The sequence below is a fragment of the Malus domestica genome, chromosome 03, assembly GCF_042453785.1.
Source record: "Malus domestica chromosome 03, GDT2T_hap1".
NCBI classification, from domain to species: domain Eukaryota; kingdom Viridiplantae; phylum Streptophyta; class Magnoliopsida; order Rosales; family Rosaceae; genus Malus; species Malus domestica.
Window position 1 is genome coordinate 37,354,287 of NC_091663.1, and position 57,558 is coordinate 37,411,844.

At 38.3% G+C, this 57,558-nt stretch overlaps 10 protein-coding genes across 14 annotated transcripts; 5 read left to right on the plus strand and 5 right to left on the minus strand.

Annotated features, from left to right (window-relative positions):
- The first annotated feature begins 3,595 nt into the window (after positions 1–3,595).
- Positions 3,596–4,915, plus strand: LOC139194865 (GRAS family protein RAM1-like). The gene is made up of 2 exons (XM_070819795.1): positions 3,596–3,799; positions 4,031–4,915. Exons 1-2 carry the CDS (start codon positions 3,596–3,598, stop codon positions 4,913–4,915), a joined length of 1,089 nt encoding a protein of 362 aa, XP_070675896.1.
- A 52-nt stretch (positions 4,916–4,967) lies between these two features.
- On the plus strand, positions 4,968–5,444 carry LOC103427454 (DELLA protein 2-like). The gene has a single exon (XM_029100705.2). It carries the CDS (start codon positions 4,968–4,970, stop codon positions 5,442–5,444), a length of 477 nt encoding a protein of 158 aa, XP_028956538.2.
- A 12,260-nt stretch (positions 5,445–17,704) lies between these two features.
- Positions 17,705–19,588, plus strand: LOC139194866 (DELLA protein RGL1-like). The gene has a single exon (XM_070819796.1). The coding sequence runs from the start codon at positions 17,705–17,707 to the stop codon at positions 19,586–19,588; it is 1,884 nt and encodes a 627-aa protein (XP_070675897.1).
- Positions 19,589–20,476: 888 nt separating this feature from the next.
- LOC103432626 (histone-lysine N-methyltransferase EZA1) lies at positions 20,477–26,364 on the plus strand. 3 transcript variants are annotated; one of them, XM_070818545.1, is made up of 17 exons: positions 20,477–20,584; positions 20,948–21,049; positions 21,259–21,539; positions 21,706–21,872; positions 22,019–22,103; positions 22,184–22,309; positions 22,399–22,446; positions 22,529–22,597; positions 22,998–23,494; positions 23,585–23,738; positions 23,855–24,075; positions 24,148–24,279; positions 24,405–24,492; positions 24,591–24,638; positions 24,728–24,856; positions 25,642–25,719; positions 25,869–26,364. In XM_070818545.1, exons 4-17 carry the CDS (start codon positions 21,721–21,723, stop codon positions 26,058–26,060), a joined length of 2,019 nt encoding a protein of 672 aa, XP_070674646.1. In that variant the 5' UTR covers positions 20,477–20,584; positions 20,948–21,049; positions 21,259–21,539; positions 21,706–21,720; the 3' UTR covers positions 26,061–26,364. The 3 variants fall into 3 exon arrangements, with proteins under 3 accessions (XP_070674646.1, XP_070674644.1, XP_070674645.1); XM_070818543.1 differs by having other exon boundaries at positions 20,483–20,584; positions 21,711–21,872; XM_070818544.1 differs by having other exon boundaries at positions 20,501–20,588; positions 21,711–21,872.
- On the minus strand, positions 26,341–29,512 carry LOC103408140 (protein trichome birefringence-like 2). Its single transcript, XM_008347006.4, has 4 exons — positions 27,361–29,512; positions 27,089–27,279; positions 26,830–26,988; positions 26,341–26,723 (listed from the first exon to the last, which is right to left on the minus strand). The coding sequence occupies exons 1-4, from the start codon at positions 29,221–29,223 to the stop codon at positions 26,435–26,437; spliced, it is 2,502 nt and encodes an 833-aa protein (XP_008345228.3). The 5' UTR covers positions 29,224–29,512; the 3' UTR covers positions 26,341–26,434.
- Positions 29,513–30,037: 525 nt separating this feature from the next.
- On the minus strand, positions 30,038–37,563 carry LOC103432681 (uncharacterized). The gene is made up of 13 exons (XM_029100447.2): positions 36,007–37,563; positions 35,695–35,869; positions 35,203–35,396; positions 34,871–35,029; positions 33,857–34,765; positions 33,595–33,769; positions 33,106–33,299; positions 32,774–32,932; positions 31,688–32,668; positions 31,261–31,435; positions 30,859–31,052; positions 30,599–30,757; positions 30,038–30,404 (listed from the first exon to the last, which is right to left on the minus strand). The coding sequence occupies exons 1-13, from the start codon at positions 37,095–37,097 to the stop codon at positions 30,134–30,136; spliced, it is 4,836 nt and encodes a 1,611-aa protein (XP_028956280.2). The 5' UTR covers positions 37,098–37,563; the 3' UTR covers positions 30,038–30,133.
- A 2,262-nt stretch (positions 37,564–39,825) lies between these two features.
- LOC103432625 (protein trichome birefringence-like 6) lies at positions 39,826–42,399 on the minus strand. The gene is made up of 5 exons (XM_008370824.4): positions 41,344–42,399; positions 40,975–41,167; positions 40,701–40,891; positions 40,356–40,511; positions 39,826–40,278 (listed from the first exon to the last, which is right to left on the minus strand). The coding sequence occupies exons 1-5, from the start codon at positions 42,084–42,086 to the stop codon at positions 39,987–39,989; spliced, it is 1,575 nt and encodes a 524-aa protein (XP_008369046.3). The 5' UTR covers positions 42,087–42,399; the 3' UTR covers positions 39,826–39,986.
- An 860-nt stretch (positions 42,400–43,259) lies between these two features.
- LOC103432624 (uncharacterized) lies at positions 43,260–46,419 on the minus strand. The gene is made up of 2 exons (XM_029100448.2): positions 45,768–46,419; positions 43,260–44,156 (listed from the first exon to the last, which is right to left on the minus strand). Exons 1-2 carry the CDS (start codon positions 46,204–46,206, stop codon positions 43,609–43,611), a joined length of 987 nt encoding a protein of 328 aa, XP_028956281.1. The 5' UTR covers positions 46,207–46,419; the 3' UTR covers positions 43,260–43,608.
- A 2,916-nt stretch (positions 46,420–49,335) lies between these two features.
- Positions 49,336–50,943, plus strand: LOC103432623 (probable cytochrome c oxidase subunit 5C-3). The gene is made up of 2 exons (XM_008370823.4): positions 49,336–49,476; positions 50,503–50,943. Exon 2 carries the CDS (start codon positions 50,513–50,515, stop codon positions 50,702–50,704), a length of 192 nt encoding a protein of 63 aa, XP_008369045.1. The 5' UTR covers positions 49,336–49,476; positions 50,503–50,512; the 3' UTR covers positions 50,705–50,943.
- Positions 50,944–51,627: 684 nt separating this feature from the next.
- LOC103427447 (probable glutamyl endopeptidase, chloroplastic) lies at positions 51,628–57,064 on the minus strand. 3 transcript variants are annotated; one of them, XM_070818546.1, is made up of 11 exons: positions 56,662–57,064; positions 55,439–56,426; positions 54,724–54,852; positions 54,212–54,511; positions 53,672–54,130; positions 53,469–53,534; positions 53,177–53,237; positions 52,937–53,086; positions 52,668–52,805; positions 52,251–52,564; positions 51,628–52,030 (listed from the first exon to the last, which is right to left on the minus strand). In XM_070818546.1, coding segments are annotated over exons 1-11 (2,916 nt in total). In that variant the 5' UTR covers positions 56,972–57,064; the 3' UTR covers positions 51,628–52,029. The 3 variants fall into 3 exon arrangements, with proteins under 3 accessions (XP_070674647.1, XP_070674648.1, XP_017185620.3); XM_070818547.1 differs by having other exon boundaries at positions 51,844–52,018; XM_017330131.3 differs by lacking the exon at positions 51,628–52,030 and having other exon boundaries at positions 52,148–52,564.
- Between the last annotated feature and the right edge of the window lie 494 nt (positions 57,065–57,558).

A 57,558-nucleotide genomic window follows, 5' to 3' on the forward strand; every position in this document is an offset into this window, starting at 1 on the left:
CTAAATTTGTAGAAGAGATTGTAACCCTTAAATCATTAATACAAAATATTATTTTGTACACGTGTTTACACCCATTTCATTCATCGCACAAATTCCCGTGTTTACACCCATTTCTATTAACCCAAGCCTTGCGGCCCAAATGACCCAAACCCTTTGAACCTAGGGCCTTCGGCCCACTAAACCCTTTAACCTAAACCTAACCCTAAGCCCAACCCGGTGGAATATTCCATGGAAAAATACCCGGGACCCTTCTAAGGGTAATTTGACGTCCTGAACCCGTTTCCGACGTCCGTTTTTCCAAATTCAATTGTTATAATATAGTTTTAATAATTGGACCCTTTATGTGCTTAAGGGCAATTATTGTGGTGTTTCCGTGTTCGCTAGTTTGCGTGGCTCTTCAGCGGCTAAATATCTGTGAGTGGACCCCTTCTAAAAATGCATGTTTTAATAGTAGAAATGCATGCATGGAAAAGCATGATTTACAATTATGTACTATGAAACGCTTTGAGATAACATGCTTACTGAAGCTATTTTGAATTATTAGTATTTTTCCTATAACCCGTGTTCTTATAAAATATCTGATGGATGACGAAATGATATTTAGAACATGTTTAGAACACCTCTTTATAGTATAGATGATGGATGACTTTATACTATGAAGTTGTTTTTCAAATGTATATATGTTCAATGGTTTTGTACTTACCTAGTGGTCCCTATTCCGCTACAGGACAAAGGGATAGATTATGGTCCGTCCCGGGCGATTGTTATGGTGTTGGCATAGGGCCTGAAGTGTTTTTCCTCTGGCTATTAGCACAGGGACAGGGAACCGGCATGGGGCCTGGAGAGTTATCGGACATTCACTAGTTATTATTATATATACAAGTTATGATTTGAGACATTGCACGACATGCTAGGTTTCGGAAAACCTATGTTTATCATGATATATGTGTGTTTTCATAAAACCTGGGAGTTAGTACGTTGATAACTGTTTTAGTGTGTGTGTATATATATATATATATATATCAACTTGGTCCACTCATGTTTGTTTTGTGCCCCCTTCAGGATTTAGAATCGAGGCATACAATCCCGACGTCAAGGCACTTCTACATCGGTATCTTCGAGTCCTCTCGGTGTAGGACCCACTCCTTTGTTCATTCAATTTTATATTAATTATTTAAGCGTTCTAGATTAGTTGTGTGCTCTGAACAAGTTCCTGAAATGCATATTCATTATTTATATATTTATAAGTCTTATCTATCCCTTGTTTTCAGCATTTGCACTCAATAAATGGCTTTCGTCACCCTTGAGTGTCAGCCAGCACGTGCCTATCCTGGTATTCAGGGAATATCGAGATCGGGGGGTGTCAGAGAGAGAGAGATTGTATATTTTCTGTTCATCAAATTATTCACGAGTACTCTCTATCCGTCTCCAAGCTTTAGTAAATCTCCAAACGTCACATGTTACGCCATAATCCCAGACAGTGACATGCAATGAAAAGAATCAACATGTACAACTGCTATAACTAATTAAGATCACCAATATTAATTAAAACTTGATTAGGAAAGAGAGACCAATTGATCATAATTTTAATCCTCCAAATTAACAAGGATAAATACACAAGCAAGTATTTTCTATTGCAAAAGTCGGCTTTGCCGTAAATGGATGATCATTGATGCATAAAGAAGGCATCTTCTACCACCATAATTAAAATAAAATTTTGTTATTCTTAATTAGCATATATATGGCAATAAACTAGCCACACTGGAAGTTCATTGGTGTAGGGTTGTGGTGAAGCCGGTGGTGGATGACAGGGTTTTAGGTGGCGCTAGAGAGGAAAAGTGGGTTGAGAAGGTGGCAATAGCTGCCAGCTTTGGTTGTTTGTGGGGGTGGAGGTTGAGGGATGACGTTGAGTCTTTGGTTGTTGTGGCTAAAGCCAAAAGAGAGCTGGCAATGAGCTTCGAAGTGGCTGACTTGGTTGGTGGCTGTATTACCTCACTGTGACTATTGGTATGGTTAGGGTGGTAAGGGGTCTTGTGTGGCTTTCCATTGTTATGTAGAAGGACAGAAGCCAAACTTAGTAACGTTTGCAGAGAAGATCATGATCGTCAAGACAAAAAGGTTTAAATCTTATAATCTCATCTACTTAATTGATTATCGAACACAAAACTTCAAGTTCAAGAATAAATGTTCTGAGCCATCTGAGCTATAGATCCCTTATCTTGTTCGTTTCATACTTCATTTTGTCTTGTTGGGTAGCTGTTCCAAAATTTAATTTAATTTTTCTTTTCTTTGGATCAACTTGTACCCTATTTTTAAAGCCAACGTACAACTGTATCTTAATTATTTACTTGTATTATTCTTGGCAAGATGTGCATTTATATATTATCAAATCAGCTGATAATGAAGATCAACATTGTTGGTAACTTTGTATTGGTTCCTTTACAATGTAAAAACAAACAATTGGTGCATTAAGTTGAGAATATGAGAAGTACCATGATCAAGTAAAATGGTATCTTCTTAAGTACAAATACAGCGACAGGTTGATATATACCAATCATAACACGGCTCATTGCAAGATGGAGTCTCTGATTTCACAGATCATAACTTGAGCAAGAAGTATTGTACAATATTAACCAAAGAGTTAAAATTCTTCCGTTGTGGAACTTACCTGGCTGACACGAAATATCTCATCTTACTTCTCACGTAAGTTATATAACATGAACAGTGAGATAAACACAATGGGTATAACCCTGTGCTAGCATGTGTTTTTCTGTCGTTACTGATCTTCTTCTGTAAATATATATAATCAATCACAGCTAATGCAAGGTTAATTGACCCTTTATTTTATTGAACAATCGATATTATCTACACTAGGGGGGGTGGGTTTGGCCTCACAATGGGCTAGCAATAATATGATTCAAATTCGCCTTTAGCTAGAATCGAACCTAAGACTTCTCACTTACCAGTGAAGAGGAATACCACTATTAATTGACCTAATTGGAGTTAAAAAGTTTTCTTCCGAATTTCCAATTCCATGATATTACCGAAAATGCTGGATTAAAAAGGATCAAAGTCTATAGTAATCTTCTCCAACTGAAAAAACTACAGACAGTAATCTAATAATACGTTACTGCTTTTAGGTTTTTACTTTCCTATCCAACCCTTTTATTTGTCATGTTTCTGAGTTTTGTCTTTAACTCCCCGTACTCATCCAAGTGATTCCACATCTTCTTCCCTTAATTAAATCCCTTCGTTTAACAACCTTGTAATCTTGCGCAGAATATTTTCATTAAATATGGTGATTGGCAGTGACATTTGTTTAACTTTTAGCTCAAATTGAGGGTTAAATACAGGTTTTTGGCATTTCATGACTTCTACCTTTGTTGAATATATCGAAATTATGTCACTATCATGGTTGCATTCCTCGCCTTAAAATGTGCTTTAGTACCCATGCTTGTGATCGTTGTTATCAACCAAACATACAAATTGATATAGATATATTCATCGATACAAATCTGAATAATACTATTGTCATGTTCTCTTAAACTCTGAGAATATATCTGGTGAATTTGTTTGTGCATTACCCTTATCCGACATGGCGAATGCATTCTTCTCCTTCACACCCTTTGATTTTGGAGTCCTCGGTGGCGGTGGTGGTTTGACTCCACAGCTTGAAGATTATGAGAAGGAAGATCGGGAGTTCAAAGGGAAGCCAGACCATTTGTTTGGGATACAAGAATTAGGGTTGGGAGAGAGGGAAAAATTATCTCATTTGTCCAAAGATCAACAACAATCCAAGGCAAGTTATTTGATGATGGATAATTTCAGTTTCGATACAGTTTGTTCCAAACATGATCTCCAACGATCCAACAGCAAGTCCGAGAAAGGACGAGTTCATGTTTCCAAAGATCACGCCCACCCCCACTACCAACAACAAAACCAACATTACCAATAACAATCCAAGTCAAATTACTCTGATTTGGATAATTTCATCTTTGACCCTTCCTTCCCATCCACGCAACCGATCCAGGATGCGGGAAATCAGCTCATGTACAGCCAAATCGGAGGATCAGACATTGCGGAAACCAACAAGCAACTGCCCCATCAGTCTTCCTTAGCTGCGTTGGACCTCCTAAACAACTACGGCAGTGCGTTCAAGAAGCTGAGGGGAGACAGATTAAGCAACAGATGCACTGAAGTTGAAGCCTCCTCGTATTCGATCCAACAAAAACTGTCAACTGAGGAGATCATGAGGGTTGCCGGAGCACGGTATGTGCAAATCTCTAATCAAGGATATGGCGATTTTTTAATGCCTTTGCACCCGTTTGGCTACGCGCTTTCCGGTTTATCTGAAGAGGAAACGAAAGATGTGGAGCTTGCTCACATCCTTTTAGCTGCAGCAGAGAAGGTAGGCTACCAACAATTCGAGCGCGCAAACCGCCTGCTTCTTCATTGCGAAGTTGACGCCTCCTTCAAGGTCAACGGTGTTCAGAGGTTTGTTTTCTATTTCACCGAGGCGCTTAGTGAGAGAATAAAAAAGGAAACTGGGAACAGCATGTATAAGGGGAATCAGATGTCTACGTATAGTCTTGGACTAGGCACAAGCCTTTCATTTCTTGCATGTTGCCAAGATATCCCTTTTATTCCAGTAATGAAGCTCCCAGCAATCCAAGTAATACTTGTAAACGTTGCCTTGGAAAGTAAGGTTCTTTTGATTGATCTCGAAATCAGAAGTGGAGTGCAATGGACAGGGCTGATGGAAGTGCTTGCAGAGCGCGAGGAGTGCCACATTGAGCTCCTTACAATAACCGCAGTGGGAGTGACAAGCAAGCAGAAGATCGAGGAGACAGGAAGGAGACTGGCAAGGACCAGTGATTGTGGCAGACATGGAAGATGTCAAGGACCAGTTGTTTGATGTTGAGGATGACGAAGCTGTGGTGGTTTACGCCCCTTTAATACTGAGGACAATGATTTCGAGGCCAAGTTGCTTGGAAAATCTGGTGAGGGTGATGAGAACTCTCAGCCCTTGTGTAATGGTGGTGATTGACGTGGAGGCCAACCACAATTCACCGTCACTTGTGAACCGATTCATCGATGCGCTGTTTTATTACAGTGCAATTTTCGACTGCCTTGAGACTTGCATGAAGCAGGAGATGAACAGAGTGCTGATAGAGGGGCTGTTCCATGAGGGAATACGAAACATTGTGGTGGCGGAGGGGAGTGAAAGGGTTGCAAGAAGCGTGAAGATGGAAGTGTGGAGAGCCTTTTTTGCAAGGTTTAGAATGGTGGAAATCAACTTAAGTAATGCAGCTTTGTTCCAAGCTAGTTTGGTGGCTAAAAAGTATGGAAGCCCTCCTTGCACGCTTGATAGGAATGGGAAATGTCTTACTGTTGGGTGGAAGGGAACCCCAATCCATTCGCTTTCTGCTTGGAAATTCAGTTGAGGAGAAAAACTTATATATATCTGTGTATACTAGAAAAGTCCTCAAAGTTTGAACTGGTCCAACGAACTATATATTGTATATAGACTAATAGCAAATGGCAATAAATTTTCTCTAAGATATATATATATATATATATATATATATTAGAAATGCTAAGAAGACTTTCTCAAAGGTGGAACTCTCCATGAACCTTCTGTCACCTCATGTTTTTTACACAATATATTATAATATTGACACAGAAACTAATGTTAAACTGTGAGGTGATAAAGAATCTTTGAAGAGTCTTACTTTAAAAGCCTTCTTAATTATCATTAATGATATATATCAAAGAACACTATATACATTCATTCAAGCAATTATTAGGAAGGTGGGCTTTTATAAGACCATGTCAAAAAGTCAACTATACTTGAGCGTGGCGACCACTATATATTCTTGTTGGCAACTAATTGTGATCAATTTATCAGGTATGTAGCTTAACCCTAAGCCTTTCACATTATATTCATCATTTTCTAGACAAGAAAAAAGATCGATCGATCGCTTTAATTTAGGGTTTACAACTAAAAATGGGTCGGCAGTACAATTCGGAACAAAGTGCTAAGAAGCTCTTGATCAATTCGACTATCTTCCTAAAACAACCTTTCCATATTCTCACACTCACCCTCCTCAGTTTATTGCTTCCCCTCTCATTCCTCCTCCTATCCAGGCTATCTTGCACCAACTGTCTCTTAAGCATAAGCTTCCCCACTCTCATCATTCCTCCTCCGGAGCCCTCGAACTACGATTCATCATGCATCTTCTATCTCTTCCTCTATGCTATCCCTTCTTTTCTCTATCTTCTTGTTTCCATCGTCACTATAGCCGCCTTTATCCACTGCATAACAGGAAAAATCACCATCATAACCGGGTTCCCGAGTCCCATTTTCCGTCCCCGTTTGAACACTGCTTGGATATTCCTGTGCACATTGCAAGTCTGAGTCGGTTTGGGAATCAAAGGTAGCATCGCCGCTGAGGTAGATGGGCGCGCTACTTTCGGCGGTGTTGTTGATGTCAAAATATGTTTGTTGAGCAGAGCAATATTTTTCCTAAGGTTGCATGAGACCATGCTTCATTGGTGTAGGGTTGTGGTGAAGCCGGTGGTGGATGACACGATTTTCGGTGGCGCTAGAGAGAAAAAGTGGGTTGAGAGGGTGGCAATAGCTGCCAGCTTTGGTTGTTTGTGGTGGTGGAGGTTGAGGGACGAGGTTGAGTCTTTGGTTGTTGTGGCTAAAGCTAAAAGAGAGCTGGCAATGGGCTTAGGAGTGTTGGTTGGTGGCTATATTACCTCACTGTGGCTATTGGTATGGTTAGGGTGGTAAAGGGTCTTATGTGGCTTTCCATGGTTTTGTTATGTAGAAGGACAGAAGCCAAACTATGTAACGATTGCGGAGAAGATCATGGTCGCACTACTACAATATTAGCTTTAGGTGTCGGACAATTCTGGCAGTTAATAAGCCATTCTGACGGATAAAAGATATCCGACACATAATTTATTTACTGTCGGATTAAAGTTACTTTCTGTCGGATATATCCGACAGAAATTCCTAGCGGATTTAACCCTCAGTATTTTTGAATTCTTTTTTTTTAATATTTTTAACATATTCTGGCGGTTTTTAAGTTAATGGTGGCGGTTATAACCGACAGAAATTGACTATTTTATTATTTTAGTTTCTGGCGATTATTATTTTATTATTTTGACGGTTATAACCGATATAAATTGACTATTATATTATTTAAAATGTTATATTGATTAAAAATAAAAAAACAAATGATTTAAATATTTTTTTTTCACTCACGGTCCTGTTACCTAATCTCTGAATGTTTTTTTTTTTGAGACTTTTTACACATGCTATCTCGGAGTATATACAAACATATTTGACTGTTAGATCGTTGCAACTAGTTTCATAGAATGCATATCCTATCGAATTGATAGATTTAACAAACACTTAAGAGTTAATATTATACTTCCATTAAGTATAAAAAATTATCCATTAGTGTAAATATTTTAAATTGAAGATCGAATTTGTTCAATGCATTCTTATAGGGTCGAGGAGTGTAGCTGTAAAAAATCATCAAAATCGGAGCTAAAATAATCGTTAAATTGTGATTTTTAGTTTATAACCGTCGAAAACTTTTGTTTTGTTACCTAATCTCTGAATGTTTCTTTTTTGTGATTTTTTAGGTATGCGATCTTGGAGTATATACAAACATATTTGACGGTTGGATCATTGAAACTAGTTTCGTAGAATGCATATCCTATCAAATTGATAGATTTAACAAACACTTAAGAGTTAATGTTATACTTCCATTAAGTATAAAAAATTATCCATTAGTGTAAATATTTTAAATTGAAGATCGAATTTGTTCCATGCATTCTTATAGGGTCGAGGAGTGTAGTTGTAAAAAATCATCAAAATTGGAACTAAAATAACCGTTAAATTATGATTTTTCGTTTATAACCGTCGAAAACTTTTGTTCTGTTACCCAATCTCTGAATGTTTGTTTTTTGTGATTTTTTAGGTATGTGATCTCGGAGTATATACAAACATATTTGACGGTTGGATCGTTGAAACTAGTTTCGTAGAATGCATATCCTATCAAATTGATAGATTTAACAAATACTTAAGAGTTAATGTTATACTTCCATTAAATATAAAAACTTATCCACTAGTGTAAATATTTTAAATTGAAGATCGAATTTGTTCAATACATTCTTATAGGGTCGAGGAGTGTAGCTGTAAAAAATCATCAAAATCGGAGCTAAAATAACCGTTAAATTGTGATTTTTCGTTTATAACCGTCGAAAACTTTTGTTCTGTTACCTAATCTCTGAGTGTTTGTTTTTTGTGATTTTTTAGGTATGCGATCTCAGAGTATATACAAATATATTTGACGGTTGCATCGTTGAAACTAGTTTCATAGAATGCATATCCTATCAAATTGATAGATTTAACAAACACTTAAGAGTTAATGTTATACTTCCATTAAGTTTAAAATATGATTTATCCACTAGTGTAAATATTTTAAATTGAAGATCGAATTCATTCATTGCATTCTTATAGGATCGAGGAGTGTAGCTGCAAAAAAATCATCAACATCGGAGCTAAAATAACCGTTAAATTGTGATTTTTCGTTTATAACCATCGAAAACTTTTGTTCCATTACCTAATCTCTGAATGTTTGTTTTTTACGATTTTTTACGTATGTGATCTTGGAGTGTGTACAAACAAGTTTGACGGTTGGATTGTTGAAAAACGTTTCATAGAATGCGTATCACATCAAAACGGTAGATTAAACCAACACTTAGAGTTAATATTATACTTGTATTAAGTATAAAATAAGATTTTGTGGTATCAGCTAGTGTAAATATTTTAAATTGAAGATCAAATTCGTTCATTGCATTCTTATAGGGTCGAGGAGTGTAGCTGTAAAAAAAATCATCAAAACCGGAGCTAAAATAACCGTTAAATTGTGATTTTTTGTTTATAACCGTCGAAAACTTTTGTTCCGTTACCTAATCTCTGAACATTTGTTTTTTGTGATTTTTTACGTAAGTGATCTCGGAGTGTGTACAAACAAGTTTGACGGTTAGATCATTGAAAAAGGTTTCGTACAATGTGTATCACATCAAAATTGAGGAGTGTAGCAAAATTGAGTGGCATTCTATTATTTATATAATTGATTAATTTTAGTAAGATAATATTTCATTTTGTTGTTGTTGTATGGGAACAGTAAGGTGATTTCCAAACAATTTTTTTTTTTTGAAATTTTCAGATCATCATCATAATTTAAAATTTCTAAGTTTTGGATATTTGTACATCAATCTTTGTGCTTCTATATATGCAATTCAATAATATTTGGTAAATATTTTATGTAGAATTATTATACATTTTGTAGTATATCAGTATATATATATATATATTAGACAAAACAAAAAGTATGTATGTTTATAATCAATCTCACGCTCAAAATAAATAAAAATAATAATCAATCTCTCATTTTCAATAAACGAATATAAAAATAATTAACAAAAGATATCCAATTTAACAAAGAACATGGCAAAATATAAAAAACATTTACAAGATACACACAATTAGTAAATAACAGCAAAATGTTCAATTTTTTTTGAAATATTTTAATTGGATTATCCAAATTAACAATGAACATGACAAAAAAATTACAAGATGTAGTTAATAGTTATCTATTAAACCAAACAATTATTTATTTTCGACGAAAAAAAAATAATTATTTATTTATTTTTTAAAAACTTATTCTACTTAAATACATTTATTTATTTATTTATTAAGCCAAACAATTATTATTTTATTTTTTAAAATAGTAACAAATTTTGGGGGGAATTTAAAATTTTGGGAGGGAATTTTGGGGGGAATTTTGCCGGCATTTTTTGTACTGTCGGTTTTAACCGACAGGAATGAAAATTTTCCGTCGGTTTTAACCGACAGTAATGAAATTTTTTTTATTCCCGCATCCTCAGTCCCTCTGTTTAGATTTTGTCATTTTCATTTAGATTTTCGAAGTGGGATTAACCCACTCTCGGTCCCTCTGTTTTCCTCATTCTGGAAACATTATCTCTCTTTGTAAACTCTCTCCCTCTCTTGAACTAGCTCATTCTCTCTCTCTCTCTGTCACCGAGAACCACCATCACCATCTCCACTTCTCTATGCACGAAACCAAGCCGCCACCACCACCATTTTCTACATCCTCAAGCTTTGGGTATTTTGCTGGTACCCTTGCATGTGTGATCAATGACGAAGAGGTCAAGCTCGAGAGCTCCGAGTTCCCATTTCGAGACTCAGGTGAGGCTTATGAACTCAAACCTACAAATTTACATTCTTTACTTGTTTTCGTGGTGATTGGTGACTGAATTTTAGTTGGGGTTCGAAGGTTTAACCCATGCGTCTCTCTGTGTATGCTTTCCAAATTCCAACGAGGAAATCCGACCAAATCCGGACGAGTTTGTAACTGGTGGTGCACAGACTCACCTGAGACCGATTCTATGTAACTAAATACTTCCTTGCATGCGTGTTTTAACTAGAAAACCTGGTGAAACTTACATGCCTGCTCTTTGTCCTTCGTTTTTAGAATCCGGCAAGGGTAAACAGACGAACTTCAACGAGTTCGAGACGCATTCTCCCCCCATTTCCACTTCTCTTTACTTAAATAAGTTTTTGAGGTTTTAGTTGTGCTATGGGGTTGAAAAATAAATTAAAATTTGGGGGTAAATCAACCTCTCCGTCCTCCGCTTCACACTCGGTAACTCTCTCGCTCTTTTTCTCTCTCTTTCTCTGGACTGAGATTTCGATTGTGATGGATTGATGGGTTTTGGGCAGGAATACCTGGGCTGGATGAATCCTATCTACCAAGATGGATTGGATATGGGTTTGGTTCGCTTTTGATTTTGAACCATTTTGTTGGTTCCACTGCAACCCCAGCACAGCTTGTAAGAGAATGAAATGTTTTTTCTTGTGTTGTGTTTGTTTCAGTTTGTGTTGGATTTTATGTTAATTTTTGTGGGTTTGTGTGTTGCTTCTTCTTCTTCTTCCCCCTTTTGCTTCCCCCCTCTTGCTTCATTTCTTCTGATATTTTCTCTCTCTCTCGCTCTCTTCAAAATCCCACAACAGGTTTCCAAGATCGAGCTCCAGCGAGGTTTCGAATGGTGAATGCAGGGGGCAGAAATATTTTTTTTATTATTATTAACATATTATCTGTCGGTTTTATCCGACAATAATGATTTTATTTATTTTATAATAAATTCTCTGTCGGTTTTATCCGACATAATTACTGGCGGTTTTAGTATTTTCTGTCGGTTTTAGCCGACAATAATTCTTTTATTTATTATAATACATATATATCCTGTTGGTTATAACCGATAGGATTTCTGTCGGTTTTAGAGTATTTTCTGTCGGAAAATTCATTTCCTGACGCAGGCAATTCTGTCGCTTATTATATCCGTCACTGCCTCCATTTTCTGTCGAATTTTGCTTAAAATCCGACAGTAATATACGTTTTTTGTTGATTTTTGAACCGCCAGTTATAGATGATTTTGTAGTAGTGTCGTCAAGACAACAAGGTCTAAATCTCACAATGCTCATCCAATTAATTGACTATCGAACACAAAATCTTAGGTGCATAAGTAAATTTTCTGAACCATTTGAGCTACAGATCTCTTATCTTCTTCATTTCATACTTAATTTTGTATTGTTGGGTATGTTGGTATATGGTCCAGCCCATGATCAATGTTCTAGATTATTCTAGTAAGCAAGTGAGGTGGCTAGAGCATGCTAGACAATTTTAGCATGTTATTAAGTTGATGGAAGAAGCTAGAGAGTGCTAGCTTCCTTGGTTGCAAATGGAAAGATCTAGAAGCTACAATTTTGTGGCTAGTCTAGAATTATCTATGCTAGAGGTTTAAGAATACACTAGAAACTAGTAGAATGTCAAACCCTCACCTATAAATATGGGTGTGATGTTGTAGTGAAGTAACCAATTAAGAACCAAGTGTGAGTAGCAAATGATCAAGTCCAAAGCTAAAGTTCCACTCCAAGAGTGAGAGTGAGAGTGTTCCACTACACATTGTGATTGAAGTTTAGAGTGATAGAAAGTGTGTGTCATACTTTCTTGTATCCTCAAGCCTTGTCTTTGGCTTGGTAAGACTACTCTTGTTGTACTCATCTTTTTCATATAGTGAAGATTGATCATTGTTTCGTGGACGTAGGCATAAATTGTTGAACCACATAAATTCTTGGTGTCCATTTTCTACTTTACATTGTGCATTCTCTATCTTGTAGTACCGACATTCCTAACAAGTGGTATCAGAGCCAGGTTGGCTTGTACTACGAGATGAAAAAAAGTGGCACTATGATCAAACTCACCAACTCCAATTGGGTAACATGGAAGCCAAGGATGGAGGACATTCTCTATTGTAAGGATCTGCATGAGCCAATTGAAGGAGATGCCGCTAAGCCTGAGAGCATGTCCGATGCCGAGTGGAAGAAGATGAATCGCAAGGCTATTGGCACAATTAGACAATGGGTAGACAATAGTGTTTTTCACCATGTGTTTAATGAAACCAATGCCCGCGAGTTTTGGATGAAGCTTGAGTCCTTGTTCGAGAAGAAGACCCCAGCCAAGAAAGCCTTCTTAATCAAAGAGCGCATCAATGTGAAGTACAATGATGGTTTAAGTGTAGCAGAACACTTGAACAATTTACAAAATATCATCAACCAGTTGGCTACTATGAAAATGATGATTGAGGACGAGCTGCAAGCGCTATTGCTACTTGGATCCTTGCCAGACAATTGGGAGACCTTTGTGGTGAGTATAAGTAACTCTGCTTCTAATGGTGTTCTTACTCTTGATAATGTTAAAAATAGCATGCTCAATGAAGAAACAAGGAAAAAGACTTCTGGCACAGATAGCAGCCAAGTATTTGTCACAGAGAACCGCGGAAGAAGTAAGAATAGAGGGCCTAGAGGTCATGGCAAGAGTCCTAGCCGATCCAACTCAAGGTTCAGGGGTGCATGCCACCATTGTGGCCTCATATGAAGAAAAATTGTCGAGTTTGGAAGAGAGAGCAAATGGAAGGAAACAATCAGAAGAAAGATGATACTGGCAATACCACCGCTGTCATATGTGGTGATGTACCAGAAATATTGTCTGTTGGTGAATGTCTGCATATGGGCAACTCTGACAAAGATATTGAATGGATCTTTGACAATGGAGCTTCCTTCCATGCTACGTCCAAACGGGAGTTCTTCAGTACATACAAAGAAGGTGACTTTGGCATAGTGAAGATGGGGAATGAAAGCTATTCCAAAATTCTTGGAATTGGTGATATTTGCCTAAAAACTAATCTCGACTGCTAGTTGATGTTGAAATATGTGAGACATATTCCTGATATACGTCTCAATCTGATATCCATCGGTACCCTTGATCGACAAGGTTATTATCACCATATTGGCGAAGGAAAATTGAAGCTTACTAAAGGCTTAATGGTGGTAGCAAGAGCACGACTTTGTTGTACGTTGTACCGGTCAAATGCCAAGGTTTTGAAAGGTGAGTTGAATGTTGTGGATGACTCATCTCTAGACTTGTGGCATAAGAGGCTAGGCCACATGAGCGAGAAAAGCCTACAAGTTTTGGCAAAGAAGTCTCACATTCTCTTTGCCAAATGTACGTCGTTAAACTCTTGTGAGCATTGTTTATTTGGAAAACAAAGAAGAGTTAGTTTTTTCTGTTCCATCTACAAAGAAAGGAAATTTATTATATCTTGTTTATTCAGATGCGTGTGGTCCCATGGAAGTCGAGTCACTTGGAAGAAATAAATATTTTGTTACTTATATTGATGATGCTTCACGAAGGGTCTGGGTGTATTTGTTGAAATCCAAAGACAAGGTGTTTCAGACATTCAAGGAGTTTCATGCCATGGTGGAGAGGGAAATTGGGAAACCTCTCAAGTGCCTTCGTAGCGACAACGGTGGCGAGTACACATCTCACCAGTTTAGAGAGTATTGTGTGAAACATGGCATACGCCATGAGAAGACAGTTCCTGGAACTCCACAACATAACGGTGTTGCTGAAAGAATGAACCGAACCATCATGGAGAAAGTCATGTGTATGCTGAGGACTGCAAAGTTATCCAAAGCAATTCTGGTGTGAAGCTGTAAGGACAGCCTGCTATTTGATCAACTGATCTCCATCAGTACCATTAGGTCTTAATGTTCCAGAGAGAGTATGGACTGGTAATGATGTGTCTTACTCTCATCTGAAGTTGTTTGGTTGCAAAGCTTTTGTGCATGTGCCCAAAGAGCAGAGATCGAAGTTAGACTACAAAGCTACACCGTGTATCTTTCTTAGTTATAGCGGTGAAGATTTTGGTTATAGATTATGAGACCCATACTAAAAGAAGTTTATCAGAAGTAGAGATGTGATCTTTTATGAAGACCAAACAATTAGAGATTCGAGTAAAGAGGCACAACTAAATGATGCAGTCAGAAGAGTTGATCCATTAGCTTCAGATGAAGAAAGTCACGGTGATATCCCTGAAGCAGCTGTCAATGAAGTGCCTGCAGAACCAGATAATGTTGATCAGATGGAGCCTAATCAAGATGTGTCAGACCATGAGATTGCTGATCAGGGAGAGCCTAGTCAAGAAGAGCAGATTCAAGGAGAACCTAATCAGGGGGAGCCTCCAGCCCTGCAAAAGAATTAAGATCAGGTCAGAAGATCCAGCAGAAGTCAAATACCGTCTACCAAGTATTCTTCGTCAGAGTTTATCATGTTGACTAATTATGGAGAGCCTGAAACTTATGAGGAGGCCAGAGCCCATAACGACAGTGATAAATGGAGTCAGAGATGGATTCCTTATTAAAGAATGATACCTATGAGCTGATGGAGCTTCCAAAGGGCAGAAAAGAGTTGAAAAACAAGTAGGTGTTCAAATTGAAAAGGGACGACAACATGACAAGGTACAAAGCTCGTTTGGTTGTCAAAGGTTTTGGTCAAAAGAAAAGAGTTGACTTTGATGAGATTTTCTCACCGGTGGTGAAGATGACTTCCATTCGAGTTATCCTTGGTATGGCAGTAAGCATGGATCTTGAGCTCAAGCAGTTAGACGTTAAAACTGCATTTCTCCACGGCAACTTAGAAGATGAGATATACATGGAGCAACCCAAAGGCTTTGAAGTCAAAGGTAAAGAAAATTTGGTATGCAAGCTCAAGAAAAGCTTATATGGTTTTAAGTAGGCTCCGAGACAGTGGAATAAGAAGTTCAACTCATTCATGGTGAGTAATGGGTACAAGAGAACTCATGCTGACTCTTGTGTCTATATCAACAATTTTCTGGAGGTAAATTCATCATTTTATTGCTTTATGTTGATGACATGTTAATTGTCGGTCAAGATGCTTCTATGATTAAAAAGCTCAAGGAAGAGTTATCTAAGTCCTTTGACATGAAGGACTAAAGGCCAGCCAAGTAGATTTTGGGCATGGAGATAATTCGTGATAGAAAATCCAAGAAGTTGTGGTTGTCACAAGAAAAGTATGTTGAACGGGTGCTTGAAAGGTTCAACATGAAAGCAGCGAAATCAGTAAGCTCACCTTTAGCCAATCATATCAAGTTTAGCAAAGAGTCGTGTCCAAAAACATATGAAGAAAAGGAGAAAATGGCAGTTGTTTCCTACTCTTCAGCAGTAGGAAGTATCATGTATGCAATGGTGTGCACACGGCCAAATATTGCTCATGCAGTAGGTGTGGTGAGCAGGTTTCTCTCTAATCCAGGGAAGGACTACTAGGAAGCTGTTAAGTGGATTCTCATATATTTGAAGGGGACTTCTAAGATGTGCTTGTGCTTTGACAATTCCAAACCAATCTTGGAAGGATTTACAAATGCTAACATGGAAGGTGACCTGGATGGTAGAAAATCTACGTCTGGGTACTTGTTTACTTTTGCAAGGGGAGCCGTGTCTTGTCAATCTAAGTTGCAAAAATGTGTTGCTTTGTCCACAACCGAGGCTGAATACATAGCCGCTACAGAAGCATGCAAAGAGTTGTTGTGGTTGAAGAGGTTTCTCCAAGAGTTGGGTTTGAAGCAAAGTGATTATGGCGTTTATTGTGATAGTCAAAGTGCTCTGGATTTGAGCAAGAACACTACATATCATTCACACACTAAGCACATTGATATTCGTTATCACTGGATTAAAGATGCTATCGAGTACAAGTTGCTACAGCTGAAGAAGATTCATATCGATAATAATTCTTCAGACATGTTGACAAAGGTAGTCACAAAATCAAAGTTGGAATTCTGCATTAAGGCTACTGGGATGGACTCCAGGTAACTTGGAGTCATGATCGGAATTCCTCCCTCATGGACTGGAGGGGGAGATTGTTGGTATATGGTCCTGCTCATGATCAACGTTCTAGATTATTCTAGTAAGCAAGTGAGGTGGCTAGAGCATGCTAGACAATTCTAGCATGTTATTAAGTTGATGGAAGAAGCTAGAGAGTACTAGCTTCCTTGGTTGCAAATAGAAAGATCTAGAAGCTACAATTTTGTGGCTAGTCTAGAATTATCTATGCTAGAGGTTTGAAGAATACACTATAAACTAGTAGAATGCCAAACCCTCACCTATAAATATGGGTGTGAGGTTGTAGTGAAGTAACCAATTAAGAACCAAGTGTGAGTAGCAAAGGATCAAGTCCAAAGCTAGAGTTCCACTCCAAGAGTGAGAGTGAGAGTGTTCCACTACACATTGTGAGTGAAGTTTAGAGTGATAGAAAGTGTGTGTCATACTTTCTTGTATCCATCAAGCCTTGTCTTTAGCTTGGCAAGACTACTCTTGTTGTACTCATCTTTTTCATATAGTGAAGATTGATCCTTGTTTCGTGGACGTAGGCATAAATTGCCGAACCACATAAATTCTTGGTGTCCATTTTCTACTTTACCTTGTGCATTCTCTATCTTGTAATACCGACATTCCTAACAGGGTAAGCTGTTCCAAAATTGTAATTTCATTTGTCTTTTCTTTGGATGAACCCAACGTACAACAACTGTATCTTAATTATTTAATTGTATTATTCTTGGCAAGACGTGCATTTATATATTATCAATCAGATAATGAAGATTAACATAGTTAGTATCTTGTTATTGGTCCCTTTATAATGTAAAAACAAAAAATTGGTGCATTAAGTTGAGACTACGAGAAGTACTGTATATATGGTCAAGCTAAATGGTATCTTCTCAAGTTAAATGGTAGGTTATACCTACATGTTTCTGAGCTTGTCTTTTAACTCTCTGTACTCATCCAAGCCAGTCCACATCTTCTTCCTTTAATTAATCCCATCGTTTAATCAACCTTGTAATTTTGCGCAGAATATTTTGATTAAATATGGTAATTAGCAATGACGTTTGTTTAATTTTTAGCTCAAATAGAGGATTAAATGGTTTTTATTTGGACAAGTTTTTGGCATTTCATGGCTGCTGGCTTTGTTGACAATATCGGAATTATGTCACTATCGTGGTTGCATTCCTCGCCTTAAACTGTGCTTTATTATTCATGCGTGCGATCGTTGTTATCAACCAAACATACAAACTGATACAGATATATTCGTCGATACGAATCCGAATAATCTTACTGTCTCACTTGAGGTTCACTTGAGCTCTGAGAATATATTTGGTGAATTTGTTTGTTCATATATAATCCGGCATGGCGAATGCATTCTTCTCCTTCACACCCTTTGATTTTGGAGTCCTCGGCGGCGGCAGTGGTTTGACTTCCCAGCTGGAAAATTATGAGAAGGAAGATCAGGAGCTCAAGGGGAAGCCAGACCATTTGTTTGGGATAGAAGAATTAGGGCTGGGAGAGATGGAAAAGTTATCTCATTTGTCCAAAGATCAACAACAATCCAAGGCAAGTTATTTGATGTTGGATAATTTCAGTTTCGATACAGGTTGTTCCGAACATGATCTCCAACGTTCCAGCAGCAAGTGCGAGAAAGCACGATCTCATGTTTCCAAAGATCACGACCACCGCCACTACCAACAACAAAATCAACATTACCAACAACCATCCAAGTCAAATTACTCCGATTGGGATAATTTCACCTTTGATTCTGCCTTCCCATCCACGCAACCAATCCAGGACGCGACAAATGAGCTCACGTACAGCCAAATAGGAGAATCAGACATTGCGGAGACCAACAAGCAAATGCCCCATCAGTCTTCCTTAGCTGTGTTGGAGCTCCTAAACAACTACGGCAGTGCGTTCAAGAATCTGAGGGGAGACAGATTAAGCAACAGATGCAATGAAGCTGAAGCCTCCTCGTTTTCGATCCAACAAAAATTGTCAACCGAGGAGATCATGAGGGTTGCCGGAGCAAGGTATGTGCAATTCTCTAATCAAGGATATGGCGATTTTTTCATGCCTTTGCACCCGTTTGGCTACGCGCTTTCGGGTCTATCTGAAGAAGAAACGAAAGATGTGGAGCTTGCTCACATCTTTTTAGCTGCAGCAGAGAAGGTAGGCTACCAACAATTTGAGCGCGCAAACCGCCTGCTTCTTCGTTGCGAATTTGCTGCCTCCTTCAAAGTCAACCCTGTCCAGAGGGTTGTTTTCTATTTTGCCAAGGCGCTTCGTGAGAGGATCGACAAGGAAACGGGGAACAGCATGTATAAGGGGAATGAAATGTCTACTTATAGTAATGGACTAAGCACAAACCTTACAACTCTTGCATTCTACCAAGATACCCCTTTTCATTCAGTTATGCAGTACCCAGGAATCCAAGTAATACTCGAAAGCGTAGTCTTGGAAAGCAAGGTTCATTTGATTGATCTCGAAATCAGAAGCGGAGTGCACTGGTCAGGGCTGATGGAAGTGCTTGTAGGGCGCGAGGAGTGCCCCATTGAGCTCCTTACAATAACTGCAGTGGGAGTGACGGGCAAGCAGAAGATCGAGGAGACAGGAAGGAGGCTGGCAAGCGTCGCAGAGGCCTTGAACTTACCCTTTCAATTCAAGGCAGTGATTGTGACAGACATGGAAGATGTCAAGGACCAATTGTTTGATGTCAAGGATGACGAAGCTGTGGTGGTTTACGCGCCTTTAATACTAAGGACAATGATTTCGAGGTCAAGTTGCTTGGAAAATCTGATGAGGGTGGTGAGAAATCTCACCCCTTGTGTAATAGTGGTGATTGAGGTGGAGGCCAACCACAATTCACCGTCATTTGTGAACCGATTCATCGATGCGCTGTTTTATTACAGTGCATTTTTCGACTGCCTAGAGACTTGCGTGAAGCAGGAGAAGAACAGAGTGCTGATGGAGGAGTTGTTACATGAGGGAATACGAAACATTGTGGTGGCGGAGGGGAGTGAAAGGGTTGTGAGAAGCGTGACGATGGAGGTGTGGAGAGCCTTCTTTGCAAGGTTTAGAATGGTGGAAATCAACTTAAGTAATGCAGCTTTGTACCAAGCTAGGTTGGTGGCTAAAAAGTTTGGAAGCCCTCCTTGCACACTTGATAGGAATGGGAAATGTCTTATTGTTGGGTGGAAAGGAACCCCAATCCATTCACTTTCGGCTTGGAAGTTTACTTGAGAAGAAAAACTTGGATTTTGGGACATACAGATTAAGTCATCCATACGACATTTCTTACAAAAGTATAGAAGTCTCTCTATATTTAATCTCACTCCTTATAAAAGATACCTTAGTAGTGTAGAAATATCAAACTTGCACTCTCTTCGTCGAGAGATGGTGGAGAAAGAGTATTTTTTAGAGTTGAAAACAATGTAATATATGATTGTTGAGTTGATCTTATATTTTCTATCCAAAACGTCGTCGTTTTAATCAAACGATATTCAAATTTAAATTAATTTATTTCTTATAAATTTAAAATTAGTTGCATTGGAGAGAGCACAATGACATAATTTTAACCAGAGCACAATGACGAACATAGAAAATATAAACATCAAATTGTATCCGTTTTGAATTCTCATTAGTGCTTGAATTTATCCAAATTTAGAAATGTTTGAGGGTTTCTAATTGGGTAGAGAACCCCTAATTCCAACCAATAAAAGAAGAGGATATAGTCCTACGTATGTAGGCCAAGCGCTAACCCCTAATTATGGGGTACAAAATCTATGCTTGCTATCTATCAATTTTGAATTTCACATCATTAAGTCTTTGAAATAGTCTGGTGTAAGTTTTAGATTATCATATCGTTTGTTAAAAGAACTAATAGAAGAAGAGAAAATAGTAAAATCGACACATACAATATTTTTTCCTTCAAAGCGTAAACACATCATTAATCTTCCAACGCATATACTAGTCTTTCATTCGTGTCAAATTTTACACACGTAAGACATAAGTTATATATAACCGACGCACACAATGATGGCCGCTTCGGCATGTAGGCCATGTCATCTTTCGGGCGTGTATGCCACAACAGCAATCCGTACACGTGTCAGTCACTAAATGGTTTATTACCTTCATTTTCTTAGTCATTTCTTTGTTGAGTCGCACAGGTACACAGCAGAGATGAGCAGAACAGGGACGATGCTGTCCCAAGCTTCCAACTCTGCAACTGAACTCACAGTCAGTCTCTCTCTCTAAACTCTCTCTATCTCTCTCACCTCATCGATCCCTGAATTCTCTGTTTCTTCTCGCGACTTTGGTTCCTGCTTTCTTTTTCTTCCTGTTAAAAACAAAATTTCGATGCTTTTTTTTTTATCAGAATTGTAATTGTTGTGATCAAACAGGGATGAGAATTTATCTTCGGATATCCGGATTGCATTTTTGATATCAAAGCAATGAAATTTCAGAACTTTGTGAGATTAGAAGTCGTAGCTTCTTGTACAGTAGTTGTACATTTTCTCTGCAGCCAAACAGAAAATAGAATCTGATTGTGTTTGATATTGAATTCACGATATGTGTGTACTCTGTGATTTATATGGGCAGAAATTCCATGGAGAAGATCCGAGTGATGGCATCGGAAGTTTGGAGCAGAAGATGCACCAGCTCAAGTTGCAAATTCAAGCAGAGAGGGTGATATCAGTAAAAGTATGTTTTTTCACATACATTTCAATGCCTTGTTTATTTATTCGAAATCGGAATTGTTTAAGAATTGAGTTTAGGAGGAATTGAATTGAGGAGAATCAGAATCCGAGTTCCCATAGAAGCTGTTTGCTAGATTATCTGGAAATGTATAACCGTAATGATTTCACGTTTAGTAAAAGTAAGTTTTGGCATACATTTGTTATACATTTCAGGAAAAAGTTAAGAAGAACAGGGAGAAGGTAGAAGGTTATGTTTCGAAAATTATATCGGAGACATCAAGAGCGAATTTGAATGCTTCGTCATCAGAGCAAAATGGGAGCTTTAAATTGTTTTCTTCAAGAATTGAACAGCCTCTCTGCAAAATCAGTGGATTTGCGCAGGGATATGGTGAGAAAAACTGGATTGAGAATCAAGAGGTGTTATTCTCATCCAGTACCAAGCTCCCACTTGTTGACAAGATACCGCCTTATACAACTTGGATCTTCTTGGACAGGTTTGATTACCCGTTTGCTTAAACGCTTTATGGGGTTTAAAATTTGGACTTGTGACATAATGCAAATCGTAGATTTTTGTGTATGTTTTTGTCCCTGCTTTCTTATGTTGTTAATGTGAAAATTGTTGCTGTTGTGTTTCTCCCATCTCAAATTTTTCTTTCACAGCACAGAAATCAAAGAATGGCTGAAGACCAATCAGTAGTTGGGAGGAGGCGTATTTACTACGATGAAGATGGCAGTGAAGCTCTTGTCTACAGTGGCAGTGATGATGAGGCAGAAGAACCCGAAAAAGTAAAACATGAATTTTCTGCGGGCGAAGATCGAATTCTGTTGTAAGTTCAAATGAGATGTTAGATTTTTAAAGAATCACATCGACTTTTAGAGAATCACATCGACTATGGCTGCTTATGAACTTGCGTAGTCCAATTTTTTTGTAGGAATAAATGAAGGTTTTAAATTTTTCGTATTGAATTTGTAGGATGGCCTTTCAGGAGCATGGCCTAGGCGAGGAAGTAGTGGAAGTTGTGAGGGAGTTTATTGGAGTCCCCATTTTGGAAATCCTGGTAGCTGGCATTAACGTGTGTTTACATTGTTGTTTGGGAGGATTTTGGTGCCTAAATTTTGTGGAATTCTACACTTGCAGGACCGTTATAACACAATCAAGGAAAGGAACCGCGAGAAACGTGAACCCGATGGGTGCATTTCTCTTGATAAGAGTCTTAGTGCTGCCTTAGATTCTTTCGATAACCTTTTCTGTCGCCGTTGCTTGGTATGCGGGTGTCATCTTGCTTGAATTGTTAAATGAAATTACTGGTTTTGCATTTTCTGATATAACTCTCAACTGCTTCTATCTAACAGGTGTTTGATTGTCGTTTGCATGGATGTTCTCAACCTTTAATATATCCTGTAAGCAGCAGTGTTGCTTATATGTGCCAGCTTGCTTGAACTCCATTAATTTATGTCTATTGTGGTATTCTTTCTTTTTCAGAGTGAAAAGTCGCAGTGGTCCGGTCATGACGAGAACCAGGAACCTTGCAGTGATCAATGTTACCTCAGGGTATGGAATTTCCTTTCTTTATTAAAGTTCTGTTACTACTTGAGTCTATTTAGTTAAATTAGTTTCTTTTGTTCTCCTTGAATTTAGTAGTCGGACACTGTTAATCTGATAGATTTTCTTATCATGAACTTGTACAAGTTAAACTTTTTCACCCTCTCTAGGGTTTTGGTGGTGAATTAAGTTAAATGCCGAAATCTCACTAGTTCGGAGCCTGACTACGCTTTTGTTTTCATTCTTTTGTTCAAATCTGAGGCTCACTGAACCTTTCTTTTTTCTTTTCTCCTGATGGACTATAGGGCATATTCATCATGACAATTATGTTTTGTACACTCCATATTTACTTTGGCTTTTGCCACCAGTCATAGGATTTTTAATTCTGACCTCCAGGTTCTTCTTGCAGTTGAGTATAGTAACATCTGAGAGAGAAAGTGCTCCAGGATCATCCATTAGTGCCGAGCGACCAAGTTCTCATGGCTATACAGACCTCACACACAACGAAAGAAGCATTCCTGGAGATGCTGAGACTACAACTTCAGAAACCATTCAGTGTTCTCATATCCTGAAGATGCACAATGAAAATACAGGGAAGCGCAAGGTCATGAAGCATACAGATAAAGTGGCAAAGGACCTAACTATAGTACCTGATGATTTCCACGGTTCTTCTAAGAAACAAAAGAGATTGGATGCTTTGGATTTGGTAACTGCAACTAGTGAACCTATCCCTGTTCGGGTTCACATTTCCAGAGGTGAACCAAGAGATGTAGCCGAAGTGCCCGAACTGAGGCAAACATCCAATTCTACACGTGGACAAGTTGAGGGGATGTGTAGCAGCTCTGAGTGGAAACCAGTGGAGAAAGATTTATACATGAAGGGACTACAGATATTTGGGAGAAACAGGTACTTATTTTTGAATTCGAAATGCCTTACACGGATCGTCATTACACCATTCCGTATCTTTGTACTTAATTGGTAACTTGCGTTCTGCAGTTGCCTCATAGCGAGGAACTTACTCTCCGGATTGAGGACGTGTAAGGAAGTGTCTAGTTACATGCATAATTCTGGATCTTCAATGCCTAACAGATCTGTGGTTGAACCATCGTCATTTATGGAAGACAATGTGAAAGCTGATTTGGATCAGACAGTAGCATCATAGAACTTATCCTCCCTATTTCTTTTTTTACTTATCTCTCTCTCTCTCTCTCTCTCTCTCTCTCTCTCTCTGGTTAAAAAAGGTTAATTTTATTGTACTCGTACTAGGAACAAGAGATGTCGTCAAAGCCACGGTTACTTCGTAGAAGGGGAAAAGCACGGAGGCTGAAGTATTCTTGGAAGTCTGCTGGGCACCCAACAATGTGGAAAAGGATTGCTGATGGCAAAAACGATTCACTTAAACTGTATACGCCATGTGAATGCCAGTCTATGTGTGGAAAGGAATGTTCTTGTATGAGTAATGGAACCTGCTGTGAAAAATACTGTGGGTATGTCTGACTTATCCTAAAAGTAAATTGAATGAAATGCACAGAACCAGTGATTAACTCTTTCAATTTTAGGTGCTCAAAGAGTTGCAAAAATAGGTTCAGGGGATGTCACTGTGCAAAGAGTCAGTGTAGAAGTCGGCAGTGCCCATGCTTTGCTGCTGGGCGCGAATGTGACCCGGATGTCTGTCGTCATTGTTGGATTAGGTAATGAGCTCCATGATGGACCAGCTGATCGAGCTGTTTGAATCATGCACAGAGTGTTCATCATAGAGAGTTTGTTATTTCTTTAGTGGTGATTGTTTTAATTCAAATATAAATGTTTTTTGCAGTTGTGGGGATGGTTCACTAGGCGAGCCACCGAAACAGGGAGATAGTCAGTGTGGTAACATGAGGCTTCTTCTAAGACAACAACAGAGGGTGAGCCATTCCTAGTATTTAGTTAATAAATTACTTCTGTGGTCTGCAAATTTACTTTATGATTTTTTATTGCATACACTGTCTTTTTTTTTCTTCAGATTCTCCTGGGCAAGTCTGATGTTGCTGGTTGGGGAGCCTTCTTAAAGGTTGGAAGATTTCGATGTTTTTGTATGTGGCATCCTATAACTTGAAGTTGATTTTTCTTTTCTCACCATATTAAACCATGTGATTTCAGAACCCCGTAAACAAGAATGATTATCTTGGAGAATATACTGGTGAAATCATCTCGCATCAGGAAGCAGACAAGCGGGGGAAGATTTATGATCGTGTAAACTCATCATTCCTTTTCGACTTGAATGAACAGGCAAGGGAAAATTAATGATTGGCCGCTTTTACATTTGTATTTTAATTTTCTTCGCAAATATGTGATAGAGTATTTATCAAATATAACAAAAAATTAACCATTAATTTCAAAAATGTCACTTTTTATAAAAATTTTCAAATATATCTAAAATTCCATCTAAATAGACACAAATACTCTCAAATTTAACAATCAAATAAATTAAAGGCTTTTTAGGCATAATAATTCGTGATATTGACATAACTCCTTAATCTGGTCATTAATAATTAATGATAATCAATAGTATTGTTCTTGAATTTGTCCATCGTAATTATTTTAGTTTTTTCGTGAAAAATCTGTCCATTACTCTGTTAGTGTGATGATATGGCGCCATGTGAGTCTTACAAATACAATCATACAACGACATGTGGATTAACTTTAAAAACTAGTTTTATATTTAAAACTAAAAATGATATTAGTAAGAAAAAGGACGTTGAAAGCACGATTGAAATTCTACTACTCCCACTTGCGGTAACCGTGGGGATAGGGTTGTGGTGGTAGAGTGTAGAAGTGAAGGTGAGTTGGATCAAAGTTTGAGGCAATGGTAGCTAAAAAGCCTTTAATTTATTTAATTTTAAAATTTTAGGATATTTGTGTCTATTTAAGTGAAATTTTGGATATATTTGAAAGTTTTTATAAAAAGTGACATTTTTTAAATCAACGGTTAATTTTTGGGTATATTTGATAAATACTCTATGTGATACCTATAGGATATAGCTTTACACTGGCATTACGCCTGTTTACTGCAGTATGTCCTAGATGCTTACCGAAAGGGAGACAAGCTTAAATTTGCAAACCACTCATCAAATCCTAACTGCCATGCAAAGGTGATTAAGTAGTCTGTAATTCTCTTGTTTGATGGTTACAATGGTGTGTACTAATACATGTTTGCATATAGGTAATGCTGGTCGCGGGTGTGTGCTAATACATGTTTGATTAGTTATAATGGTGTGTGCTATTACATGTTTGTGTATAGGTAATGCTGGTTGCGGGTGATCATCGAGTTGGCATATTTGCCAAGGAGCATATTGATGCCGGTGAGGAGCTCTTCTACGATTATTGTTATCTATCAGAGGCAGCACCTGTATGGGCTCAAAAACCGGAGGGTTCTAAGAGGGACGATTCATCTGTCTCCCGAGGCAGAGCGAAAAAGCACCAAGCCCTTTGAATGGATAGTTAGCGTGGATGGAGATGTACCTAAGTATCAAGTGTGGCGCATAGCTCGACTCTGGAGGGTTTATCCATGACAACATCCGGGACAAGAATTGTCCTTCTAGGTCAATAAGGCTGTATTGGAAATAAGGTTTTTTTTTTTTTATGGATTTATAGACAATAAGTTTGAATTCTTCTAGCAGTTCGGTATTGTAGTTTGTGTTCGGGAATGCTATCGCAAAGAGGCATGTTGTGATGGTAATAACCGGAAATTCTATGTAAAACATTTCTCGAGATGAAAAAAGGGTTGAATTGATTTATTTTATCTTTTGATAAGATTCTGTACTTATTGAATGAATTTGATAAACAGACAGTGGTTTGCAGTGTGAGTTACTGCAGCAAATGAAAATACAGCAATTCATTCCACATATCAGGAACGCCAGGAAGACACCAATGGCTGCAATCCTGAACCCCTGAAGCATAAGAATTACCATAGACAGATGGATGACCATCTACTCTATATTCTGACAAGCCAGTTATGTTCAACAAAGTCACACGAGTCTTCATCTGCTTAACGACCTGCTCTGCAATTATGTTTCTCTCGTCTGCAATTCGCAAAAGTTCGAGGAGGGGTTCAGTAGCTTCTGTACAGCTCCCGCCTGTATTCCATTGACCTCCCCTGTTCAATGAAGAATTACAAATTAAACACTCTGCGATGCAACTAGTTATATGAAGTTTATATGTGCAGGCAGCATGATCGAAGACAGGAGGAAATGCAAGTTAACCTGAAATGCGTGGGTGATAAACTTCGAAAGAAAACTCGGGTTTTACGCGGATTGATGTTTTTATCAACCCATGACCCCCAGGTCATCATAGCTTTTCTGAGAGCTGTGGAAACATCAAGGTGTGGATGGATTTTGCCACCTTCCTGGTAGAAATTCATCCTGCAAGCTCCAAATTAAGGTCAGGATATTGCGGTTGATGAAATTCAAGTTAATTAACTATAGCATGTATCACTTGCACAAATTCTGTGACTAGACTGACCCAGCATTAGTTTTGTGATCATTCCACCAATGTCCGGTGTCAAATATCAAAATATCAGCTCCTCTCCACCTTGATGAAGCACGATCAATTGCATCGATTTGCAAGGTCTGCACCTGCCTCTGCCCTACTCTTGCTATGCCTTTGTCAACCAAGAAAGGGGACGTATAAAATTCGACTGTACACTTGTAATCCTGTGACAAATTGAACTACTTCAGGTAATGAAATACAAATACGCATGTTAAGGAGTAAATAATGTTGAAGAAGAATAATACCACAAAGGTGAAAGTATATCCCCTCTTTCCTTTGGTGACTCTGAGCCCTCTTATAGCTCCCATTAGCATGCAAACCATGGATTGGCATTGATTCCTATTGAGTGAATCCCCCACGAAAACGAGCCTTTTCCCTCTCATCAGTTCCAGCATTTTCCTTGCATTGAACCTTGGAATGCCACAATCTTCTGGTTGCCACCTCCACTTCATGAAATCTGTGTCTAATCTCCCATTACCTTCACAATTAAAACCTTTTTCGATGAAAGAACAAGAACGATATGTGTACAAAGGATAGCTGTTGTTATCTTTGATCCACCTCCCTTTTGTACTATAATCACATGATCCCCCTAATTTTGTTATGCTCATGTCTTCTTCGACCAGCAGCCCGCCGCTACTGGAAATTTGAGAAGTTTGATCAAGTGAAGTTGTTCTGGTCTTCTTCTTCGTTTTCTTCCTTCCAACCATCCTTTTCCTACTTTTGTCTGCTTCAATCCTGTCTTCAGTCTCGTTCATCAAGTGTGCATTTTGTTGCTCTTCAGTCTTTTTCATCGATGGCATTGGCGTGGCTTCCTCTTCAATCTTCTTGTCACTCAATGCAGCATTTTTCTCTTCAACCTCATTCAACAATGGTGCATTTTTCTCTTCTGTCGCTCTCATCGCTGGCCGTTGTTTCTCTTCAATCTTGTTCTCATTCAATGCAGCATTTTGCTCTTCAGTCTCGTTCAATGATAGCGTTTGCTCTTCAGTCTCGTTCTTCAGTTGCACATTATTCTCTTCACTCTTGTTCAACAACGGCGCATTTTTCCCTTCAGTCTTGTTCATCAGTGTCGTGTCCTGCACTTCAAACTTGTTTACGCTTAACGAAGCATTTTTCTCTTCAACCTCGTTCAACAAAGTCGCATTTTTCTCTTCAATCTCTTTCATCACAGGCCATTGTTGCTCTTCAATCTTTTTTTCGCTCAATTCAGCATTTTGGTCTTCAGTCTTGTTTAACAACGGCATATTTTGCTCAACAGTCCCGTTCAGCAACGATGCAGTATTTCCTTCAGTCTTGTCCAACAATGGCGCATTTTTATCTTCAGTCTCTTTCATTAATGGCCATTGTTGCTCTTCAACCTTGCTTTCGCTCAACGTAGCATTTTGCTCTTCAACCTCGTTCAACAATTGCACATTTTTCTCTTCAGTCTCATTCGTCAGTGGCCATTGTTGCCGTTCAATCTGTTTTTCACTCAATGCAGCATTTTGCTCTTCAGTCTCATTCGTCAATGGAACATTTTTCCCTTTAACCCCATTCGTCAATGCGGCATTTTGCTCTTCGGACTTGTTCCATGGTGTAATATTTTGCTCCACAGCCACAGCTGCTGCACTTTGTTCCTCTGTTTTGAGCTCGTTACCATCTAATTCACCACCACCTCTGTCTTGTTCATCATCATCTGTCTCATTCTCCTTCCTCTGCATCCCGCTAACAAGTGAATTAGTCCCAGAAAAGCTAGAAGCATTTTCAGGTGCACTCAAAGGGTTAGCCGCCAACTTCAAGGTTGAATCTTTCGGAGGAAGACTATCATCTGACGTAACTGCAGAAATATTGCTATTTGAATTACCAGTAGTCAAATTAGTCTCAGCAGATGATGGAACAGGTGGAACAACAGCAGCTATGAAACTCGAAACGGGTGAGGATGTAGTGTTGAACCGGAGACATCTGCTGGTTTCTTGAACCGGCAATGAATTGGGAGGAGCGGTTTTGTTAACCCAAATGATAACGAAAGAGAGAAAGAAGATAGAAAAAGGGATGCTAAAATAAAACACCAACGGTCTAGTTATTCTAGTGGCTGATGATTTAGATGAGAAACTCAGCTGCCTCTTCATGACTACTACTTCTAGGTTTTGTAGTTCTGCTCGCCTAATCCCTCATTTCCCTCGCTGCTGTCGTTAAAAAATGAAAAATAAATACTCTTCTTGAAGAAGAAGAACACAATTCATCAGAAGAAGTAGCAAGACATGTGCAGCATACTTGCAGAAAGCAGTCTTTGGATATTCATGTATTTTGGACCATTTGTTCCATGCAATTGCTGGTTGAATTCTAACCACTTATGAATTTTCTACAAACAACTTGGAGAATGTTGAGGCGTTCGTATTCCACGAAAATGAAAATAAAAACGATAAAAATATACCAAAAAACAAAAGAGATATATGCAGTAGAACATTAAGGTTGTGGTCCGAACTTCTCATGGTCTAGTGGGCGAATGCAGCACAATCCCTAATTTGTAACTTAGCTACCCTTTTGTTTTTCGTTTTGATTTCTTTCGATAATGTTTTCATTGCTAATTAATCAGAAGCTCTAAGGAAAGGGCACATTGATCTTGCTCTTAACGAGGGTTATACGTACTCAAATCAGAGTCTAAGGAGAATCAAAGCTTCTTGTCGATTCCTTCTTTTTTTTTTACACTAGTTCTTTACTTCTTTCCAAAGCATTCAATTTCATCATGTGCTTTCATAACGCAAATTTCTTGACGGATGTTTGCGAAATTGGTTACTACTGATTGTTCTTCTCAAACTTGGAGACGTTTGCTTCCATTGTCAAGCTTTCAGGCTTTAACTTTGATCAGTTCGTTTGATAATCGTTTTAATTTTTAGTTTTTAAAGTGTGCTCTTTTTACTTTTCTCATAAAAACATGTACAGTCAAGAAATTTTCACTCGCATTTCTAGGTGGCCAAAATGTGATTTATTTTTTGTTATCATATAACAGAGTGACCAAATATACTCGGTGTATTTTGGTCATGAGTCACTGAGCAAATGCAGAAACAACAATTCATTCCAGGCATCAGGCAGGCCAGGAAGACACCAATGGCTGCAGTCTTTGATGGCTGTTGGATGAGCATCTATTCTATATTCTGACAGGCTTGTTATGTTCAACAATGTCACATGAGTTTTCATCTGCTTTACGACCTCCTCTAGGACTACATCTTTCTTGTTTGCCATTCCTGAAGGTTTGGGGAGGGGTTCAGTAGCTCCTATACAACTCCGGCTCAATTTCCACTCACCTCCGCTGTTCAATGAAGAATTACAAATTAGAGAACTATGTACTCAGAAAATCATCATAACGTGCACAAGTTGATTGACGTCGCCACACAAATATAAATCATGGAGCAGGATAGATAGTGTACTTGTATTGACTGCTTCATGAACTCGTATTAACCATAAGAACGTACACATAATATTCCAGGAGGCAAAACTAATTACCTGAAATGCGTTGGTGATGAAGTTCGAAAGAAAACTTGGGTTTGGTGTGGATTGATACTTTTATCAACCCATGCTGCCCAGGTCATCAAACCTTTTCTGAGAGCTGTGTGAACATCAAGATATGGATGAATTTTTCCCCCTTCCTGGTAAAAATTCTTCCTGCATGCCTTCATTTGTTAGCTCCAAATTATGTATTTTTCTTTGATCGAACATCAACAAGCATGGTATACGTAGCTACTACTACTCATTATCGAACTCACCCAGAGTTAGTTTTGGAATCGGTCCACCAATGTTCAGTGTCGAATACCAAAATATCAGCTCCTCTCCATCTAGATGAACCCTGATCAATGGCATCAATTCGCAAGGACGTTTGCACCTGCTTCTGCCCTACTCTTTTTGTGCCTTTCTCAACCAAGAAAACGGATGGAGAAAACTCGACTGTAAACTTGTAATCCTGTGCGAAATTTGCAGCATCAGAAATTTAATACATATGGAAAACAACTTGAAAGAGATAATTGGGCATGAGACTCTGAATTTGGCCTGAACTAGATTTCTAGTCCAAAGACCTAAGATCCAATTTGGCCAAATTCAGGGACTAGCTAGTGCTCCAATTTTCTCTAACCTGAAACGAAATGATCGACAATGTAGAGAGAAAGAATTACCACAAAGTAAAAACTGTAAGTCCCCTTGGCATGGGAGATTCTGGGCCTATTGGGATCTCTTATATCTCCCATTAGCATGCACACCATGGATTCAAATTGATTTCTGTTGATTGAATCCCCCACATAAAGTAGTCGTTTACCTCTCATCAGTTCCAGCATTTTTGTTGCATTGAACCTATATATAGATACATCGCACACCAAAATTAAACATAGTAAGTTGAGATTAATCATTGATGTAGGAACACATTAGCAAGATGAAATCTGGCATGAATAGTGATTATGCAGTGAATTGTGTATTTTGAGTCTGCCCTTCCAGTACTACGTCAACCATTGTCGAAATGCAATAACTATGTACATTAATGGAAAACAAATTCGATACCAAGTTTTGAAGAAGGAAATAATTAATTAGCTTGGCCTATGTACTTACCTTGGAATTTCACAATCTTGTGGTTGCCACCTCCACTTGGTGAAGTTTTTATCTATTCTCCCACTGCCTTGACAATCAAAACCTTCATAAATGAAGGGACAGGATCGACGTGTGTACAACGGATAGCTTTCATCATAGACCCACCTCCCTCTTGTACTAAAATCACATCCTCCTAATTTTGTTGTTCTCTTCTTGTTTTCTTCAATGTCTTGCATCCCGCCGCTACTTGAAATTTGAGTAGTACTACTCTTTTGATCAAATGATGTTGCTATGCTCTTCTTCTTCTTCCTCTTTCCCGCCATCCTCTTTTTTATCGGTTTTTCAACCAATACAGCGTTTTTCTCGTCAGTAGTCTTGTTCATCAATGTTGGAGGGTTTTGCTCTTGATCAGCCTTATTCATCAATATTGGAGCATTTTGGACTACACTCTCCCTCTCAATCTTGTTCATCAATGCAGCAGTTTGCTCTTGATCAGTCCTGTTTTCCGATATTGGCGCACTTTGCTCTTGATCGGTCTTGTTCATTAATGACGTCGGTTCATTTTGCTCTTTTGTCATGTTCACCAACGGAACATTGTGGTTCTCAATCTTGTCAAATAAGGTTGCAGCTGGTGCACTTTGAGCAGGGACTATCGTGACGTTAGTAAAAATGTCTGACTCACTGGCGCCTCCGTCTTCATTTTTGACATGTAAATCATTTTGTGCGCCCACTGCTTGGGATACCCTCAAATGAAGATATAACAATTCATTCCATACATCAGGAATGCCAGGAAGGCACCAATGGCTGCAATCTCTGATGTCGGATGGATGAGCATCCATTCGATACTCCGACAAGCTCGTTGTGTTCAACAAAGTGACTCGAGTCTTCATCTGCCTTAGGACCTCCTCTACAATTACATCTTTCTCGTTTACAATTCCTGAAGGTTGGAGGAGGGGCTCACTAACTCCTACACAACTCTGCCGTAAATTCCATTTTCCTCCGCTGTGATCAATCAACAATTTTACAAATTAACCACTCATTAATAAATTGTCATGTAAGAACACCAATACACGTACTACTTCAATCAACATTAAATAATTAGATAACCTGAAGTGCGTTGGCGATGAAGTTCGAAAGAAAACTTGAGTTTTTCTTGGATTGATGTAATTATCAACCCATGATGCCCACGTCATCAAACCCTTTCTGAGAGCTGTGAGAACATCAAGATATGGATGAATTTTTTCACCTTCCTGGAAGAAATTAACCCTGCAAATGCAATGCATGCAGTCATAAGTACTTAAGCTCCAAATGTCAGGATAATCCCAATTAAGAAATTTAATTTAATTATCAGACACAATTAAAACGATCGAGTTAACATAGCTCAGTTGTTCTAAGGGGTGGGTACAACTAAAAGTCATTCATATATTATTGGAGCTTACCCGGCATTAGTTTTGAATTCGACCCACCAATGTTCGGTGTTGAATACCAAAATATCAGCTTCTCTCCATCGATGTGAACCGTGATCAATGGAATCAATTCGCAAGGACGTTTGCTCCTGCTTCTGGTCTACTCTTGTCATGACTTGTTCAACCAAGAAAACGGACGGATAGAATTCAACTTTACACTGGTAATCCTGTGAAAAAAAAAGTACGTACATCAGAAATTTAAATACATACAACATTCTAAATATTTATTAACCTTAAATGAAACAGCAATGTAAATATAGCAATACAGCATAGAGAAGAGAAGAATATACAAAGAAGGGAAAGTGAAATATTTTCCGCACATTCATTTTCCGTTCTTCACACACTAGTTTATTTTGTCCCTTGATTATCCTCTAATTTATTCAATCCAAGTGTCAGAAATAAACATGGGAGTGCATGGGGAGAAAATAGGTTTGCGGGAATCAATTCCCTGTGAAGAATTACCACAAAGACGACACTATAGCTTCCTCTCTTTCTGATGAATCTGGGCTTATTTGGATTTCTTTTATCTCCGACAAGCATGCACACCATAGATTGCCATTGATTCTTATTGATTGAATCGCCCACAAACACTAGCCTCTTCCCTCTGATAAATTCTAGCATTTTTCTTGCGTCGAACCTATACATGCATACATAATTAAAATCCCAATTAGCTAGCTAGCTTAATCAAATTGAAATAGTGATGAAGAACTAATTAGAAGGTTACCTTGGAATGTCACAATCTTGTGGTTGCCATCTCCACTTAGTGAAGTTTTTGTCTAATCTCCCATTACAACTAAAACCTTCTTCTATGAACGGACATGAACGACTTGTGTACAACGGATAGCTCTCGTCTTCGACCCACCTCCCTCTTGTACTAAAATCACATCCTCCTAATTTAGCTATTTTCTTGTCTTCTTCGACCAACAGCGGTCCGCTACTTGAAATTTGAGTCATCTGATCAAATGAAGTTGCTCTGGCCTTCTTCTTCTTTCTACTCTTAGCTTGAACCGTTTTTTCACTCAATGCAGCTGCATTTTGCTCGTCCGTCTTGTTCATCAAAATTGGAGCATTTTGCTCTTCAGTCTTGTTCATCAACGGTGCATTTTGCTCCTCGGTTGTGTTTGCCAACGGCGCAGTTTGCTCTTCATGAGTGCGGTTCAATGGAGCATTTTGCTCTACAGTCGTGTTCAAGGATGGAACATTTTGGTCTTCATGAGTATTTGTCTCAATCTTGTCAATTAAGATTGCAGCTGATGGAATTTGTTGTGCCGGCACTGCTGTGAAGTTACTATCAATAATAATATCAGACTCGCTGGCGCCTCCGTCTTCATTTTTGACATGTAAATCATTTTGTGCGCCCACTGCTTGGGATACCCTCAAATGAAGATATAACAATTCATTCCATACATCAGGAATGCCAGGAAGGCACCAATGGCTGCAATCTCTGATGTCGGATGGATGAGCATCCATTCGATACTCTGACAAGCTCGTTGTGTTCAACAAAGTGACTCGAGTCTTCATCTGCTTTAGGACCTCCTCTACAATTACATCTTTCTCGTTTACAATTCCTGAAGGTTGGAGGAGGGGCTCACTAACTCCTACACAACTCTGCCGTAAATTCCATTTTCCTCCTCTGTGATCAATCAACAATTTTACAAATTAACCACTCATTAATAAATTGTCATGTAAGAACACCAATACACGTACTACTTCGATCAACATTAAATAATTAGATAACCTGAAGTGCGTTGGCGATGAAGTTCGAAAGAAAACTTGAGTTTTTCTTGGATTGATGTAATTATCAACCCATGATGCCCACGTCATCAAACCCTTTCTGAGAGCTGTGAGAACATCAAGATATGGATGAATTTTTTCACCTTCCTGGAAGAAATTAACCCTGCAAATGCAATGCATGCAGTCATAAGTACTTAAGCTCCAAATGTCAGGATAATCCCAATTAAGAAATTTAATTTAATTATCAGACACAATTAAAACGATCGAGTTAACATAGCTCAGTTGTTCTAAGGGGTGGGCACAACTAAAAGTCATTCATATATTAGTGGAGCTTACCCGGCATTAGTTTTGAATTCGACCCACCAATGTTCGGTGTTGAATACCAAAATATCAGCTTCTCTCCATCGATGTGAACCGTGATCAATGGAATCAATTCGCAAGGACGTTTGCTCCTGCTTCTGGTCTACTCTTGTCATGACTTTTTCAACCAAGAAAACGGACGGATAGAATTCAACTTTACACTGGTAATCCTGTGAAAAAAAGAAAGTACGTACATCAGAAATTTAAATACATACAACATTCTAAATATTTATTAACCTTAAATGAAACGGCAATGTAAATATAGCAATACAGCATAGAGAAGAGAAGAATATACAAAGAAGGGAAAGTGAAATATTTTCCGCACATTCATTTTCCCGTTCTTCACACACTTGTTTAATTTGTCCCTTGATTATCCTCTAATTTATTCAATCCAAGTGTCAGAAATAAACATGGGAGTGCATGGGGGGAAAATAGGTTTGCGGGAATCAATTCCCTGTGAAGAATTACCACAAAGACGACACTATAGCCTCCTCTCTTTCTGATGAATCTGGGCTTATTTGGATTTCTTTTATCTCCGACAAGCATGCACACCATAGATTGCCATTGATTCTTATTGATTGAATCGCCCACAAACACTAGCCTCTTCCCTCTGATAAATTCAAGCATTTTTCTTGCGTCGAACCTATACATGCATACATAATTAATTAAAATCCCAATTAGCTAGCTAGCTTAATCAAATTGAAATACATAATTAAAATCCCAATTAGCTAACTAGCTTAATCAAATTGAATAGTGATGAAGAACTAATTAGAAAGTTACCTTGGAATGTCACAATCTTGTGGTTGCCATCTCCACATTGTGAAGTTTTTGTCTAATCTCCCATTACAACTAAAACCTTCTTCTATGAACGGACATGAACGACTTGTGTACAACGGATAGCTCTCGTCTTCAACCCACCTCCCTCTTGTACTAAAATCACATCCTCCTAATTTAGCTATTTTCTTGTCTTCTTCGACCAACAGCGGTCCGCTACTTGAAATTTGAGTCATCTGATCAAATGAAGTTGCTCTGGCCTTCTTCTTCTTTCTACTCTTAGCTTGAACCGTTTTTTCACTCAATGCAGCTGCATTTTGCTCTTCCGTCTTGTTCATCAAAATTGGAGCATTTTGCTCTTCAGTCTTGTTCATCAACGGTGCATTTTGCTCCTCGGTTGTGTTTGCCAACGGCGCAGTTTGCTCTTCATGAGTGCGGTTCAATGGAGCATTTTGCTCTACAGTCGTGTTCACCGATGGAACATTTTGGTCGTCATGAGTATTTGTCTCAATCTTGTCAATTAAGATTGCAGCTGGTGGAATTTGTTGTGCCGGCACTGCTGTGAAGTTACTATCAAAAATAATATCTAACTCACGGCTGCCGCTGTCTTCTTCTTCTTCTTCTTCTTCTTCTTCTTCTTCTTCTTCGTCATGTAACTCATGTTGCAGTACTGCCACTGCTTGGGCTTCGTTCTCAAAATAGCTAGAAGAAGCATTTTCAGGTGTACTGGAAGGGGTGTCCGTCAACTTCAAGACTGATAAATCTTTCGAAGGACTATTTTCTGTAACGGAAACATTATTTTTATCGATAAAATCATCTCCGGTAGTTAAATTAGTTGGATGATCAGCAGCTGGAAGAGGTGGAACTGTGGCGGCTAAGGGTGATGGTGTGAAACCGAAAACGATGGAGGATGTGTTGAAATACTCGAGACAATTGGTGGTTGGTTGGGCGGGCAATGGAATGTTGGAAGGAGAGGATATGTTGACCCAAATGAGAACGAAAGAGAGAAAGATGATAGAGGAAGCGATGCTAAAATAAAAAACTAAGGATGTAGTTGGTAATGTAATGGAAAAAATGCTCAGCTGCGGCCTCTTCATAACTAAACGTACGTACTCTCCTCAGCTTTTTTCTTCAATGGAGAAAAGGAGTCAATGGGAAGGAGGTCTTCAGTGAGATTTCGTAGGTGTCTGTCTGTGTGTGTTTGATCAATGTCCCTACTAGCTATAGAGGAAGACACAAATAATTCAGAAAAAAAATTCTTCTAGTATGCTGAGTTGCTGAATGTGAGTTGTTCATGAAAAACCATCTCGTCACTTGAGTTGTAAAAGACGTTAGGCGCAAATTGGGTGGCAGACTGGAGCCTAGCGCCTAGGTGACTAGGTGGCCTAGACGGATTTAAATAAACTTATTATATGTCAAATAAATAATTATGTTGGGATACATAAATTGAAAAATAGAATGAAATATATATTAGAAAGTATTAGAACATATTGAAAACATGGGGAATTAGAATACAATGAGTGTTCATCGAAGTATTTAACAAGTATCTTACAATTTATTTATAAAAAATGCAAAATAAAAGTTATGTATTTTATATCTTAGTGAGAGTGACGACCTAAGTGGGTGCCTAGGGGGGTTGCTAAACGGGTCTAGTTTGATGCTTAAGTAAGTCTAAGTACCATTTTTTAATTTTCAAATACATAAGAATTAATCGGAATTGTAGCCGGCCGTCTAGCGCTGTTATATGTAAGAAGGGCTTGGGATTTAGAGATAGCGTTGTAGGTAAGGTAAGGTAAGGTATTGGCTATAGCGGATGAGGTGCGAGTGTTGTTGCGTGCATTGGAATGTTGTGGCATGCATGAAATGGCTTCTTTTGGCGCCATTTCTCTTGACGTTGGTGAATAGTGAAAGGAACACGTCCGTCTGCATGTTGGAGTTGGACCATTTGTCCCATATGTGACCACTTGTTAATTAACCACAGACGACATAGAATATATTTTCTACAAGGCATTTTCATCCTCACAAAATTAAAAAAGGAAGAACTAAAAGACATAATTGTATAGTTAAAAACAATTCGGAAGGAAGAATTAAAAGACATAATTGTATAGTTACAAACAACTCAGAGTAAATTTTTGTATGAAATTTATGTTCACTATTAGAATATGAGCACCAAACGCAAGTTCAATTTGTAATTTATGTTCACTACTACTATGTGAACATCGAACACAAACTCAATTCATAACAGAAGAAAGATTATCAATATTACTGCCAAAGCAAAACTTTTTTTTCGATGTGAAACAACTCTCAATATCCATAACCACGGCTCCACCGTTCACAAATAAATAGGTTGAAAAATGAATTGAATTAGATTGAAATTTCTATCCTCGATGGAGTCGGTGTTTGTGTTGGGAATAATATCAATATTCACCACGAGATGTATGGATCATAACCCTATTGTCTAATGTTTTATGGACAAAAACATTGAGCATGCCGGAATTTGGGAGTGATCTGGTGGCCCAAGGGAGCAACACCAACACCTAGTCTGTAGTTTAGTGAATTATTATTTTGTTTATTGTTTTGTTTGATGCCCATTTCTATTCATGGGCACGTAGAATGTTCAACTCTGACAAAACTGAACGACAAGGGCATGTAAGGCGGAATTTAAGATATGATTTGTCATTTGATTTGGAGAATGAACCCGTCAACATGTACTCCTATTTTTATCCTTCTCATACAAACTTTTTCGCATGCAATCAATATTTAGTCCAGTGGAAATACGGTAGAATTCTAAGTCAGATTTGCTCTCTGATCTTAAATTCGAGGCATGAAGCTAGCAAAAACACTGATGATTCCCTGGTTAAAAGCCTTAAAAAGACGTGCAATTTGAATGTGGTTAGGTGACCAAAATTTCATTTTTTCATAAATATTTGACGCGTGTTAAAATGATGATATAAGAAAATTTATTCGTACTTAGAGTATAGTAGTTAGAATAACTTTATTAAACAAGGGCAGTAAAAGCCCAAAACAACTTTTAGGTAAAAGTCCAGCCCAACTTAATATATGCCAACTCAACGTTCTAAGACCTTGGTTGAGACATTTAGTATTACAGTCTAATAATATTACTCTTCATTTGTAAGTGAGAGGTCTTAGATTCGATTATTGTCAAAGGAAAATTTGTATCACATTATTGCTAGTCAATTGTGAGGCTAAGCTCACCCTCTTCTTCCTTAGTATAGATAATATCGTTTATTCAAAAAATAAACACCTTCTTGGTCGAAAGGCAGCAAGATAAATCTACTATTTACTTAGGAGTAATGCTAGGTACAATAAATTTGTAGACTAAATTTGCAAACTAAATAATGCGTTAGCACCAAAAAATAAGGTAATGATATGGAGACTTAATTTGATGACTAAAATTTGTAAATTAAATGACATGGAAGTTAATGATTGGATTATTACTTAAAGCGTTGATAAACGTACTCATTTTTTATCAGCAATACATCATTTAGTTTATATGTTTTATCTACAAATTTAGTCCACCTAATATTACTCTAAAAAAATGGGCACGATAATCAACAATTAAATAATAATCTAATTATTATTTTTTGTTATTTAGTTTACAAAATTTAATCTTCCTAACATTACTCTTTACTTAGGGTTCCTCCTTCGCATTCAAGGGACCAAAAGGCCAAGTGTGAGACACAACGGAAGAAAAAAAAAAATCAATAGCCCCTTTATGACAGAAGATGGAAACCAAAATTACAAGCTACCTAGTCAGCCATGCAGCAAAGTGAACAAATTTATAACATGTTTACTTCTCACACATTTCTTTTAACTTTTGATCGTCGGATCGAATGAATTAAAAGCTCAATGGCTAAAAATAACAATGAGTGTGTGGGAGGTAAAAATGAGTGTGAATAGCAATATATCCTTGAAAGGAAGAATTATATACAAGTCAGATGAAACAAAAACCGGTTTAGCCTCAATTACTGCAGCAAATGAAGAAACAACAATTCATTCCATGCATCAGGAATGCCAGGAAGACACCAATGACTGCAGTCTTGAATCCCCGACTTTCTAGAATTTCTTCCATATATAGACGGATGACCATCGATTCTGTATTCGGACAAGCCGGTTATGTTCAAGAATTTCACAGGAGTTCTCATCTGCTTTATGACCTCTTCTGCAATTGTATTCTTCTCAGAGTAAGAAGAGCTCGAAGTTTGGAGGGGTTGGGTTGCTTCCTTACAACTCCCACCCGAATTCCATTGACCTCCCCTGTTCAATGAGTTATAAATTAATCAGCAACTGACTTGCACAAGTTTAGCATTGCTGCAATTTGAACACAAGCTAACCTGAAATGGGATGGTGCTGAACTTCGAAAGAAAACTTGGGTTTTGCGATTGAAGTGTTTATCAACCCATGATCCCCAAGTCATCAAAGCTTTTCTGAAAGCCGCGGAAACATCAAGCTGCGGATGAATTTGGCCCGCTTCCTGGTAGTAATTAATCCTGTTACAAGATTCAAAGATCAGGTTTCCCATTCAAGATACTTAATAGATGTATCACTTGCATACTGTAAACATGTCATTTTTCAGTTTTAACCCATCATCAGATTTCAAGACGAGTACAATCTCCCAACAACGAGCATGGTACCCTAGATCCTGAAAAGCTTGATAATAGTTCGGTAATGGAACTGACCCGGCTTTAGTTTTGTAATGGGTCCACCAATGAGCAGTGTTGAATACCAAAATATTAGCTCCTCTCCATCTAGATGATCCATGATCGATGGAATCAATTCGCAAGGTTTGCACCCGCTTCTGACCTACTCTTCCCTTGCCTTCATGAACCAAGAAATGGGACGCATAATATTCAACTGTGCACTTGTAATCCTATATAAAGAACACTACTTCAGAAACAAAACACATAATAATAACCTGCAAATTAAACAGCAGAGAACAATCTGAAGAATTACCACAAATTTGAAACTGTAATTCCCCTTCTCTTTGGTTATTCTACGCCTATGCGTCTCATAGACCCTAGTTGGATCTCTTACAGCTGACATCAACATGCACATCATGGATTCCCATTGATTCCTATTGATCGAATCCCCCACGAAAACTAGTCTTTTCCCTCTCATCAATTCCAGCATTTTCGTAGCATTGAACCTAGGGCACGTGCAAGCATACACTACTTCAACAATCATGATTGCAGTTTATCTAACTACATTGTTATGTCCAGGCCAAAATACCAAAGCTTAAACAATCAATTCATCGTATATTTCTCGGGAAAAAAAAAATTGCTTTTCTTTCAAGTAAATTAAAGGACTGGAGATAGAAACTACCTTGGAATGTCACAATCTTGCGGTTGCCACCTCCACTTCATGTAGTCTTTATCTTTTCTCCCATTGGCCTGACAATTAAAACCTTCATCTATCAAAGGACAGGACACATTTGTGTACAGAGGATAGCTCTCATCATATACCCACCTCCCTCTTGTAAAATCACACCCTCTCACTCTCTTCTCTTCAACCACTCCATCACTTGAAATTTCAATCTTTTTCAGTGCAGCATTTTGCCCTCCAGTCCTATTCAATTCGGCATTTTGCCCTCCAGTCCTATTTAATTCAGCATTTTTCCCTCCAGTCCTATTCAATTCAGCATTTGGCTCTTCAGTACTCTCAATCTTCAGAAACAGGATTGCCGGAGCACTTTTCTCCATCGATGTGAAGTTACCATTTAGCCCACCGCCTGCTCCGTCTTCGTGTTCTGCAACTTGGGATTCGTTCTTCTTCTTCTGCAAATCAACTGTAAGTGAAGCCCCAGAAAACCCAGATGCATTTTCCGGTTTACTCAAATGGGCACCTTCCAAGATCGAATCTTTCAGAGCATTTACTGATAAATTTCCACTGAAGTCGGTCATAGTCTGAATAGCTACGGACGGGAAGTGGGTTTCTTGGGGGATTGAAGGGGTGGATTTAGTAAGCCAGATGGTAAAGAAAGTGAGAAAGATTAGAGATGAAGAGATGGTGAAAGAAAACACCAAGAATCTGGTGGGTTTGAAAGAGAAACTTCTCTGCCTTTCCATAATTTCTGAATTTCTCAGTGGGACTGAGGAGTCATTGGGAGAGTGTTGGGAGATTTTTGGTAGATTTGGGATGCGGGAAAAGGAAAAGAATTAGGAAATGAAATTAGTGAAGGAAAATGCATGTGCAGAGAAGTTTGCAGATTTGAGAGCGTGAGAAGTTAGTGTGCTGAGAGCAAAGGAGCAGTTGCTAATTGGGAAAGTGGGGTGGTTAATTACTTGTGAAAAAAATAGTTTTATGAAATTGACAACATAACTACATTTCTACGTGTGAAATAACATGTATAGCCTCGTCTGATATCGGTTAGTAGTACGTGTCACTCGATTTTAAATGCATGGTCAGAGGAGCGTACTATGTCTTTTTAACAAACATCATTTTTTTAGTTAGGAGGGAGAATGAGCGGTAGAAATCTACATTCGTTAGAGTAGTTAGGTATAATTGTTTTTTATCACTGCGTTATATTATATGTTTTGCAATCTACTCAATTTGTTTAATTTATAGAACACATATGAAAGGGGAAAGTGATCAAGCTTCAAAAAGTTGCAAATCATAACACTTCTAGCTCATGTTAACAAGATGTCAAAATCAGAGCATTAGACTCTCATTTTCTGGTTGGAAAGTGATTTTTATACACTATTATCCTCTTGATTTCACCTTGTTGTAAATGTCATCGGAAAATCTGAAAATCGCCAAATACATACACAATGCCTACAGTTATCTTTCATAAGTCGTCTCGTATTCACGAGAGATTTTTCAGTGTATTGAGTACATGGTCCGTACATCAAATTTCATAATACAAGTAGTTGGATATTTAAAAATAAATTAAAAATTAAAAAATCAACCACTTGTATAATAACACTTAATCAACCACTTATACAGTGACATTTGATCAACCACTTGTACAATGACACTTGATCAACCATTTATACAATGACATTTGATGAATCGAATGGTGTTCTGTATTTACAATAAATGCAGATATGGATTGAGTTGATATTCCTGATGAGATTGTCCATTTCCTACCACGTGAGTCATGAGTCGTGACAATGTTTTTTTGTTGGGATTAACAGCTGTATGGGTCGTAGCCCTTAATGGCTTTTGGACCCAAACACATTGTCGTGTAGCAAAAGGAGGCGACGCTTTGTTTTCTACTTTAAAAAGGAAAAGAAAAAGAATTTTAAATACAGGCCCACAAGAAGCCCAAACATCTCATTTATAAACCAGGCCCGTTTATGTTCAACCCACGAGAAGAACAAGGGAAAGTAGGAAGCCCAACCCAAATACAAGGATCGTTTACGGTAGGAATAAAACAAACCAAAAGAGAGAATGGGAGACAATGGAAGCCGGGAATCCCCCTCTCGGATGATTCCAAAGTTACAGAGGCTATTCATGGACGACGCGCCTATCCGCTCAAAACGTAGAAATGTGGTTTACTGATGTAGAAATCAAATTGAAACTCCGTAGACAACATCTAATCTACATATGAATACGATGGCGGTTGTGGAGTTGAGACAAGTCCAGCTTTCAGGCAGAAAAGACTGCCTCAACGAGGGCATGCGTCTTCTTGGGGTATCCCATGCCAACCATGTGGCTGAGATACACCTTCCCGTCCTTCACGGTTGCTGCTGTGGCCAACCGATGCCTTGGGCCTGAGAATTTTCCCACAACGGAAGCTGTCTCCCACCCGTCAGAGCTCTCCACTAATCTACCAGAAGGGTTGCCGGCAACTACAACCTTGGTGGGAGATAGGAGCTCTAGACCATCCCCAAATGTTAGCGGTCCTCCAGCTACCTCAATGAGCTTCACTTCCTCTCCCTTTGCTAGATCAATCTTCAACAATTTACCACTGAAAGTGTGAATAACTATCAAGTAGCCATCTGGGTGGTAAACGATTCCGTTTAGGCCAACCAAGTTTTTGTACCACTCCTTTGCTTTGAAGAGAGGGTTTCTAATTGTAGAGAGGAGCTTCCCGTCAGCTCCAACCTTCCAAATTTTACTGGCTGTGCAATCTGTCACATATGCATTACCTTCTGCATCAACTGCAACATCATCTGCGAATGATTTCTCATCACCTACATCAACAGAAAAAACGGAGAATGGGATGTGAATCATATCTATAAACTGTAATAACGATTTTGACAATAAACATTAATCCACACCAATCAAAGGATGCAAGAATGTGTCGACATGGATAAAAAATGCTTGAACAATTTCAAGCTTCAAGGGGTCTACATAGTTTACTTCGTCCATATTTTTCAAATCTCAATACATGACTAATAAACAAACTTGGCCACATTGTACTTAGTTTAGTCTCTTTAAACTGCCAACTTAGTGGGTGAGCCATCCAAAGAGGACCTTAGAAGAAACTTTTTTATATCTTAGTCCAGTTTTCATCTTTGGGTGGTGTTAGATAGAGTCCACTCACAAATATTTGACCTACAGTCAAAAGTGAACAGCTTCAATAAATCGAATCTCTCTTGATTAGTCATTTAAACACCAATTAGCGCTTGAGTAATTGACAGGTATACTACATTTGCTAACCACATCACCAACCACATCTTGCGAGTCTATTGTGAACTGTACCGCTGATAGATATGTCTCATGTTGTGTGTGAGAGATGAGGTAACCAATATTTGTAGTAAAAATGGTACGAATAGTTTTAGTAGTGGTGCTTACAATTAGTGGAATAACAAAAGTACATAAATACACTTCGACTAATACTAACACGTAACAACCCCATGTCTCTCGTCTCTTTCAAGTAATGCGGTGCCTACGGCAATAACTCACCGATTCCTTGTAGTCTACCCATCTGTCTCTATTCTTACATAACTTAGGATTTGTTTGGAAGTGCTTTTAAAATGACTAAAACCGTTTTTAGAGAAAATGTTTTTGAGTTCCACAAGTACTTTAAGTGCTTCTTAGAAGAAAACACTTCAAGTGCGTGTCCAGGATTCACTTGCATTTTTACTAAGAATTAGTTCCAAAACAATTTTCATCAAAAACATTTTCAATCATTTTAAAAACACTTCCAACGAGGCCTTAAATAACCCCCCAACCACATCTACGATTGTTTAAAATAAAATAAAAATGATAACAGGTGGACCTGCCTATGTGTAAAGATTCATTAGTTTGATCAACAACCATTAGTCTCACTACCACCAACCAAAATATTTAAAGAAGACAAACAATAGCGCACCAACCACTTCTATCGCAAAAATAAAAGCATACCATAACCAGATTTAATCAGAACTTACCAGACAACACCATAAAAGTTATTGTTCAGAAATAAATCCTACCAATCTATGCTTTTACATTCAAACATACTTGACCACTAATCGGATAGATAGGTTTAGCTACTTTTGTGGCTGCTACCTGAATTGAAGCAAATGTCCCCTGGTGGATGGCATACCAAAACTCAAAGGCGCGTATGGAAAAGCACTTGATCATAAGCGTTTTCACTAAAAGCGCTTATATTAGAAGCAAATCGACCTTTTTTAATAATAATTCAACTATATTTCCAAATTTTCAAGGCAAAAATACAAGCTTTAGTAAGTGAAATTTAATCCAGACCGTCCGTTGACGTGGGGTTTACCCACCATCAACCAGAGAAAGCGGTAAAAATGAAAGTAAAACAAACGGGTAACGGGCCAGATGAAGATCAACGATCAAAAAGAGGAACTTACTTGGGCCGCTGAGTTGAGTGAGAAACACCCGTTCCCACGTGGACAAGTCGTAGGCCGCCAGCGCACTATATAAGTTGCCCTTGACGTCAGCAGTGGCAACGAGGAGGCGATTCCTGGGCCGGTCGATGAGGAGTCCGAGCGAAGCATTTCCGGCCAAGTCAACGTGTTTGACCACGGGGACTTCCACCAGAACCGCATCGGGATCGTCGTTGGGCACCGTTACTTGGCCGATTCCGCCGTCTATGAAGGAGACAAGGAAGCGACGGTTGAGATCGTCCCACTTGGCGCACTCGCGGAACCAGCTGGTGCTGTGGTAGTGGTAGACGTGGGTGGCGGGTTTGGCGACCTCGAGGGAGATGAGGTAGGCGATGGGGACGGCGGAGAGGAGGAGGAAGAGGAGGAGGAATTTGGGGGAGCAGAGGGCGGAGCAGCAAGCCATGTTTGAATTCCTTGAAAGTGTTGACTGCTGCTGGGGTTTTTGGGTGAAGGAGTGATGTCGCTTTGTGTTCCTTTTCAAATAAAAAGAAGATGATGAAATGCAAATTGCAAAGGGTGAAAAGAACGAGGTGAGTGATTTTTTACTAGAAACATTGTGGTCCCCACCGTGAACATTTTCTTTTTAACGAAACAATAAGGGAAATTATATTCACACGCATCAAATTATTTCTCTCACATTTTTTTAATTTTTTTAATATTTTTTACACATCACTAATATTTGATAAAAAAATATTTAAAAATTAAAAAAGTGTGAAAGTAACTTATAATGTATGAATATAATATCCCAACAATAATACGTGCGAGGAAAAGATGAGGGAAAGAAAAATAATACATAGAAAATCATGAATCCAGAAAGTAATATCAGAAAATGAATGGAAATGAGATCAAGAATTTGTTACAGTCAATCAAATTTTTTTTGTTTCTCCGGTGTTTGCATCGGGAAGTGATAAATCGGGTAAAGAATAAGATCGAAATTAGCAAAGACATTTTTCCTAATAAGGTGAGGATGTCCTCATTAGATGGGCAGGTCTACAAATATTCTTAGACGTAGCCTAACATCATGAAGGTTTGAGCAACTGATTACAACATCATTAAGCTCTTCCGTTCGTGGTAAAGATGAGGAAAAGAAAAATAATACATAGAAAATCATGAATCCAAAAAGTAATATCAGAAAATGAATGGAAATGAGATCAAGAATTTGTTACAGTCAATCAAATTTTTTTTGTTTCTCCGGTGTTTGCATCGGGAAGTGATAAATCGGGTAAAGAATAAGATCGAAATTAGCAAAGACATTTTTCCTAATAAGGTGAGGATGTCCTCATTAGATGGGCAGGTCTACAAATATTCTTAGACGCAGCCTAACATCATGAAGGTTTGAGCAACTGATTACAACATCATTAAGCTCTTCCGTTCGTGGTAAAGAAGAAAAATCAAAGGCATTAAAGATATGATTACTTGTCAAATTATATCTCTAATACTCTCATAAATTTAAGATCAGCTCAAACAAGTAAGGAATATTCATCACATTCAATTAAGAATGTCACTATGATCATCTCAAGATATTATCTCGTAATTAAAATCTTTGAGATTATTCTTTCCTCACCTTCGCCAATGGAAGACAAAACCCTACACCTAGACCGACCATCTCCCTTTAAATACCCTATTTCCACCAAATTCTGTTAAGCTTGTGTTACGCGCTTAAGCTCCAAAACTCACTCTTTTAGAAAAAACTAACTTAGGCATCGGATATCCATTGGCCAAACTCTTTACCTCGTGGGGTGAGGAAGTGGGGTGGGGTGAGGCTTTGGCCTTGATCAAATTTTGTAGGCACAATTTTGTTAAGACTGAAGACAACGAAATTATGCTACCACACAAATCACTTTTTCTTAGGCATTAGGAAATGCAAAGGTAGTCGAGAATGAAAGTAATTCTTATATTATATATTACTAAACACGAAGATAGTAGAATTTTCAATACCCGTCAACGTATTTCAAATAAGCAAACATTTCTTAAAAGGGATAGAAATCAAATTTCCTTTTGTGCCTTTTGAATTAATTGTATTACAATCAACTTTATATATGTGCATGTTGGTATTATTAACCATGAATGATTAGGTTAGGGGAAAGATACATAAAGGGGAAAACAAAAGCTCAATCAAAGCATGGTGGTTTGTCCATATGTCGATATATAGTCCAAAACAATAAAACAAATTAGAGAAATAAAGAGATTTTTTTCAAAGTGGAAATCTTCATGGATTCAGTATCACTTTATAATTTAACGTCAATTTCTGTGTCAATATTATAAAATATTATGCTAAAAACACGAGGTGATCGAGAGAATCTCACTTTTCAAGAATTCTCTTTAGCATTTCTCACTAAATTATTACAAATTACTAGAAGATTCTTTTTTCTAGTACATTGATTTTTTTATACTAAGGGAGCTCGGCTAAGCCACATAATATATAGTCTAATTTGGTAGCGAATTCACCATCAACGATATTCGAACCTAAGCCCTCTCATTTCTAAATAAAAAAAATATTATCAAACCATAGTACTGAGTGGCAAAAATATTCTTTCTTTTCGTTTGTGTGGTTAAGACTTGAGGGAGTTGGAGAAGTAGCTGCATGGCTGGTAGTGCTAATATATTAAAGTCTCGCCAGATTGTTCCCATTTTTAATCTTTTGACTTGCTCACCACTTACGACCATTGACTCAAATTTGGCATCTAATTTTCAAAAATAATTCCAATTATTTATTTCATAACATGGGAAATGATGCAATTTTTATATTTCCAAATATAAATTCCAAACTTCACTCAATTTCTTCACCTAAAACAAAACAAAATCACTGGTTTTAAAAGATAGATCAATCAACATCGCTTGTATAAAGATGTTTCAAATTACAGATGTTTATGTTTATGATCAAAATCGTTCATATTATGAATCATTCTGTAAAAATTATCTTCGCAAAGAATAAATTAAACTTTCTATAACCTGGCAACGAACAGTTTTGATTAGGAATGTGTACTTATTTTTTAAGTAGCCAAGTATTGAGTATCCAGTGGGTTGAGCAAGCCGACTGGATTTTTGTGTTTGAGAGTTTTGGGCAACTCAAATTGCTATTTGTACACAACAAACACAATCCAAAGACTCTAACTTGAACTCACTAGATAACTACAATAACGTAGTGTGGCTACATAATACTTAATGCTACGAGTATTTACTTGTTAGATTGATTTAAATAGCTATTAGATTCTCTATTTTCTATATCAGCAAATTCATTTTTCGTATCATTCAATGATACGTACTATCAAGAAAAAATACATATTATAATAAAAAGACTGAATAGAACTACCGAGGTTCACTTTAATCGAAAATAATTGGCCATCAAACAAAAAAATAGGAGACTAAATGCAAAATACTAATACTTCTTTTTAATATTAGCTAAAAGCAGGGATAAAAAGGTAACTCCAATATGAAACACTGCTAAGATTTTAAAGGCCAGTCTCAAGGCCCAATAAAACGATTACCCAATCCGGCTAATTCCAATCTAAGCCCAAAGGGATAAGAAGCCCACGATCTCGGAACTCGGAAGAGCCTAGATTTTCTTCGAGAGGGAAGGGGAGGCTCACAGGAGGCCGATCGGTTGAAAAGGAACGAAGCCCCAATTTCGAATTCGCAGTCTCTCTCTCTCGTCGCAGCCCTTCGTTCTCAGGTAAAAACCCTAACAAACAATTCGATCTCGCTTCTCTCTTTTATTTGATTCGTATTTATTGGTTTGTGGAAACGATTTCTTATTCTAAGCAACTATTTGAATCCGGTTATTGACGTTTCTAGTATATTCGACTTCGATCACTATTTTCATATTTTATTTTTCTGTTCGGTTAGTTGTTTAATTGCTCTGTAAATATGTGATAAATGATGGAAAAATTGGATATTGGGATGATGGGATTGGAGAAAATCAATCTCTGGTTCACTGCACCCCGAAAGCATAAAACACTCCGGAAAATTTCATGGATTTTACAGACAAAAGTCTTTTCATTTTTATCCTGAAAGTGTTCGGTGGGTTTAAAATTTCTAGGCATCCTATCGAAAGGTTCAATTTTTGGGCATAAAGTGTTTTTTTTTTTTTTTTAACAAGTGATATTATCTACACTAAGGGGAGGGGTGAGGGGTGGGCGCCTTAGCCTCACAATGGGCTAGCAATAATATGGTTCAAACTTGCATTTGGTGAGAATCGAACCTAAGATCTCTAATTTTTGGGCATAAAGTTAGATGCCATAGTCTGATTGTGGTAACCTCCCAGGGATAAAATTTATAGCATGCTTTTATATCTGTTCTTCGTTACATTCTACTTTGCAGACAGCCTATTGATTACTTGACCTAAATCCTAGGCCTCTCGTTTTATTTTACAGTTTATTCTGTTAGGAGTATATGGAGTACCTAAATCCAAGGCCTCCTGTTTTGGGGTTCAATCTGTTAGAGTATATAGAGTTAAGGTGATGCCAAGCGTCACAGGATTAGTCTATATGTTTGTGAGGGTCAATGTCATATGAAGATGATGACATGTAACACAGATTAAACCATCTGATCACTGATCAGTGTATTGTTAGGATGCTGTTAGTGAGTCGGTTATGTTAGAGAGATATAATCCTCACTTGATTGTAATGTACGACTAACCTGAGATGATACAGAATCATATCTGTATGAAATGGATAAAATGACGCTTTCCTAATTGCAGATCAAGCGAAATGGCGGGTCACAAGATTGCTCATGCCACATTGAAAGGTCCAAGTGTTGTCAAGGAGATATTGTATGGATCGGTGCTTGCCTTGGCTTGCGGAAGTCTGTGGAAAATGCATCACTGGAATGAGCAGAGGAAAGTGAGGGCGTTCTACGACTTGCTCGAGAAGGGTGAAATCAGTGTTGTCGTTGAAGAATAGCTATTCGCAGTTCCGACCATGAATCCAACACCCAGTTAATCATTCTCCCTTTCCATTTAGTTTGGTCTTGAAATTATCAAGTTTATCGACTGTTATGGATTACAGTATTACTTCAAAAATCAAACTATGTCATTGATATTCTCTTCCTTGTGATTGCATTTATGATTGCTCTACCTCTGTTTTGTACAATTGAATCGAGCGTGATAAGTTTCATGAGGATGGTACAATTCTCTTAAACATTTCCATTGTCGGTCAGAGTACATTTTATTTTTAAGTCAAAGTCATCCAACCAACCGCTTTTCTTCATCGAATTACTAGCATTTGTCAACACGAACACATTTTTTTTAGAAAATGAGGAGAGAGGGAGAGAGAAAATGTGTTTTTTTTTGGGGGGGGGGGGGGGAAGTGGGAGGTTTTTGGTTTTTTTTTTTTAATTTTTTTAATATTGTAGGTAGACCTGACATTTTGAACTCGATCTGTGGACCCGACCCGACCGTTAATATTAGTATTTGGGTGGATGCTTAACGAGTCGGGTCGCAAACTGGTGAATCCGTTAACAACCCGTTAAATAACGGGTCACTTTGGGTCAACCCGTTAGACCTGTTAGCATCCGTTAGTTGATGATATTTTAGTAATTTCAATAAAGTCTTAACAACAAAAAATAAAATCTATGCAAAAAAAAAAAATAATAATAATAATTGTTAACGGATGACCGGTTAAGCTAACGGATCAGGTTCGGATGACCTGTTAACTTAACGGGTCGGATTGAATCCAACCCAAACCTGATAAACCCGACCTGTTTACAAGTTTAATTGTAGGTAAGGTTTCAATAAAAAACAGTAAAATTTAAACTTGTAAAATTACATTATTGCCCATTATTTTTTTTTGTGTGATAGAAGACTAAACAGTATTTTCACCATCTCTTGGTTGACAAATAAGGTTTCATTAATTAATAGAGATAACTTAATACCAAATTAGCTCTTCAATATTACAACTGGATTGTCTGTGTAACGTTATTTTTCGTTCAAGAGCTTTATGACATTAAAAGCAACAGATGGAAGTTATGGAACACGTATAAGTTTATAACCCCAACCCCCTCTCCCAGATTTTGGCTGCTCAACATCCATCAACTGGAAGGATTTTGGAGCCAAAGAAGTTTGGGATACAATTACAAATGATACATCGCAATTGTGACAAATACGAATTGCAGTTCAACGAGGAAGAATCGTTGCCATCGCACTCTGACAGGGCAATCTTGTGCCATCAATTTTGTACACCACATTGATGTGCGAACTAGTTCTCAGAAGCCACGATCTGCAATTTTTTCTACAGGATAATCATTCGACAAATACGTAAGTAGAAAACCCAAGATTTAAGAAAAGGAATTTATGGTAACGAATAGAGGAGGAAAACTGAGACTCCAAGGTTCGGATCCTTTCAGAGGATAGATGGTGTAAAGAGATTTTGAAATAATTATCTTGCTTCTATTTTTTTTCAGAGTTAATTTAGTTATGTCCCTCTATTTCTGCAAGATTAAAGAAATTACCATAACGATGACCTTGGCAATGAGTCAAATCCTTCATGCTCAGAATTTGACACCTCTGGACCACCGCCTCCACTAGCAGCCACCGATTTGCTTTCAGAAACTGTAGATCCTGGGCTTAAGTTCTCTTTACTTGCATCGGAATCTGCATTTACATTGGAAGTGTTTGACACGCAATATTTCTGAAGCCATCTATCACTTTCCCATAGCACGTGCATGATGCTCTCTCTTGCTGCATATCCATGGCTCTCAAATGGAAGAATCACGAGGCGGGACAGAGCACCATGACCTTTCAGAGCATTAAAGAAGCGATCCGACTGTATAACACACAAACATAAATGAAATCACATGTCGACAGCTCACAAACAAGAAGAAACTCATCATGCAAGTCAGCATTAAAGGGGTGAAGGACATCTGTACCTGCATTGTCAAAGTTCCAGAATTATTGTCTTCTTCTCCATGGATAAGCAAGATTGGCTTCTTAATTTTATTAGCGGACATGAAGGGACTCATCTCTACATAAGTACTGGTAGCCTCCCAAAGAGTTCTATCCTCGTTCTGCACCGATAAACCAAGGAGTCAGGCCATTAAAACAAAAGGTCAAGTAATTACCTAGGTCTTATGGCATGGAAAGAGAAAATATCAGAACACATATGTTTATATATTTAAATCAACTTCTCATAAGCTACCTGAAAACCAAAAGGAGTAAGTGTTCTGTTGTAAGCACCAGAACGAGCAATTCCACAAGAAAAAAGATGAGGGGCATGTGCCAAGAGGTTTGCAGTCATGAATGCCCCATATGAATGTCCCCCAACAGCAATTTTGTCTGGATGAGCCACCTTAATGAGGGTAGCACCAGAAGAGGTTCAGGTCAACATTATTAAGTCAGAATCTAAAAAGATTCATACTGCAAAAGTGGAGAAGCTTACCCCGCGTCGAACAACTTCCTCCACAGCAGCCTCTGCACTTGCAACCAATTGCTCCACATAGCTGGTCAAAATATATACATTATAACTCGTAGAAAAACACTAAAGCATTAGTGGCACGTTGGGAGTATCTAATCCATTTTTTACCCAGTTAACAATTCGATGGATTTATGATATACGAATCATCTTCTGTCACTAACCTTACGAGAAATGCTACTGAGTTCATACAGAAAATTATAATTAATTTTGGCTGGAAGCAGAAACCCAGGTTATTACATATGCAAAAACAAGTTACCTATCATTTGCTTCTTTATCACCCTCACCAATAATAGGAATTGTTGGTCCAGACAGAATAGCAAACCTGCACGATTCCGAGCAATAAAAAATTGGTCAACATGTTTAAAACAATCCGGACACCAAAAAGGTTCTAAACAAAGACTATTACACACAGAAACACCAAAACATAGTAATAAAACAATGGGAAGAGGTAATGCATGCCTTCGAGCCAGCCAGAGGAGGGCTGATGTGGGACCTATGCCAGCAAATTCATTAGGAGAACCACGAACTTGTCCAGCAGCATCTTTGCTCTTGAATTCTCCAGGGTAAGACCAGAACAGACATGGAAGAGGGCCATCTCTGGCTGGATCATAACCTGGTGGAAGGTATAGCGTTGCAGTTAGTTGAACCCCATCCTTCCTCTGGTACTTGACCAGCTCTTTCTGCAATGATGCCAGCTGTGGATATGGATGAGGAAAATTTGTAATTTGGACTGCTTTCTTTTCTGGCCAGCTTAGGATAGAATACTGGGTGTTTTCAGTTTTTGACTCTTTGGAAGTCAATACTTTCAGGTGATCAATGAGCAGATCCCCTTCTTCCTCATCAGACATTAAAGCAACAACAGTCTCGTAATACTTTTCTTTGTCACTCTTCCATATTCTTTCTTTGTTTCCTGTATTTCTGAAAGAATTTGGTTTAGGACACCAAACACACATGAGCACTTGAGAACGCAATAGAAACAAGAAATTATAAAAAACGTACATGTCAAACAAGTCGAGGAAGGGGATATCTCCCTCTGGTGTAGCACCATTTCCATTCAGCAGTAAATAAGTGCCTTCCTCATTTTCTTTCTTTACTTTTGCTAACACATATGTCCCAGCAGGAGTTCTCCGCAGCATAGGAGAGCCAGGATCAGAATACACATCTTCTGACGATCTATCAAACAGGATGCGTGGACTGACATCATTTGATCCAGGAGAAATTACCCAGGTTCTCGTTCTCCGTGTTTTGTACCAAGACTCGTAAACTAGAGCCAGTGAATCATCTGACCAAGAAATCCCTCTGTGAAATTGAAAATTTCAAATGCATAAAACAAGTATGGTTAGTGTTGGGACCACCATGAAGCTTCTTAAGCGTAGCACAGTTTTAGAAGTCTTCTGGAGAAAAGAGAAAAAGTTCCCTTGGAAAATAATTCTTCCAAAAACCCCAATAAAACAGAAATATCATTGATGCCAATAGATGATAAAAAATATAATAACAGTTCAACTTCATACCCATAGCGAAGATCAAGTTTGTGTAGGACAGTTGGCCCTTCACCTTCAAGTGGCTCAGCGGACTGTGTATAAACTATATCACGTGGAGAAACATCCACTTTTGCATTTCCTTCATCTTGGGTCTCAACCCTAGTAAAGTCACAGTGTCAATCAGGTAACTGAAATCATATACACAAACAACTATGTACAAGTCATATGTAGACCTGGCCACAGGTTAGTTTGGGCTTGGAGATGTCAAATTCTTAATGAGCCTAGCCCGAAACACGACAAAAATTGAACAAGAAGTTGGCCTGAGGCCAGGTCCTATATTTGGTGAATGGAAAGTGATTCTGTAACTTATTGCATATCACAAATGCATATAGGATGATGCGAATGACTGTAGGGACAAAGTTAAAATTAAGAAATAAAAATCTAAAGACATTATAGATGAATGCTTGGATAGTTTATTAACAATGATGTGGAATTACAACAGTTTAGACTGTCGTTCTGCTTTTTCATTTTGAAGCGCATGCTTAGAAATATATTTAACTTATAAAAGCATACAAAACTAACTATTACTACAGTCTACAGCGTATCATGTACACTACTCCATAAAAAGTCTTTATCGAGTACTTGTTATGATATCATGAGAAAGAGAGTGAGAGTGAGATAACAACTCAAAGAGATGCCACTTGAGTTATCCAAACAGTTTGAAAACAGGACTGAAAATGCATACCAATAGAGTGTTGATGGTTTATCTGCTCTCCAGTTGATAGAACGCTTCCCCTTTCGCACACTACTGAATGCAATGGGGATGTCCTCAGCAAGGGGCAGATCACAAATTTCTCTAACAAACTTCCCATCAGCTGTCCACACATCCACCTTCTTGGGAAATCTTCCACATGGTACAATGAAAGAGTATGGTCTGTGAATTGAACTAATTAAAAGGTATTTCTGATCGGGAGAGGGGTCCATTGATGTATATACAGCTGGAGAACCAATTTCCTTAACTGCCCCATCCAAGGAGGCCAAAACAAGTTGTGTCGTGGCGTAGTAGTCAAACAAATCTTCATCATACTCATCCTTCAGCAAATCCTGAAAGGTCCTAACTTGGATAATACTTTTCTGCTCATTAGATTGAATTTTAGGCCCAAAAGGAACCAAAGGTTTCTTTGGCAGGTCACCACGAGACTGAGGAATGGTGCAAACTAACAAAGAAGAATCATTCACCCAAACAAAATTATCAAAAACTGCATTCAAAAATATTTCTTCCGAGTTAAACAAAGGTTTAGCAATCCCTGTTTCAACTTGGGCCACCCACACTTTAAGCTTACTAGTAGTACTTTCCCCCTCATCAAACCGGATGGTGAAGGCTAAATGGCGGCCATCCGGGGACCAAGTAACAAAATTGATCTTGGCACCATCAGGGAATCCACGCACCTCTATCTCCGGACCAAGGGTGCCATCAGGCAATAATTGATGGATCCCAATACCCGTGTAAAACGACATCCTCGTCCTTGTATTGCATTTTCCATCAATACGAACACCGGCAAGCTTTTCCTCGGGTCTTGCAAGTTCTGCCAATGGCGGCAACGCTCTCCGCTTGAGAAACAGTATCTTATCCCTATGCGGTGAGAATGACAAGGCGGGAAGTGGCGGAGCATCCACAATATCTTTGATTTCTTGCGGAGGAAGACGGTATCTAACTCCCAAAGTCGCATCCTCTGCATAAACAAATATATACATACGAATTACTAGCACAGAAATCTTCGAATTTAAGTTCACAACCAATTGAAATCCAATTAACCAACCAAACAAAGTTACGAGAGCAAGCAATAAAATCAAAACTTTCAAAATTCAACCCAGATTTGGGGTTCAAACAGACACAGATTATACAAATCCATATTCAACAATAATATACACGAGCACAAAGTATATGTGTGGATTATGATTAAATACCTTCATCGTCAAGTGAAGTGGCAGCTGCAGTGGAAGAGACAGAGCCGTTGGTGGCTCCGCCACTGTTGGAATCTTCGGAAGCGACGGCGTTGACGGGGACGAGGTTGCGGAGCCGAGAGGTGGCCATGGCGGCGGCGGATGTTCTGATGGAACTTACGGCGTCGTATGGGGAGCGCCTTGTTCTGAGGTGGGCGGGCGAAAGGACCGATGTGAAGTGGAGAGGCTTGAAAGGGAGTGAGTGAGGGGGAGTGAGGGAGAGGAGGGAGAGGCGATGATAGACTTTGTGAAGGAACATCCTATCGACATTCATTCGATTTTTATTTTTTTCTATTTTTTGATCGAATAGGAATTTAGTGCGCTCTGTCACTGTGCAGTGTGTGAGTGGAGACAGTATTTCTTTCCGTAGGCGCCCGCTTCGCCACTCATAATTGAGAGAATTTTTTTTTTCTGCAAACACAGCCAGTGGCGAAGTCAGGATTTTACGTGATGAGGGACCTCATGCAAATATTAAAAAAAAAAGAAAAGAAGATAGCATAAAGTATAATACATGCTTGGAGTTTGAGCTAATTAAATTTTTTTAGGTGCTAAATACTTTTTCATGTTAAAATTAACTTTCCAATATCAAGTCAATATAAAGAGTAGTTAATCAAAATTAAAGAGGATCAAATCAATTAAAAATGCTAAGAAGACCAAGTTTTGCGACTATATTTTGGATACCACATAATGTGACGGTTGATGATTAGATTTCTTCTTTATCGACTTAAAGTACTAGTTCAACCATTAACAGGTATATCATCATGTGATCTCAAAAGATGGCTTAAGGAGATGGTCACTGTAGCATCAACCCAAGTTAATATAGAATAAATTGGTAGATTTTATTAGTTTGATGACTGATTT

Bases quoted from the DNA above. Each gene is read 5' to 3' on its own strand.
- LOC103432681 (XM_029100447.2), bottom strand. From the start codon at position 37,097: ATGAAGAGGCCGCAGCTGAGCATTTTTTCCATTACATTACCAACTACA. The intron at 33,300-33,594 runs GTAATTCTTCAC...TTTTTTTCACAG, and splicing joins GCTATAGTGTCGTCTTTGTG to GATTACCAGTGTAAAGTTGA. The intron at 32,933-33,105 runs GTAAGCTCCAAT...TTGCATTTGCAG, and splicing joins GAATTCAAAACTAATGCCGG to GGTTAATTTCTTCCAGGAAG.
- LOC103432624 (XM_029100448.2), bottom strand. From the start codon at position 46,206: ATGGCTTGCTGCTCCGCCCTCTGCTCCCCCAAATTCCTCCTCCTCTTC. The intron at 44,157-45,767 runs GTAAGTTCCTCT...CTGTTGATGTAG, and splicing joins CACTCAACTCAGCGGCCCAA to GTGATGAGAAATCATTCGCA.
- LOC103427454 (XM_029100705.2), top strand. From the start codon at position 4,968: ATGATTTCGAGGCCAAGTTGCTTGGAAAATCTGGTGAGGGTGATGAGA.
- LOC103432625 (XM_008370824.4), bottom strand. From the start codon at position 42,086: ATGGAAAGGCAGAGAAGTTTCTCTTTCAAACCCACCAGATTCTTGGTG. The intron at 41,168-41,343 runs GTAGTTTCTATC...CACGTGCCCTAG, and splicing joins CAAGATTGTGACATTCCAAG to GTTCAATGCTACGAAAATGC. The intron at 40,279-40,355 runs GTTAGCTTGTGT...CTCATTGAACAG, and splicing joins TCAGCACCATCCCATTTCAG to GGGAGGTCAATGGAATTCGG.
- LOC103432626 (XM_070818543.1), top strand. From the start codon at position 20,528: ATGAGCAGAACAGGGACGATGCTGTCCCAAGCTTCCAACTCTGCAACT. The intron at 22,310-22,398 runs GTATGCGGGTGT...TCTATCTAACAG, and splicing joins TTTTCTGTCGCCGTTGCTTG to GTGTTTGATTGTCGTTTGCA. The intron at 24,493-24,590 runs GTGAGCCATTCC...TTTTTTCTTCAG, and splicing joins TTCTAAGACAACAACAGAGG to ATTCTCCTGGGCAAGTCTGA.
- LOC103427447 (XM_017330131.3), bottom strand. From the start codon at position 56,971: ATGAATGTCGATAGGATGTTCCTTCACAAAGTCTATCATCGCCTCTCC. The intron at 56,427-56,661 runs GTATTTAATCAT...TTGTTTATGCAG, and splicing joins CACTTCACTTGACGATGAAG to AGGATGCGACTTTGGGAGTT. The intron at 54,853-55,438 runs GTATGCATTTTC...TGACTTTACTAG, and splicing joins AAACCATCAACACTCTATTG to GGTTGAGACCCAAGATGAAG.
- LOC103432623 (XM_008370823.4), top strand. From the start codon at position 50,513: ATGGCGGGTCACAAGATTGCTCATGCCACATTGAAAGGTCCAAGTGTT.
- LOC139194865 (XM_070819795.1), top strand. From the start codon at position 3,596: ATGGCGAATGCATTCTTCTCCTTCACACCCTTTGATTTTGGAGTCCTC. The intron at 3,800-4,030 runs GCAAGTTATTTG...CAACCGATCCAG, and splicing joins AAGATCAACAACAATCCAAG to GATGCGGGAAATCAGCTCAT.
- LOC103408140 (XM_008347006.4), bottom strand. From the start codon at position 29,223: ATGAAGAGGCAGCTGAGTTTCTCATCTAAATCATCAGCCACTAGAATA. The intron at 27,280-27,360 runs GTATTATTCTTC...AATTTGTCACAG, and splicing joins GATATACTTTCACCTTTGTG to GATTACAAGTGTACAGTCGA. The intron at 26,989-27,088 runs GTCAGTCTAGTC...TGGAGCTTGCAG, and splicing joins GATCACAAAACTAATGCTGG to GATGAATTTCTACCAGGAAG.
- LOC139194866 (XM_070819796.1), top strand. From the start codon at position 17,705: ATGGCGAATGCATTCTTCTCCTTCACACCCTTTGATTTTGGAGTCCTC.